Source organism: Halichoerus grypus, chromosome X (genome assembly GCF_964656455.1).
Source record: "Halichoerus grypus chromosome X, mHalGry1.hap1.1, whole genome shotgun sequence".
Classification (NCBI taxonomy): Eukaryota; Metazoa; Chordata; class Mammalia; order Carnivora; family Phocidae; genus Halichoerus; species Halichoerus grypus.
Window position 1 is genome coordinate 77976648 of NC_135727.1, and position 71856 is coordinate 78048503.

The window sequence follows — 71856 nt, forward strand, 5'->3', positions numbered from 1 at the left end:
ACGCTCCCCTGGGGCACCGCTACTAGCCCCATAACCATGATGTGATTTGTGAGCTGCCTTCTGTACCGGCCTGTCTCTACCCCGATTTTACGAAATGGAACTCATCCCCAGGCTCTCACCCACAGTACACCCTAAACGGCTTCCTCCCACAGAGAGGTCGTCGGAAGATAAAACAGTGTTTCTGTACACTCTTGTTTCTTCGAGTTAGAATTCTAGCGATTCGACTTCTATGCAAAAGTAGGGCCGCTGTGCTAGCTAAATGAAACACACCGGGAGTCTTGTCTTGCCTTTGCTGGGGCCTGAGTCTCACTCGTAATGAGCTTTGGACTCCCTTGCAGTGCTCTCAGGCATGCACACAACAAAATGCTTCCACCCTCAGGAGCGGCTGTTTTCAATAAGCACGGATTCTGTACCGAGTTTTTCCTTCGAGTTAGGTGGCTGGCTTTCAGGCTGCACGCACCCCCTGGGCAATGCTACTAGCCCCATAACCATGATTTGATTGGTGAGCTGCCATTTGTACGGGCCTGTCTCTACCCCGATTTTACAAAATGGAACAAGTCCCGTGACTCTCATCCACACTACACCCTAAACGGCTTCCACGCACAGGGAGGTCTTCGGAAGCTAAAACACTGTTTCTGTACACTGTTCTTTCTTCCAGTTGGAACGCTTGCGATTAGATTTCCATGCAAAAGTAGGGCCGCGGTGCTAGCTAAAACAAACACATGGGGAGTCTTGTCCTGCCTTTGGCTGGGGCCTGAGTCGCGCTCGTAAAAAGCTTCGTACTCCCTTGCAGTGCTCGCACCCACGCACACAACTAAAGGATTCCACCCTCAGGAGCGGCTGTTTTCAATGAAGCACAGATTCTCTACCGAGTTTTTCCTTCAAGATGGGTGGCTGAATATCAGCCTGCGCACTCCGCGGGGGCAACGCTACTAGCCCCATAACCATGATTTGATTTGTGAGCTGCCATTTGTACGGGCCTGTCTCTACCCCGATTTTACGAAATGGCACCAGTCCCGTGACTCTCACCCACACTACACCCTAAACTGCTTCCTCCCACAGAGAGGTCGTCGGAAGCTAAAACACTGTTTCTGTACCCTGTTGGTTCTTCGAGTTAGAATGCTAGCGATTAGACTTCCATGCAAAAGTAGGGCCACTGTGCTAGCTAAATGAAACACACCGGGAGTCTTGTCTTGCCTTTGATGGGGCCTGAGTCTCACGCGTAAAGAGCTTTGGACTCCCTTGCAGTGCTCTCAGGCATGCGCACAACAAAATGCTTCCACCCTCAGGAGGGGCTGTTTTCAATGAAGCACAGATCCTCTACCGAGTTTTTCCTTCGAGTTAGGTGGCTGGCTTTCAGCCTCCACGCACAACCCGGGGCAATGCTACTAGCCCCATAACCATGATGTGATTTGTGAGCTGCCTTCGGTACCGACCTGTCTCTACCCCGATTTTCCGAAGTGGAACCAGTCCTGTGGCTCTCACCCAAACTAAACCCGAAACTTCTTCCTCCCACAGAGAGGTCATTGGAAGCTAAAACCCTGTTTCTGGACACTGTTGTTTGTTCGAGTAGAACCCTACTGATTAGACTTCAATGCAAAAGTAGGGCCGCTGTGCTAGCTTAGTCAAACACATGGGGAGTGTTGTTCTGCCTTTTGCTGGGGCCTGAGTTTCACTCGTGAAAAGGTTTGGAATCCCTTTCAGTGCTCTCACGCACGCACACAACAAAATGCTTCCGCCCTCAGTAGCGGCTGTTGTCGCTGAAGCACGGATTCTCTACCGAGGTTTCCTTCGTGTTAGGTGGCTGACTTTCAGCCTGCACGCTCCCCCGTGGCCACGCTCCTAGCCCCATAAACATGATGTGATTTGTGAGCTGCCTTCTGTTCCGGCCTGTCTCTACCCCGATTTTACGAAATGGAACCCATCCCCAGGCTCTCACACACAGTACACCCTAAACGGCTTCCTCCCACAGAGAGGTCGTCGGAAGCTAAAACCCTGTTTCTGTACACTGTTGTTTGTTCGAGTTAGAACCCTACCGATTAGACTTCAATGCAAAAGTAGGGCCGCAGTGCATGCTAGGTCAAACACACCGGGAGTCTTGTCCTGCCTTTTGGTGGGGCCTGAGTCTCATTCGTAAGAGCTTTAGACTCCCTGGCAGTGCTCTCACGCACGCACACAACAAAATGCTTCCACCCTCCGGAGCGGCTGTTTTTGCTGAAGCACGGATTCTCTAGCGAGTTTTTCCTTCGAGGTAGGTGGCTGAATTTCAGCCTGCACGCTCCCCTGGGGCAACGCTACTAGCCCCATAACCATGATGTGATTTGTGAGCTGCCTTCTGTACCGGCCTGTCTCTACCCCGATTTTACGAAATGGAACTCATCCCCAGGCTCTCACCCACAGTACACCCTAAACGGCTTCCTCCCACAGAGAGGTCGTCGGAAGATAAAACAGTGTTTCTGTACACTCTTGTTTCTTCGAGTTAGAATTCTAGCGATTCGACTTCTATGCAAAAGTAGGGCCGCTGTGCTAGCTAAATGAAACACACCGGGAGTCTTGTCTTGCCTTTGCTTGGGCCTGAGTCTCACTCGTAATGAGCTTTGGACTCCCTTGCAGTGCTCTCAGGCATGCACACAACAAAATGCTTCCACCCTCAGGAGCGGCTGTTTTCAATAAGCACGGATTCTGTACCGAGTTTTTCCTTCGAGTTAGGTGGCTGGCTTTCAGGCTGCACGCACCCCCTGGGCAATGCTACTAGCCCCATAACCATGATTTGATTGGTGAGCTGCCATTTGTACGGGCCTGTCTCTACCCCGATTTTACAAAATGGAACAAGTCCCGTGACTCTCATCCACACTACACCCTAAACGGCTTCCACGCACAGGGAGGTCTTCGGAAGCTAAAACACTGTTTCTGTACACTGTTCTTTCTTCCAGTTGGAACGCTTGCGATTAGATTTCCATGCAAAAGTAGGGCCGCGGTGCTAGCTAAAACAAACCCATGGGGAGTCTTGTCCTGCCTTTGGCTGGGGCCTGAGTCGCGCTCGTAAAAAGCTTCGTACTCCCTTGCAGTGCTCGCACCCACGCACACAACTAAAGGATTCCACCCTCAGGAGCGGCTGTTTTCAATGAAGCACAGATTCTCTACCGAGTTTTTCCTTCGAGATGGGTGGCTGAATATCAGCCTGCGCACTCCGCGGGGGCAACGCTACTAGCCCCATAACCATGATTTGATTTGTGAGCTGCCATTTGTACGGGCCTGTCTCTACCCCGATTTTACGAAATGGCACCAGTCCCGTGACTCTCACCCACACTACACCCTAAACTGCTTCCTCCCACAGAGAGGTCGTCGGAAGCTAAAACACTGTTTCTGTACCCTGTTGGTTCTTCGAGTTAGAATGCTAGCGATTAGACTTCCATGCAAAAGTAGGGCCGCTGTGCTAGCTAAATGAAACACACCGGGAGTCTTGTCTTGCCTTTGATGGGGCCTGAGTCTCACGCGTAAAGAGCTTTGGACTCCCTTGCAGTGCTCTCAGGCATGCGCACAACAAAATGCTTCCACCCTCAGGAGGGGCTGTTTTCAATGAAGCACAGATCCTCTACCGAGTTTTTCCTTCGAGTTAGGTGGCTGGCTTTCAGCCTCCACGCACAACCCGGGGCAATGCTACTAGCCCCATAACCATGATGTGATTTGTGAGCTGCCTTCTGTACCGACCTGTCTCTACCCCGATTTTCCGAAGTGGAACCAGTCCTGTGGCTCTCACCCAAACTAAACCCGAAACTTCTTCCTCCCACAGAGAGGTCATTGGAAGCTAAAACCCTGTTTCTGGACACTGTTGTTTGTTCGAGTAGAACCCTACTGATTAGACTTCAATGCAAAAGTAGGGCCGCTGTGCTAGCTTAGTCAAACACATGGGGAGTGTTGTTCTGCCTTTTGCTGGGGCCTGAGTTTCACTCGTGAAAAGGTTTGGAATCCCTTTCAGTGCTCTCACGCACGCACACAACAAAATGCTTCCGCCCTCAGTAGCGGCTGTTGTCGCTGAAGCACGGATTCTCTACCGAGGTTTCCTTCGTGTTAGGTGGCTGACTTTCAGCCTGCACGCTCCCCCGTGGCCACGCTCCTAGCCCCATAAACATGATGTGATTTGTGAGCTGCCTTCTGTTCCGGCCTGTCTCTACCCCGATTTTACGAAATGGAACCCATCCCCAGGCTCTCACACACAGTACACCCTAAACGGCTTCCTCCCACAGAGAGGTCGTCGGAAGCTAAAACCCTGTTTCTGTACACTGTTGTTTGTTCGAGTTAGAACCCTACCGATTAGACTTCAATGCAAAAGTAGGGCCGCAGTGCATGCTAGGTCAAACACACCGGGAGTCTTGTCCTGCCTTTTGGTGGGGCCTGAGTCTCATTCGTAAGAGCTTTAGACTCCCTGGCAGTGCTCTCACGCACGCACACAACAAAATGCTTCCACCCTCCGGAGCGGCTCTTTTTGCGGAAGCACGGATTCTCTAGCGAGTTTTTCCTTCGAGGTAGGTGGCTGAATTTCAGCCTGCACGCTCCCCTGGGGCACCGCTACTAGCCCCATAACCATGATGTGATTTGTGAGCTGCCTTCTGTACCGGCCTGTCTCTACCCCGATTTTACGAAATGGAACTCATCCCCAGGCTCTCACCCACAGTACACCCTAAACGGCTTCCTCCCACAGAGAGGTCGTCGGAAGATAAAACAGTGTTTCTGTACACTCTTGTTTCTTCGAGTTAGAATTCTAGCGATTCGACTTCTATGCAAAAGTAGGGCCGCTGTGCTAGCTAAATGAAACACACCGGGAGTCTTGTCTTGCCTTTGCTGGGGCCTGAGTCTCACTCGTAATGAGCTTTGGACTCCCTTGCAGTGCTCTCAGGCATGCACACAACAAAATGCTTCCACCCTCAGGAGCGGCTGTTTTCAATAAGCACGGATTCTGTACCGAGTTTTTCCTTCGAGTTAGGTGGCTGGCTTTCAGGCTGCACGCACCCCCTGGGCAATGCTACTAGCCCCATAACCATGATTTGATTGGTGAGCTGCCATTTGTACGGGCCTGTCTCTACCCCGATTTTACAAAATGGAACAAGTCCCGTGACTCTCATCCACACTACACCCTAAACGGCTTCCACGCACAGGGAGGTCTTCGGAAGCTAAAACACTGTTTCTGTACACTGTTCTTTCTTCCAGTTGGAACGCTTGCGATTAGATTTCCATGCAAAAGTAGGGCCGCGGTGCTAGCTAAAACAAACACATGGGGAGTCTTGTTCTGCCTTTGGCTGGGGCCTGAGTCGCGCTCGTAAAAAGCTTCGTACTCCCTTGCAGTGCTCGCACCCACGCACACAACTAAAGGATTCCACCCTCAGGAGCGGCTGTTTTCAATGAAGCACAGATTCTCTACCGAGTTTTTCCTTCGAGATGGGTGGCTGAATATCAGCCAGCGCACTCCGCGGGGGCAACGCTACTAGCCCCATAACCATGATTTGATTTGTGAGCTGCCATTTGTACGGGCCTGTCTCTACCCCGATTTTACGAAATGGCACCAGTCCCGTGACTCTCACCCACACTACACCCTAAACTGCTTCCTCCCACAGAGAGGTCGTCGGAAGCTAAAACACTGTTTCTGTACCCTGTTGGTTCTTCGAGTTAGAATGCTAGCGATTAGACTTCCATGCAAAAGTAGGGCCGCTGTGCTAGCTAAATGAAACACACCGGGAGTCTTGTCTTGCCTTTGATGGGGCCTGAGTCTCACGCGTAAAGAGCTTTGGACTCCCTTGCAGTGCTCTCAGGCATGCGCACAACAAAATGCTTCCACCCTCAGGAGGGGCTGTTTTCAATGAAGCACAGATCCTCTACCGAGTTTTTCCTTCGAGTTAGGTGGCTGGCTTTCAGCCTCCACGCACAACCCGGGGCAATGCTACTAGCCCCATAACCATGATGTGATTTGTGAGCTGCCTTCTGTACCGACCTGTCTCTACCCCGATTTTCCGAAGTGGAACCAGTCCTGTGGCTCTCACCCAAACTAAACCCGAAACTTCTTCCTCGCACAGAGAGGTCATTGGAAGCTAAAACCCTGTTTCTGGACACAATTGTTTGTTCGAGTAGAACCCTACTGATTAGACTTCAATGCAAAAGTAGGGCCGCTGTGCTAGCTTAGTCAAACACATGGGGAGTGTTGTTCTGCCTTTTGCTGGGGCCTGAGTTTCACTCGTGAAAAGGTTTGGAATCCCTTTCAGTGCTCTCACGCACGCACACAACAAAATGCTTCCGCCCTCAGTAGCGGCTGTTGTCGCTGAAGCACGGATTCTCTACCGAGGTTTCCTTCGTGTTAGGTGGCTGACTTTCAGCCTGCACGCTCCCCCGTGGCCACGCTCCTAGCCCCATAAACATGATGTGATTTGTGAGCTGCCTTCTGTTCCGGCCTGTCTCTACCCCGATTTTACGAAATGGAACCCATCCCCAGGCTCTCACACACAGTACACCCTAAACGGCTTCCTCCCACAGAGAGGTCGTCGGAAGCTAAAACCCTGTTTCTGTACACGGTTGTTTGTTCGAGTTAGAACCCTACCGATTAGACTTCAATGCAAAAGTAGGGCCGCAGTGCATGCTAGGTCAAACACACCGGGAGTCTTGTCCTGCCTTTTGGTGGGGCCTGAGTCTCATTCGTAAGAGCTTTAGACTCCCTGGCAGTGCTCTCACGCACGCACACAACAAAATGCTTCCACCCTCTGGAGCGGCTCTTTTTGCTGAAGCACGGATTCTCTAGCGAGTTTTTCCTTCGAGGTAGGTGGCTGAATTTCAGCCTGCACGCTCCCCTGGGGCACCGCTACTAGCCCCATAACCATGATGTGATTTGTGAGCTGCCTTCTCTACCGGCCTGTCTCTACCCCGATTTTACGAAATGGAACTCATCCCCAGGCTCTCACCCACAGTACACCCTAAACGGCTTCCTCCCACAGAGAGGTCGTCGGAAGATAAAACAGTGTTTCTGTACACTCTTGTTTCTTCGAGTTAGAATTCTAGCGATTCGACTTCTATGCAAAAGTAGGGCCGCTGTGCTAGCTAAATGAAACACACCGGGAGTCTTGTCTTGCCTTTGCTGGGGCCTGAGTCTCACTCGTAATGAGCTTTGGACTCCCTTGCAGTGCTCTCAGGCATGCACACAACAAAATGCTTCCACCCTCAGGGGCGGCTGTTTTCAATAAGCACGGATTCTGTACCGAGTTTTTCCTTCGAGTTAGGTGGCTGGCTTTCAGGCTGCACGCACCCCCTGGGCAATGCTACTAGCCCCATAACCATGATTTGATTGGTGAGCTGCCATTTGTACGGGCCTGTCTCTACCCCGATTTTACAAAATGGAACAAGTCCCGTGACTCTCATCCACACTACACCCTAAACGGCTTCCACGCACAGGGAGGTCTTCGGAAGCTAAAACACTGTTTCTGTACACTGTTCTTTCTTCCAGTTGGAACGCTTGCGATTAGATTTCCATGCAAAAGTAGGGCCGCAGTGCTAGCTAAAACAAACACATGGGGAGTCTTGTCCTGCCTTTGGCTGGGGCCTGAGTCGCGCTCGTAAAAAGCTTTGTACTCCCTTGCAGTGCTCGCACCCACGCACACAACTAAAGGATTCCACCCTCAGGAGCGGCTGTTTTCAATGAAGCACAGGTTCTCTACCGAGTTTTTCCTTCGAGATGGGTGCCTGAATATCAGCCTGCGCACTCCGCGGGGGCAACGCTACTAGCCCCATAACCATGATTTGATTTGTGAGCTGCCATTTGTACGGGCCTGTCTCTACCCCGATTTTACGAAATGGCACCAGTCCCGTGACTCTCACCCACACTACACCCTAAACTGCTTCCTCCCACAGAGAGGTCGTCGGAAGCTAAAACACTGTTTCTGTACCCTGTTGGTTCTTCGAGTTAGAATGCTAGCGATTAGACTTCCATGCAAAAGTAGGGCCACTGTGCTAGCTAAATGAAACACACCGGGAGTCTTGTCTTGCCTTTGATGGGGCCTGAGTCTCACGCGTAAAGAGCTTTGGACTCCCTTGCAGTGCTCTCAGGCATGCGCACAACAAAATGCTTCCACCCTCAGGAGGGGCTGTTTTCAATGAAGCACAGATCCTCTACCGAGTTTTTCCTTCGAGTTAGGTGGCTGGCTTTCAGCCTCCACGCACAACCCGGGGCAATGCTACTAGCCCCATAACCATGATGTGATTTGTGAGCTGCCTTCTGTACCGACCTGTCTCTACCCCGATTTTCCGAAGTGGAACCAGTCCTGTGGCTCTCACCCAAACTAAACCCGAAACTTCTTCCTCCCACAGAGAGGTCATTGGAAGCTAAAACCCTGTTTCTGGACACTGTTGTTTGTTCGAGTAGAACCCTACTGATTAGACTTCAATGCAAAAGTAGGGCCGCTGTGCTAGCTTAGTCAAACACATGGGGAGTGTTGTTCTGCCTTTTGCTGGGGCCTGAGTTTCACTCGTGAAAAGGTTTGGAATCCCTTTCAGTGCTCTCACGCACGCACACAACAAAATGCTTCCGCCCTCAGTAGCGGCTGTTGTCGCTGAAGCACGGATTCTCTACCGAGGTTTCCTTCGTGTTAGGTGGCTGACTTTCAGCCTGCACGCTCCCCCGTGGCCACGCTCCTAGCCCCATAAACATGATGTGATTTGTGAGCTGCCTTCTGTTCCGGCCTGTCTCTACCCCGATTTTACGAAATGGAACCCATCCCCAGGCTCTCACACACAGTACACCCTAAACGGCTTCCTCCCACAGAGAGGTCGTCGGAAGCTAAAACCCTGTTTCTGTACACGGTTGTTTGTTCGAGTTAGAACCCTACCGATTAGACTTCAATGCAAAAGTAGGGCCGCAGTGCATGCTAGGTCAAACACACCGGGAGTCTTGTCCTGCCTTTTGGTGGGGCCTGAGTCTCATTCGTAAGAGCTTTAGACTCCCTGGCAGTGCTCTCACGCACGCACACAACAAAATGCTTCCACCCTCCGGAGCGGCTCTTTTTGCGGAAGCACGGATTCTCTAGCGAGTTTTTCCTTCGAGGTAGGTGGCTGAATTTCAGCCTGCACGCTCCCCTGGGGCACCGCTACTAGCCCCATAACCATGATGTGATTTGTGAGCTGCCTTCTGTACCGGCCTGTCTCTACCCCGATTTTACGAAATGGAACTCATCCCCAGGCTCTCACCCACAGTACACCCTAAACGGCTTCCTCCCACAGAGAGGTCGTCGGAAGATAAAACAGTGTTTCTGTACACTCTTGTTTCTTCGAGTTAGAATTCTAGCGATTCGACTTCTATGCAAAAGTAGGGCCGCTGTGCTAGCTAAATGAAACACACCGGGAGTCTTGTCTTGCCTTTGCTGGGGCCTGAGTCTCACTCGTAATGAGCTTTGGACTCCCTTGCAGTGCTCTCAGGCATGCACACAACAAAATGCTTCCACCCTCAGGGGCGGCTGTTTTCAATAAGCACGGATTCTGTACCGAGTTTTTCCTTCGAGTTAGGTGGCTGGCTTTCAGGCTGCACGCACCCCCTGGGCAATGCTACTAGCCCCATAACCATGATTTGATTGGTGAGCTGCCATTTGTACGGGCCTGTCTCTACCCCGATTTTACAAAATGGAACAAGTCCCGTGACTCTCATCCACACTACAGCCTAAACGGCTTCCACGCACAGGGAGGTCTTCGGAAGCTAAAACACTGTTTCTGTACACTGTTCTTTCTTCCAGTTGGAACGCTTGCGATTAGATTTCCATGCAAAAGTAGGGCCGCAGTGCTAGCTAAAACAAACACCTGGGGAGTCTTGTCCTGCCTTTGGCTGGGGCCTGAGTCGCGCTCGTAAAAAGCTTCGTACTCCCTTGCAGTGCTCGCACCCACGCACACAACTAAAGGATTCCACCCTCAGGAGCGGCTGTTTTCAATGAAGCACAGGTTCTCTACCGAGTTTTTCCTTCGAGATGGGTGGCTGAATATCAGCCTGCGCACTCCGCGGTGGCAACGCTACTAGCCCCATAACCATGATTTGATTTGTGAGCTGCCATTTGTACGGGCCTGTCTCTACCCCGATTTTACGAAATGGCACCAGTCCCGTGACTCTCACCCACACTACACCCTAAACTGCTTCCTCCCACAGAGAGGTCGTCGGAAGCTAAAACACTGTTTCTGTACCCTGTTGGTTCTTCGAGTTAGAATGCTAGCGATTAGACTTCCATGCAAAAGTAGGGCCACTGTGCTAGCTAAATGAAACACACCGGGAGTCTTGTCTTGCCTTTGATGGGGCCTGAGTCTCACGCGTAAAGAGCTTTGGACTCCCTTGCAGTGCTCTCAGGCATGCGCACAACAAAATGCTTCCACCCTCAGGAGGGGCTGTTTTCAATGAAGCACAGATCCTCTACCGAGTTTTTCCTTCGAGTTAGGTGGCTGGCTTTCAGCCTCCACGCACAACCCGGGGCAATGCTACTAGCCCCATAACCATGATGTGATTTGTGAGCTGCCTTCTGTACCGACCTGTCTCTACCCCGATTTTCCGAAGTGGAACCAGTCCTGTGGCTCTCACCCAAACTAAACCCGAAACTTCTTCCTCCCACAGAGAGGTCATTGGAAGCTAAAACCCTGTTTCTGGACACTGTTGTTTGTTCGAGTAGAACCCTACTGATTAGACTTCAATGCAAAAGTAGGGCCGCTGTGCTAGCTTAGTCAAACACATGGGGAGTGTTGTTCTGCCTTTTGCTGGGGCCTGAGTTTCACTCGTGAAAAGGTTTGGAATCCCTTTCAGTGCTCTCACGCACGCACACAACAAAATGCTTCCGCCCTCAGTAGCGGCTGTTGTCGCTGAAGCACGGATTCTCTACCGAGGTTTCCTTTGTGTTAGGTGGCTGACTTTCAGCCTGCACGCTCCCCCGTGGCCACGCTCCTAGCCCCATAAACATGATGTGATTTGTGAGCTGCCTTCTGTTCCGGCCTGTCTCTACCCCGATTTTATGAAATGGAACCCATCCCCAGGCTCTCACACACAGTACACCCTAAACGGCTTCCTCCCACAGAGAGGTCGTCGGAAGCTAAAACCCTGTTTCTGTATACGGTTGTTTGTTCGAGTTAGAACCCTACCGATTAGACTTCAATGCAAAAGTAGGGCCGCAGTGCATGCTAGGTCAAACACACCGGGAGTCTTGTCCTGCCTTTTGGTGGGGCCTGAGTCTCATTCGTAAGAGCTTTAGACTCCCTGGCAGTGCTCTCACGCACGCACACAACAAAATGCTTCCACCCTCCGGAGCGGCTGTTTTTGCTGAAGCACGGATTCTCTAGCGAGTTTTTCCTTCCAGGTAGGTGGCTGAATTTCAGCCTGCACGCTCCCCTGGGGCAACGCTACTAACCCCATAACCATGATGTGATTTGTGAGCTGCCTTCTGTACCGGCCTGTCTCTACCCCGATTTTACGAAATGGAACTCATCCCCAGGCTCTCACCCACAGTACACCCTAAACGGCTTCCTCCCACAGAGAGGTTGTCGGAAGATAAAACAGTGTTTCTGTACACTCTTGTTTCTTCGAGTTAGAATTCTAGCGATTCGACTTCTATGCAAAAGTAGGGCCGCTGTGCTAGCTAAATGAAACACACCGGGAGTCTTGTCTTGCCTTTGCTGGGGCCTGAGTCTCACTCGTAATGAGCTTTGGACTCCCTTGCAGTGCTCTCAGGCATGCACACAACAAAATGCTTCCACCCTCAGGAGCGGCTGTTTTCAATAAGCACGGATTCTGTACCGAGTTTTTCCTTCGAGTTAGGTGGCTGGCTTTCAGGCTGCACGCACCCCCTGGGCAATGCTACTAGCCCCATAACCATGATTTGATTGGTGAGCTGCCATTTGTACGGGCCTGTCTCTACCCCGATTTTACAAAATGGAACAAGTCCCGTGACTCTCATCCACACTACACCCTAAACGGCTTCCACGCACAGGGAGGTCTTCGGAAGCTAAAACACTGTTTCTGTACACTGTTCTTTCTTCCAGTTGGAACGCTTGCGATTAGATTTCCATGCAAAAGTAGGGCCGCGGTGCTAGCTAAAACAAACCCATGGGGAGTCTTGTCCTGCCTTTGGCTGGGGCCTGAGTCGCGCTCGTAAAAAGCTTCGTACTCCCTTGCAGTGCTCGCACCCACGCACACAACTAAAGGATTCCACCCTCAGGAGCGGCTGTTTTCAATGAAGCACAGATTCTCTACCGAGTTTTTCCTTCGAGATGGGTGGCTGAATATCAGCCTGCGCACTCCGCGGGGGCAACGCTACTAGCCCCATAACCATGATTTGATTTGTGAGCTGCCATTTGTACGGGCCTGTCTCTACCCCGATTTTACGAAATGGCACCAGTCCCGTGACTCTCACCCACACTACACCCTAAACTGCTTCCTCCCACAGAGAGGTCGTCGGAAGCTAAAACACTGTTTCTGTACCCTGTTGGTTCTTCGAGTTAGAATGCTAGCGATTAGACTTCCATGCAAAAGTAGGGCCACTGTGCTAGCTAAATGAAACACACCGGGAGTCTTGTCTTGCCTTTGATGGGGCCTGAGTCTCACGCGTAAAGAGCTTTGGACTCCCTTGCAGTGCTCTCAGGCATGCGCACAACAAAATGCTTCCACCCTCAGGAGGGGCTGTTTTCAATGAAGCACAGATCCTCTACCGAGTTTTTCCTTCGAGTTAGGTGGCTGGCTTTCAGCCTCCACGCACAACCCGGGGCAATGCTACTAGCCCCATAACCATGATGTGATTTGTGAGCTGCCTTCGGTACCGACCTGTCTCTACCCCGATTTTCCGAAGTGGAACCAGTCCTGTGGCTCTCACCCAAACTAAACCCGAAACTTCTTCCTCCCACAGAGAGGTCATTGGAAGCTAAAACCCTGTTTCTGGACACTGTTGTTTGTTCGAGTAGAACCCTACTGATTAGACTTCAATGCAAAAGTAGGGCCGCTGTGCTAGCTTAGTCAAACACATGGGGAGTGTTGTTCTGCCTTTTGCTGGGGCCTGAGTTTCACTCGTGAAAAGGTTTGGAATCCCTTTCAGTGCTCTCACGCACGCACACAACAAAATGCTTCCGCCCTCAGTAGCGGCTGTTGTCGCTGAAGCACGGATTCTCTACCGAGGTTTCCTTCGTGTTAGGTGGCTGACTTTCAGCCTGCACGCTCCCCCGTGGCCACGCTCCTAGCCCCATAAACATGATGTGATTTGTGAGCTGCCTTCTGTTCCGGCCTGTCTCTACCCCGATTTTACGAAATGGAACCCATCCCCAGGCTCTCACACACAGTACACCCTAAACGGCTTCCTCCCACAGAGAGGTCGTCGGAAGCTAAAACCCTGTTTCTGTACACTGTTGTTTGTTCGAGTTAGAACCCTACCGATTAGACTTCAATGCAAAAGTAGGGCCGCAGTGCATGCTAGGTCAAACACACCGGGAGTCTTGTCCTGCCTTTTGGTGGGGCCTGAGTCTCATTCGTAAGAGCTTTAGACTCCCTGGCAGTGCTCTCACGCACGCACACAACAAAATGCTTCCACCCTCCGGAGCGGCTGTTTTTGCTGAAGCACGGATTCTCTAGCGAGTTTTTCCTTCGAGGTAGGTGGCTGAATTTCAGCCTGCACGCTCCCCTGGGGCAACGCTACTAGCCCCATAACCATGATGTGATTTGTGAGCTGCCTTCTGTACCGGCCTGTCTCTACCCCGATTTTACGAAATGGAACTCATCCCCAGGCTCTCACCCACAGTACACCCTAAACGGCTTCCTCCCACAGAGAGGTCGTCGGAAGATAAAACAGTGTTTCTGTACACTCTTGTTTCTTCGAGTTAGAATTCTAGCGATTCGACTTCTATGCAAAAGTAGGGCCGCTGTGCTAGCTAAATGAAACACACCGGGAGTCTTGTCTTGCCTTTGCTTGGGCCTGAGTCTCACTCGTAATGAGCTTTGGACTCCCTTGCAGTGCTCTCAGGCATGCACACAACAAAATGCTTCCACCCTCAGGAGCGGCTGTTTTCAATAAGCACGGATTCTGTACCGAGTTTTTCCTTCGAGTTAGGTGGCTGGCTTTCAGGCTGCACGCACCCCCTGGGCAATGCTACTAGCCCCATAACCATGATTTGATTGGTGAGCTGCCATTTGTACGGGCCTGTCTCTACCCCGATTTTACAAAATGGAACAAGTCCCGTGACTCTCATCCACACTACACCCTAAACGGCTTCCACGCACAGGGAGGTCTTCGGAAGCTAAAACACTGTTTCTGTACACTGTTCTTTCTTCCAGTTGGAACGCTTGCGATTAGATTTCCATGCAAAAGTAGGGCCGCGGTGCTAGCTAAAACAAACCCATGGGGAGTCTTGTCCTGCCTTTGGCTGGGGCCTGAGTCGCGCTCGTAAAAAGCTTCGTACTCCCTTGCAGTGCTCGCACCCACGCACACAACTAAAGGATTCCACCCTCAGGAGCGGCTGTTTTCAATGAAGCACAGATTCTCTACCGAGTTTTTCCTTCGAGATGGGTGGCTGAATATCAGCCTGCGCACTCCGCGGGGGCAACGCTACTAGCCCCATAACCATGATTTGATTTGTGAGCTGCCATTTGTACGGGCCTGTCTCTACCCCGATTTTACGAAATGGCACCAGTCCCGTGACTCTCACCCACACTACACCCTAAACTGCTTCCTCCCACAGAGAGGTCGTCGGAAGCTAAAACACTGTTTCTGTACCCTGTTGGTTCTTCGAGTTAGAATGCTAGCGATTAGACTTCCATGCAAAAGTAGGGCCGCTGTGCTAGCTAAATGAAACACACCGGGAGTCTTGTCTTGCCTTTGATGGGGCCTGAGTCTCACGCGTAAAGAGCTTTGGACTCCCTTGCAGTGCTCTCAGGCATGCGCACAACAAAATGCTTCCACCCTCAGGAGGGGCTGTTTTCAATGAAGCACAGATCCTCTACCGAGTTTTTCCTTCGAGTTAGGTGGCTGGCTTTCAGCCTCCACGCACAACCCGGGGCAATGCTACTAGCCCCATAACCATGATGTGATTTGTGAGCTGCCTTCTGTACCGACCTGTCTCTACCCCGATTTTCCGAAGTGGAACCAGTCCTGTGGCTCTCACCCAAACTAAACCCGAAACTTCTTCCTCCCACAGAGAGGTCATTGGAAGCTAAAACCCTGTTTCTGGACACTGTTGTTTGTTCGAGTAGAACCCTACTGATTAGACTTCAATGCAAAAGTAGGGCCGCTGTGCTAGCTTAGTCAAACACATGGGGAGTGTTGTTCTGCCTTTTGCTGGGGCCTGAGTTTCACTCGTGAAAAGGTTTGGAATCCCTTTCAGTGCTCTCACGCACGCACACAACAAAATGCTTCCGCCCTCAGTAGCGGCTGTTGTCGCTGAAGCACGGATTCTCTACCGAGGTTTCCTTCGTGTTAGGTGGCTGACTTTCAGCCTGCACGCTCCCCCGTGGCCACGCTCCTAGCCCCATAAACATGATGTGATTTGTGAGCTGCCTTCTGTTCCGGCCTGTCTCTACCCCGATTTTACGAAATGGAACCCATCCCCAGGCTCTCACACACAGTACACCCTAAACGGCTTCCTCCCACAGAGAGGTCGTCGGAAGCTAAAACCCTGTTTCTGTACACTGTTGTTTGTTCGAGTTAGAACCCTACCGATTAGACTTCAATGCAAAAGTAGGGCCGCAGTGCATGCTAGGTCAAACACACCGGGAGTCTTGTCCTGCCTTTTGGTGGGGCCTGAGTCTCATTCGTAAGAGCTTTAGACTCCCTGGCAGTGCTCTCACGCACGCACACAACAAAATGCTTCCACCCTCCGGAGCGGCTCTTTTTGCGGAAGCACGGATTCTCTAGCGAGTTTTTCCTTCGAGGTAGGTGGCTGAATTTCAGCCTGCACGCTCCCCTGGGGCACCGCTACTAGCCCCATAACCATGATGTGATTTGTGAGCTGCCTTCTGTACCGGCCTGTCTCTACCCCGATTTTACGAAATGGAACTCATCCCCAGGCTCTCACCCACAGTACACCCTAAACGGCTTCCTCCCACAGAGAGGTCGTCGGAAGATAAAACAGTGTTTCTGTACACTCTTGTTTCTTCGAGTTAGAATTCTAGCGATTCGACTTCTATGCAAAAGTAGGGCCGCTGTGCTAGCTAAATGAAACACACCGGGAGTCTTGTCTTGCCTTTGCTGGGGCCTGAGTCTCACTCGTAATGAGCTTTGGACTCCCTTGCAGTGCTCTCAGGCATGCACACAACAAAATGCTTCCACCCTCAGGAGCGGCTGTTTTCAATAAGCACGGATTCTGTACCGAGTTTTTCCTTCGAGTTAGGTGGCTGGCTTTCAGGCTGCACGCACCCCCTGGGCAATGCTACTAGCCCCATAACCATGATTTGATTGGTGAGCTGCCATTTGTACGGGCCTGTCTCTACCCCGATTTTACAAAATGGAACAAGTCCCGTGACTCTCATCCACACTACACCCTAAACGGCTTCCACGCACAGGGAGGTCTTCGGAAGCTAAAACACTGTTTCTGTACACTGTTCTTTCTTCCAGTTGGAACGCTTGCGATTAGATTTCCATGCAAAAGTAGGGCCGCGGTGCTAGCTAAAACAAACACATGGGGAGTCTTGTTCTGCCTTTGGCTGGGGCCTGAGTCGCGCTCGTAAAAAGCTTCGTACTCCCTTGCAGTGCTCGCACCCACGCACACAACTAAAGGATTCCACCCTCAGGAGCGGCTGTTTTCAATGAAGCACAGATTCTCTACCGAGTTTTTCCTTCGAGATGGGTGGCTGAATATCAGCCTGCGCACTCCGCGGGGGCAACGCTACTAGCCCCATAACCATGATTTGATTTGTGAGCTGCCATTTGTACGGGCCTGTCTCTACCCCGATTTTACGAAATGGCACCAGTCCCGTGACTCTCACCCACACTACACCCTAAACTGCTTCCTCCCACAGAGAGGTCGTCGGAAGCTAAAACACTGTTTCTGTACCCTGTTGGTTCTTCGAGTTAGAATGCTAGCGATTAGACTTCCATGCAAAAGTAGGGCCGCTGTGCTAGCTAAATGAAACACACCGGGAGTCTTGTCTTGCCTTTGATGGGGCCTGAGTCTCACGCGTAAAGAGCTTTGGACTCCCTTGCAGTGCTCTCAGGCATGCGCACAACAAAATGCTTCCACCCTCAGGAGGGGCTGTTTTCAATGAAGCACAGATCCTCTACCGAGTTTTTCCTTCGAGTTAGGTGGCTGGCTTTCAGCCTCCACGCACAACCCGGGGCAATGCTACTAGCCCCATAACCATGATGTGATTTGTGAGCTGCCTTCTGTACCGACCTGTCTCTACCCCGATTTTCCGAAGTGGAACCAGTCCTGTGGCTCTCACCCAAACTAAACCCGAAACTTCTTCCTCCCACAGAGAGGTCATTGGAAGCTAAAACCCTGTTTCTGGACACTGTTGTTTGTTCGAGTAGAACCCTACTGATTAGACTTCAATGCAAAAGTAGGGCCGCTGTGCTAGCTTAGTCAAACACATGGGGAGTGTTGTTCTGCCTTTTGCTGGGGCCTGAGTTTCACTCGTGAAAAGGTTTGGAATCCCTTTCAGTGCTCTCACGCACGCACACAACAAAATGCTTCCGCCCTCAGTAGCGGCTGTTGTCGCTGAAGCACGGATTCTCTACCGAGGTTTCCTTCGTGTTAGGTGGCTGACTTTCAGCCTGCACGCTCCCCCGTGGCCACGCTCCTAGCCCCATAAACATGATGTGATTTGTGAGCTGCCTTCTGTTCCGGCCTGTCTCTACCCCGATTTTACGAAATGGAACCCATCCCCAGGCTCTCACACACAGTACACCCTAAACGGCTTCCTCCCACAGAGAGGTCGTCGGAAGCTAAAACCCTGTTTCTGTACACTGTTGTTTGTTCGAGTTAGAACCCTACCGATTAGACTTCAATGCAAAAGTAGGGCCGCAGTGCATGCTAGGTCAAACACACCGGGAGTCTTGTCCTGCCTTTTGGTGGGGCCTGAGTCTCATTCGTAAGAGCTTTAGACTCCCTGGCAGTGCTCTCACGCACGCACACAACAAAATGCTTCCACCCTCTGGAGCGGCTGTTTTTGCGGAAGCACGGATTCTCTAGCGAGTTTTTCCTTCGAGGTAGGTGGCTGAATTTCAGCCTGCACGCTCCCCTGGGGCACCGCTACTAGCCCCATAACCATGATGTGATTTGTGAGCTGCCTTCTGTACCGGCCTGTCTCTACCCCGATTTTACGAAATGGAACTCATCCCCAGGCTCTCACCCACAGTACACCCTAAACGGCTTCCTCCCACAGAGAGGTCGTCGGAAGATAAAACAGTGTTTCTGTACACTCTTGTTTCTTCGAGTTAGAATTCTAGCGATTCGACTTCTATGCAAAAGTAGGGCCGCTGTGCTAGCTAAATGAAACACACCGGGAGTCTTGTCTTGCCTTTGCTGGGGCCTGAGTCTCACTCGTAATGAGCTTTGGACTCCCTTGCAGTGCTCTCAGGCATGCACACAACAAAATGCTTCCACCCTCAGGAGCGGCTGTTTTCAATAAGCACGGATTCTGTACCGAGTTTTTCCTTCGAGTTAGGTGGCTGGCTTTCAGGCTGCACGCACCCCCTGGGCAATGCTACTAGCCCCATAACCATGATTTGATTGGTGAGCTGCCATTTGTACGGGCCTGTCTCTACCCCGATTTTACAAAATGGAACAAGTCCCGTGACTCTCATCCACACTACAGCCTAAACGGCTTCCACGCACAGGGAGGTCTTCGGAAGCTAAAACACTGTTTCTGTACACTGTTCTTTCTTCCAGTTGGAACGCTTGCGATTAGATTTCCATGCAAAAGTAGGGCCGCAGTGCTAGCTAAAACAAACACATGGGGAGTCTTGTCCTGCCTTTGGCTGGGGCCTGAGTCGCGCTCGTAAAAAGCTTCGTACTCCCTTGCAGTGCTCGCACCCACGCACACAACTAAAGGATTCCACCCTCAGGAGCGGCTGTTTTCAATGAAGCACAGATTCTCTACCGAGTTTTTCCTTCGAGATGGGTGGCTGAATATCAGCCTGCGCACTCCGCGGGGGCAACGCTACTAGCCCCATAACCATGATTTGATTTGTGAGCTGCCATTTGTACGGGCCTGTCTCTACCCCGATTTTACGAAATGGCACCAGTCCCGTGACTCTCACCCACACTACACCCTAAACTGCTTCCTCCCACAGAGAGGTCGTCGGAAGCTAAAACACTGTTTCTGTACCCTGTTGGTTCTTCGAGTTAGAATGCTAGCGATTAGACTTCCATGCAAAAGTAGGGCCACTGTGCTAGCTAAATGAAACACACCGGGAGTCTTGTCTTGCCTTTGATGGGGCCTGAGTCTCACGCGTAAAGAGCTTTGGACTCCCTTGCAGTGCTCTCAGGCATGCGCACAACAAAATGCTTCCACCCTCAGGAGGGGCTGTTTTCAATGAAGCACAGATCCTCTACCGAGTTTTTCCTTCGAGTTAGGTGGCTGGCTTTCAGCCTCCACGCACAACCCGGGGCAATGCTACTAGCCCCATAACCATGATGTGATTTGTGAGCTGCCTTCTGTACCGACCTGTCTCTACCCCGATTTTCCGAAGTGGAACCAGTCCTGTGGCTCTCACCCAAACTAAACCCGAAACTTCTTCCTCCCACAGAGAGGTCATTGGAAGCTAAAACCCTGTTTCTGGACACTGTTGTTTGTTCGAGTAGAACCCTACTGATTAGACTTCAATGCAAAAGTAGGGCCGCTGTGCTAGCTTAGTCAAACACATGGGGAGTGTTGTTCTGCCTTTTGCTGGGGCCTGAGTTTCACTCGTGAAAAGGTTTGGAATCCCTTTCAGTGCTCTCACGCACGCACACAACAAAATGCTTCCGCCCTCAGTAGCGGCTGTTGTCGCTGAAGCACGGATTCTCTACCGAGGTTTCCTTCGTGTTAGGTGGCTGACTTTCAGCCTGCACGCTCCCCCGTGGCCACGCTCCTAGCCCCATAAACATGATGTGATTTGTGAGCTGCCTTCTGTTCCGGCCTGTCTCTACCCCGATTTTACGAAATGGAACCCATCCCCAGGCTCTCACACACAGTACACCCTAAACGGCTTCCTCCCACAGAGAGGTCGTCGGAAGCTAAAACCCTGTTTCTGTACACTGTTGTTTGTTCGAGTTAGAACCCTACCGATTAGACTTCAATGCAAAAGTAGGGCCGCAGTGCATGCTAGGTCAAACACACCGGGAGTCTTGTCCTGCCTTTTGGTGGGGCCTGAGTCTCATTCGTAAGAGCTTTAGACTCCCTGGCAGTGCTCTCACGCACGCACACAACAAAATGCTTCCACCCTCCGGAGCGGCTGTTTTTGCTGAAGCACGGATTCTCTAGCGAGTTTTTCCTTCGAGGTAGGTGGCTGAATTTCAGCCTGCACGCTCCCCTGGGGCAACGCTACTAGCCCCATAACCATGATGTGATTTGTGAGCTGCCTTCTGTACCGGCCTGTCTCTACCCCGATTTTACGAAATGGAACTCATCCCCAGGCTCTCACCCACAGTACACCCTAAACGGCTTCCTCCCACAGAGAGGTCGTCGGAAGATAAAACAGTGTTTCTGTACACTCTTGTTTCTTCGAGTTAGAATTCTAGCGATTCGACTTCTATGCAAAAGTAGGGCCGCTGTGCTAGCTAAATGAAACACACCGGGAGTCTTGTCTTGCCTTTGCTGGGGCCTGAGTCTCACTCGTAATGAGCTTTGGACTCCCTTGCAGTGCTCTCAGGCATGCACACAACAAAATGCTTCCACCCTCAGGAGCGGCTGTTTTCAATAAGCACGGATTCTGTACCGAGTTTTTCCTTCGAGTTAGGTGGCTGGCTTTCAGGCTGCACGCACCCCCTGGGCAATGCTACTAGCCCCATAACCATGATTTGATTGGTGAGCTGCCATTTGTACGGGCCTGTCTCTACCCCGATTTTACAAAATGGAACAAGTCCCGTGACTCTCATCCACACTACACCCTAAACGGCTTCCACGCACAGGGAGGTCTTCGGAAGCTAAAACACTGTTTCTGTACACTGTTCTTTCTTCCAGTTGGAACGCTTGCGATTAGATTTCCATGCAAAAGTAGGGCCGCGGTGCTAGCTAAAACAAACACATGGGGAGTCTTGTCCTGCCTTTGGCTGGGGCCTGAGTCGCGCTCGTAAAAAGCTTCGTACTCCCTTGCAGTGCTCGCACCCACGCACACAACTAAAGGATTCCACCCTCAGGAGCGGCTGTTTTCAATGAAGCACAGATTCTCTACCGAGTTTTTCCTTCGAGATGGGTGGCTGAATATCAGCCTGCGCACTCCGCGGGGGCAACGCTACTAGCCCCATAACCATGATTTGATTTGTGAGCTGCCATTTGTACGGGCCTGTCTCTACCCCGATTTTACGAAATGGCACCAGTCCCGTGACTCTCACCCACACTACACCCTAAACTGCTTCCTCCCACAGAGAGTTCGTCGGAAGCTAAAACACTGTTTCTGTACCCTGTTGGGTCTTCGAGTTAGAATGCTAGCGATTAGACTTCCATGCAAAAGTAGGGCCACTGTGCTAGCTAAATGAAACACACCGGGAGTCTTGTCTTGCCTTTGATGGGGCCTGAGTCTCACGCGTAAAGAGCTTTGGACTCCCTTGCAGTGCTCTCAGGCATGCGCACAACAAAATGCTTCCACCCTCAGGAGGGGCTGTTTTCAATGAAGCACAGATCCTCTACCGAGTTTTTCCTTCGAGTTAGGTGGCTGGCTTTCAGCCTCCACGCACAACCCGGGGCAATGCTACTAGCCCCATAACCATGATGTGATTTGTGAGCTGCCTTCTGTACCGACCTGTCTCTACCCCGATTTTCCGAAGTGGAACCAGTCCTGTGGCTCTCACCCAAACTAAACCCGAAACTTCTTCCTCCCACAGAGAGGTCATTGGAAGCTAAAACCCTGTTTCTGGACACTGTTGTTTGTTCGAGTAGAACCCTACTGATTAGACTTCAATGCAAAAGTAGGGCCGCTGTGCTAGCTTAGTCAAACACATGGGGAGTGTTGTTCTGCCTTTTGCTGGGGCCTGAGTTTCACTCGTGAAAAGGTTTGGAATCCCTTTCAGTGCTCTCACGCACGCACACAACAAAATGCTTCCGCCCTCAGTAGCGGCTGTTGTCGCTGAAGCACGGATTCTCTACCGAGGTTTCCTTCGTGTTAGGTGGCTGACTTTCAGCCTGCACGCTCCCCCGTGGCCACGCTCCTAGCCCCATAAACATGATGTGATTTGTGAGCTGCCTTCTGTTCCGGCCTGTCTCTACCCCGATTTTACGAAATGGAACCCATCCCCAGGCTCTCACACACAGTACACCCTAAACGGCTTCCTCCCACAGAGAGGTCGTCGGAAGCTAAAACCCTGTTTCTGTACACTGTTGTTTGTTCGAGTTAGAACCCTACCGATTAGACTTCAATGCAAAAGTAGGGCCGCAGTGCATGCTAGGTCAAACACACCGGGAGTCTTGTCCTGCCTTTTGGTGGGGCCTGAGTCTCATTCGTAAGAGCTTTAGACTCCCTGGCAGTGCTCTCACGCACGCACACAACAAAATGCTTCCACCCTCCGGAGCGGCTCTTTTTGCGGAAGCACGGATTCTCTAGCGAGTTTTTCCTTCGAGGTAGGTGGCTGAATTTCAGCCTGCACGCTCCCCTGGGGCAACGCTACTAGCCCCATAACCATGATGTGATTTGTGAGCTGCCTTCTGTACCGGCCTGTCTCTACCCCGATTTTACGAAATGGAACTCATCCCCAGGCTCTCACCCACAGTACACCCTAAACGGCTTCCTCCCACAGAGAGGTCGTCGGAAGATAAAACAGTGTTTCTGTACACTCTTGTTTCTTCGAGTTAGAATTCTAGCGATTCGACTTCTATGCAAAAGTAGGGCCGCTGTGCTAGCTAAATGAAACACACCGGGAGTCTTGTCTTGCCTTTGCTGGGGCCTGAGTCTCACTCGTAATGAGCTTTGGACTCCCTTGCAGTGCTCTCAGGCATGCACACAACAAAATGCTTCCACCCTCAGGAGCGGCTGTTTTCAATAAGCACGGATTCTGTACCGAGTTTTTCCTTCGAGTTAGGTGGCTGGCTTTCAGGCTGCACGCACCCCCTGGGCAATGCTACTAGCCCCATAACCATGATTTGATTGGTGAGCTGCCATTTGTACGGGCCTGTCTCTACCCCGATTTTACAAAATGGAACAAGTCCCGTGACTCTCATCCACACTACACCCTAAACGGCTTCCACGCACAGGGAGGTCTTCGGAAGCTAAAACACTGTTTCTGTACACTGTTCTTTCTTCCAGTTGGAACGCTTGCGATTAGATTTCCATGCAAAAGTAGGGCCGCGGTGCTAGCTAAAACAAACACATGGGGAGTCTTGTCCTGCCTTTGGCTGGGGCCTGAGTCGCGCTCGTAAAAAGCTTCGTACTCCCTTGCAGTGCTCGCACCCACGCACACAACTAAAGGATTCCACCCTCAGGAGCGGCTGTTTTCAATGAAGCACAGGTTCTCTACCGAGTTTTTCCTTCGAGATGGGTGGCTGAATATCAGCCTGCGCACTCCGCGGGGGCAACGCTACTAGCCCCATAACCATGATTTGATTTGTGAGCTGCCATTTGTACGGGCCTGTCTCTACCCCGATTTTACGAAATGGCACCAGTCCCGTGACTCTCACCCACACTACACCCTAAACTGCTTCCTCCCACAGAGAGGTCGTCGGAAGCTAAAACACTGTTTCTGTACCCTGTTGGTTCTTCGAGTTAGAATGCTAGCGATTAGACTTCCATGCAAAAGTAGGGCCACTGTGCTAGCTAAATGAAACACACCGGGAGTCTTGTCTTGCCTTTGATGGGGCCTGAGTCTCACGCGTAAAGAGCTTTGGACTCCCTTGCAGTGCTCTCAGGCATGCGCACAACAAAATGCTTCCACCCTCAGGAGGGGCTGTTTTCAATGAAGCACAGATCCTCTACCGAGTTTTTCCTTCGAGTTAGGTGGCTGGCTTTCAGCCTCCACGCACAACCCGGGGCAATGCTACTAGCCCCATAACCATGATGTGATTTGTGAGCTGCCTTCTGTACCGACCTGTCTCTACCCCGATTTTCCGAAGTGGAACCAGTCCTGTGGCTCTCACCCAAACTAAACCCGAAACTTCTTCCTCCCACAGAGAGGTCATTGGAAGCTAAAACCCTGTTTCTGGACACTGTTGTTTGTTCGAGTAGAACCCTACTGATTAGACTTCAATGCAAAAGTAGGGCCGCTGTGCTAGCTTAGTCAAACACATGGGGAGTGTTGTTCTGCCTTTTGCTGGGGCCTGAGTTTCACTCGTGAAAAGGTTTGGAATCCCTTTCAGTGCTCTCACGCACGCACACAACAAAATGCTTCCGCCCTCAGTAGCGGCTGTTGTCGCTGAAGCACGGATTCTCTACCGAGGTTTCCTTCGTGTTAGGTGGCTGACTTTCAGCCTGCACGCTCCCCCGTGGCCACGCTCCTAGCCCCATAAACATGATGTGATTTGTGAGCTGCCTTCTGTTCCGGCCTGTCTCTACCCCGATTTTACGAAATGGAACCCATCCCCAGGCTCTCACACACAGTACACCCTAAACGGCTTCCTCCCACAGAGAGGTCGTCGGAAGCTAAAACCCTGTTTCTGTACACTGTTGTTTGTTCGAGTTAGAACCCTACCGATTAGACTTCAATGCAAAAGTAGGGCCGCAGTGCATGCTAGGTCAAACACACCGGGAGTCTTGTCCTGCCTTTTGGTGGGGCCTGAGTCTCATTCGTAAGAGCTTTAGACTCCCTGGCAGTGCTCTCACGCACGCACACAACAAAATGCTTCCACCCTCCGGAGCGGCTCTTTTTGCGGAAGCACGGATTCTCTAGCGAGTTTTTCCTTCGAGGTAGGTGGCTGAATTTCAGCCTGCACGCTCCCCTGGGGCAACGCTACTAGCCCCATAACCATGATGTGATTTGTGAGCTGCCTTCTGTACCGGCCTGTCTCTACCCCGATTTTACGAAATGGAACTCATCCCCAGGCTCTCACCCACAGTACACCCTAAACGGCTTCCTCCCACAGAGAGGTCGTCGGAAGATAAAACAGTGTTTCTGTACACTCTTGTTTCTTCGAGTTAGAATTCTAGCGATTCGACTTCTATGCAAAAGTAGGGCCGCTGTGCTAGCTAAATGAAACACACCGGGAGTCTTGTCTTGCCTTTGATGGGGCCTGAGTCTCACTCGTAATGAGCTTTGGACTCCCTTGCAGTGCTCTCAGGCATGCACACAACAAAATGCTTCCACCCTCAGGAGCGGCTGTTTTCAATAAGCACGGATTCTGTACCGAGTTTTTCCTTCGAGTTAGGTGGCTGGCTTTCAGGCTGCACGCACCCCCTGGGCAATGCTACTAGCCCCATAACCATGATTTGATTGGTGAGCTGCCATTTGTACGGGCCTGTCTCTACCCCGATTTTACAAAATGGAACAAGTCCCGTGACTCTCATCCACACTACACCCTAAACGGCTTCCACGCACAGGGAGGTCTTCGGAAGCTAAAACACTGTTTCTGTACACTGTTCTTTCTTCCAGTTGGAACGCTTGCGATTAGATTTCCATGCAAAAGTAGGGCCGCGGTGCTAGCTAAAACAAACACATGGGGAGTCTTGTCCTGCCTTTGGCTGGGGCCTGAGTCGCGCTCGTAAAAAGCTTCGTACTCCCTTGCAGTGCTCGCACCCACGCACACAACTAAAGGATTCCACCCTCAGGAGCGGCTGTTTTCAATGAAGCACAGGTTCTCTACCGAGTTTTTCCTTCGAGATGGGTGGCTGAATATCAGCCTGCGCACTCCGCGGGGGCAACGCTACTAGCCCCATAACCATGATTTGATTTGTGAGCTGCCATTTGTACGGGCCTGTCTCTACCCCGATTTTACGAAATGGCACCAGTCCCGTGACTCTCACCCACACTACACCCTAAACTGCTTCCTCCCACAGAGAGGTCGTCGGAAGCTAAAACACTGTTTCTGTACCCTGTTGGTTCTTCGAGTTAGAATGCTAGCGATTAGACTTCCATGCAAAAGTAGGGCCACTGTGCTAGCTAAATGAAACACACCGGGAGTCTTGTCTTGCCTTTGATGGGGCCTGAGTCTCACGCGTAAAGAGCTTTGGACTCCCTTGCAGTGCTCTCAGGCATGCGCACAACAAAATGCTTCCACCCTCAGGAGGGGCTGTTTTCAATGAAGCACAGATCCTCTACCGAGTTTTTCCTTCGAGTTAGGTGGCTGGCTTTCAGCCTCCACGCACAACCCGGGACAATGCTACTAGCCCCATAACCATGATGTGATTTGTGAGCTGCCTTCTGTACCGACCTGTCTCTACCCCGATTTTCCGAAGTGGAACCAGTCCTGTGGCTCTCACCCAAACTAAACCCGAAACTTCTTCCTCCCACAGAGAGGTCATTGGAAGCTAAAACCCTGTTTCTGGACACTGTTGTTTGTTCGAGTAGAACCCTACTGATTAGACTTCAATGCAAAAGTAGGGCCGCTGTGCTAGCTTAGTCAAACACATGGGGAGTGTTGTTCTGCCTTTTGCTGGGGCCTGAGTTTCACTCGTGAAAAGGTTTGGAATCCCTTTCAGTGCTCTCACGCACGCACACAACAAAATGCTTCCGCCCTCAGTAGCGGCTGTTGTCGCTGAAGCACGGATTCTCTACCGAGGTTTCCTTCGTGTTAGGTGGCTGACTTTCAGCCTGCACGCTCCCCCATGGCCACGCTCCTAGCCCCATAAACATGATGTGATTTGTGAGCTGCCTTCTGTTCCGGCCTGTCTCTACCCCGATTTTACGAAATGGAACCCATCCCCAGGCTCTCACACACAGTACACCCTAAACGGCTTCCTCCCACAGAGAGGTCGTCGGAAGCTAAAACCCTGTTTCTGTACACTGTTGTTTGTTCGAGTTAGAACCCTACCGATTAGACTTCAATGCAAAAGTAGGGCCGCAGTGCATGCTAGGTCAAACACACCGGGAGTCTTGTCCTGCCTTTTGGTGGGGCCTGAGTCTCATTCGTAAGAGCTTTAGACTCCCTGGCAGTGCTCTCACGCACGCACACAACAAAATGCTTCCACCCTCCGGAGCGGCTGTTTTTGCTGAAGCACGGATTCTCTAGCGAGTTTTTCCTTCGAGGTAGGTGGCTGAATTTCAGCCTGCACGCTCCCCTGGGGCAACGCTACTAGCCCCATAACCATGATGTGATTTGTGAGCTGCCTTCTGTACCGGCCTGTCTCTACCCCGATTTTACGAAATGGAACTCATCCCCAGGCTCTCACCCACAGTACACCCTAAACGGCTTCCTCCCACAGAGAGGTCGTCGGAAGATAAAACAGTGTTTCTGTACACTCTTGTTTCTTCGAGTTAGAATTCTAGCGATTCGACTTCTATGCAAAAGTAGGGCCGCTGTGCTAGCTAAATGAAACACACCGGGAGTCTTGTCTTGCCTTTGATGGGGCCTGAGTCTCACTCGTAATGAGCTTTGGACTCCCTTGCAGTGCTCTCAGGCATGCACACAACAAAATGCTTCCACCCTCAGGAGCGGCTGTTTTCAATAAGCACGGATTCTGTACCGAGTTTTTCCTTCGAGTTAGGTGGCTGGCTTTCAGGCTGCACGCACCCCCTGGGCAATGCTACTAGCCCCATAACCATGATTTGATTGGTGAGCTGCCATTTGTACGGGCCTGTCTCTACCCCGATTTTACAAAATGGAACAAGTCCCGTGACTCTCATCCACACTACACCCTAAACGGCTTCCACGCACAGGGAGGTCTTCGGAAGCTAAAACACTGTTTCTGTACACTGTTCTTTCTTCCAGTTGGAACGCTTGCGATTAGATTTCCATGCAAAAGTAGGGCCGCGGTGCTAGCTAAAACAAACACATGGGGAGTCTTGTCCTGCCTTTGGCTGGGGCCTGAGTCGCGCTCGTAAAAAGCTTCGTACTCCCTTGCAGTGCTCGCACCCACGCACACAACTAAAGGATTCCACCCTCAGGAGCGGCTGTTTTCAATGAAGCACAGATTCTCTACCGAGTTTTTCCTTCAAGATGGGTGGCTGAATATCAGCCTGCGCACTCCGCGGGGGCAACGCTACTAGCCCCATAACCATGATTTGATTTGTGAGCTGCCATTTGTACGGGCCTGTCTCTACCCCGATTTTACGAAATGGCACCAGTCCCGTGACTCTCACCCACACTACACCCTAAACTGCTTCCTCCCACAGAGAGGTCGTCGGAAGCTAAAACACTGTTTCTGTACCCTGTTGGTTCTTCGAGTTAGAATGCTAGCGATTAGACTTCCATGCAAAAGTAGGGCCACTGTGCTAGCTAAATGAAACACACCGGGAGTCTTGTCTTGCCTTTGATGGGGCCTGAGTCTCACGCGTAAAGAGCTTTGGACTCCCTTGCAGTGCTCTCAGGCATGCGCACAACAAAATGCTTCCACCCTCAGGAGGGGCTGTTTTCAATGAAGCACAGATCCTCTACCGAGTTTTTCCTTCGAGTTAGGTGGCTGGCTTTCAGCCTCCACGCACAACCCGGGGCAATGCTACTAGCCCCATAACCATGATGTGATTTGTGAGCTGCCTTCTGTACCGACCTGTCTCTACCCCGATTTTCCGAAGTGGAACCAGTCCTGTGGCTCTCACCCAAACTAAACCCGAAACTTCTTCCTCCCACAGAGAGGTCATTGGAAGCTAAAACCCTGTTTCTGGACACTGTTGTTTGTTCGAGTAGAACCCTACTGATTAGACTTCAATGCAAAAGTAGGGCCGCTGTGCTAGCTTAGTCAAACACATGGGGAGTGTTGTTCTGCCTTTTGCTGGGGCCTGAGTTTCACTCGTGAAAAGGTTTGGAATCCCTTTCAGTGCTCTCACGCACGCACACAACAAAATGCTTCCGCCCTCAGTAGCGGCTGTTGTCGCTGAAGCACGGATTGTCTACCGAGGTTTCCTTCGTGTTAGGTGGCTGACTTTCAGCCTGCACGCTCCCCCATGGCCACGCTCCTAGCCCCATAAACATGATGTGATTTGTGAGCTGCCTTCTGTTCCGGCCTGTCTCTACCCCGATTTTACGAAATGGAACCCATCCCCAGGCTCTCACACACAGTACACCCTAAACGGCTTCCTCCCACAGAGAGGTCGTCGGAAGCTAAAACCCTGTTTCTGTACACTGTTGTTTGTTCGAGTTAGAACCCTACCGATTAGACTTCAATGCAAAAGTAGGGCCGCAGTGCATGCTAGGTCAAACACACCGGGAGTCTTGTCCTGCCTTTTGGTGGGGCCTGAGTCTCATTCGTAAGAGCTTTAGACTCCCTGGCAGTGCTCTCACGCACGCACACAACAAAATGCTTCCACCCTCCGGAGCGGCTCTTTTTGCTGAAGCACGGATTCTCTAGCGAGTTTTTCCTTCGAGGTAGGTGGCTGAATTTCAGCCTGCACGCTCCCCTGGGGCAACGCTACTAGCCCCATAACCATGATGTGATTTGTGAGCTGCCTTCTGTACCGGCCTGTCTCTACCCCGATTTTACGAAATGGAACTCATCCCCAGGCTCTCACTCACAGTACACCCTAAACGGCTTCCTCCCACAGAGAGGTCGTCGGAAGATAAAACAGTGTTTCTGTACACTCTTGTTTCTTCGAGTTAGAATTCTAGCGATTCGACTTCTATGCAAAAGTAGGGCCGCTGTGCTAGCTAAATGAAACACACCGGGAGTCTTGTCTTGCCTTTGATGGGGCCTGAGTCTCACTCGTAATGAGCTTTGGACTCCCTTGCAGTGCTCTCAGGCATGCACACAACAAAATGCTTCCACCCTCAGGAGCGGCTGTTTTCAATAAGCACGGATTCTGTACCGAGTTTTTCCTTCGAGTTAGGTGGCTGGCTTTCAGGCTGCACGCACCCCCTGGGCAATGCTACTAGCCCCATAACCATGATTTGATTGGTGAGCTGCCATTTGTACGGGCCTGTCTCTACCCCGATTTTACAAAATGGAACAAGTCCCGTGACTCTCATCCACACTACACCCTAAACGGCTTCCACGCACAGGGAGGTCTTCGGAAGCTAAAACACTGTTTCTGTACACTGTTCTTTCTTCCAGTTGGAACGCTTGCGATTAGATTTCCATGCAAAAGTAGGGCCGCGGTGCTAGCTAAAACAAACACATGGGGAGTCTTGTCCTGCCTTTGGCTGGGGCCTGAGTCGCGCTCGTAAAAAGCTTCGTACTCCCTTGCAGTGCTCGCACCCACGCACACAACTAAAGGATTCCACCCTCAGGAGCGGCTGTTTTCAATGAAGCACAGATTCTCTACCGAGTTTTTCCTTCGAGATGGGTGGCTGAATATCAGCCTGCGCACTCCGCGGGGGCAACGCTACTAGCCCCATAACCATGATTTGATTTGTGAGCTGCCATTTGTACGGGCCTGTCTCTACCCCGATTTTACGAAATGGCACCAGTCCCGTGACTCTCACCCACACTACACCCTAAACTGCTTCCTCCCACAGAGAGGTCGTCGGAAGCTAAAACACTGTTTCTGTACCCTGTTGGTTCTTCGAGTTAGAATGCTAGCGATTAGACTTCCATGCAAAAGTAGGGCCACTGTGCTAGCTAAATGAAACACACCGGGAGTCTTGTCTTGCCTTTGATGGGGCCTGAGTCTCACGCGTAAAGAGCTTTGGACTCCCTTGCAGTGCTCTCAGGCATGCGCACAACAAAATGCTTCCACCCTCAGGAGGGGCTGTTTTCAATGAAGCACAGATCCTCTACCGAGTTTTTCCTTCGAGTTAGGTGGCTGGCTTTCAGCCTCCACGCACAACCCGGGGCAATGCTACTAGCCCCATAACCATGATGTGATTTGTGAGCTGCCTTCTGTACCGACCTGTCTCTACCCCGATTTTCCGAAGTGGAACCAGTCCTGTGGCTCTCACCCAAACTAAACCCGAAACTTCTTCCTCCCACAGAGAGGTCATTGGAAGCTAAAACCCTGTTTCTGGACACTGTTGTTTGTTCGAGTAGAACCCTACTGATTAGACTTCAATGCAAAAGTAGGGCCGCTGTGCTAGCTTAGTCAAACACATGGGGAGTGTTGTTCTGCCTTTTGCTGGGGCCTGAGTTTCACTCGTGAAAAGGTTTGGAATCCCTTTCAGTGCTCTCACGCACGCACACAACAAAATGCTTCCGCCCTCAGTAGCGGCTGTTGTCGCTGAAGCACGGATTCTCTACCGAGGTTTCCTTCGTGTTAGGTGGCTGACTTTCAGCCTGCACGCTCCCCCGTGGCCACGCTCCTAGCCCCATAAACATGATGTGATTTGTGAGCTGCCTTCTGTTCCGGCCTGTCTCTACCCCGATTTTACGAAATGGAACCCATCCCCAGGCTCTCACACACAGTACACCCTAAACGGCTTCCTCCCACAGAGAGGTCGTCGGAAGCTAAAACCCTGTTTCTGTACACTGTTGTTTGTTCGAGTTAGAACCCTACCGATTAGACTTCAATGCAAAAGTAGGGCCGCAGTGCATGCTAGGTCAAACACACCGGGAGTCTTGTCCTGCCTTTTGGTGGGGCCTGAGTCTCATTCGTAAGAGCTTTAGACTCCCTGGCAGTGCTCTCACGCACGCACACAACAAAATGCTTCCACCCTCCGGAGCGGCTCTTTTTGCGGAAGCACGGATTCTCTAGCGAGTTTTTCCTTCGAGGTAGGTGGCTGAATTTCAGCCTGCACGCTCCCCTGGGGCAACGCTACTAGCCCCATAACCATGATGTGATTTGTGAGCTGCCTTCTGTACCGGCCTGTCTCTACCCCGATTTTACGAAATGGAACTCATCCCCAGGCTCTCACCCACAGTACACCCTAAACGGCTTCCTCCCACAGAGAGGTCGTCGGAAGATAAAACAGTGTTTCTGTACACTCTTGTTTCTTCGAGTTAGAATTCTAGCGATTCGACTTCTATGCAAAAGTAGGGCCGCTGTGCTAGCTAAATGAAACACACCGGGAGTCTTGTCTTGCCTTTGATGGGGCCTGAGTCTCACTCGTAATGAGCTTTGGACTCCCTTGCAGTGCTCTCAGGCATGCACACAACAAAATGCTTCCACCCTCAGGAGCGGCTGTTTTCAATAAGCACGGATTCTGTACCGAGTTTTTCCTTCGAGTTAGGTGGCTGGCTTTCAGGCTGCACGCACCCCCTGGGCAATGCTACTAGCCCCATAACCATGATTTGATTGGTGAGCTGCCATTTGTACGGGCCTGTCTCTACCCCGATTTTACAAAATGGAACAAGTCCCGTGACTCTCATCCACACTACACCCTAAACGGCTTCCACGCACAGGGAGGTCTTCGGAAGCTAAAACACTGTTTCTGTACACTGTTCTTTCTTCCAGTTGGAACGCTTGTGATTAGATTTCCATGCAAAAGTAGGGCCGCGGTGCTAGCTAAAACAAACACATGGGGAGTCTTGTCCTGCCTTTGGCTGGGGCCTGAGTCGCGCTCGTAAAAAGCTTCGTACTCCCTTGCAGTGCTCGCACCCACGCACACAACTAAAGGATTCCACCCTCAGGAGCGGCTGTTTTCAATGAAGCACAGGTTCTCTACCGAGTTTTTCCTTCGAGATGGGTGGCTGAATATCAGCCTGCGCACTCCGCGGGGGCAACGCTACTAGCCCCATAACCATGATTTGATTTGTGAGCTGCCATTTGTACGGGCCTGTCTCTACCCCGATTTTACGAAATGGCACCAGTCCCGTGACTCTCACCCACACTACACCCTAAACTGCTTCCTCCCACAGAGAGGTCGTCGGAAGCTAAAACACTGTTTCTGTACCCTGTTGGTTCTTCGAGTTAGAATGCTAGCGATTAGACTTCCATGCAAAAGTAGGGCCACTGTGCTAGCTAAATGAAACACACCGGGAGTCTTGTCTTGCCTTTGATGGGGCCTGAGTCTCACGCGTAAAGAGCTTTGGACTCCCTTGCAGTGCTCTCAGGCATGCGCACAACAAAATGCTTCCACCCTCAGGAGGGGCTGTTTTCAATGAAGCACAGATCCTCTACCGAGTTTTTCCTTCGAGTTAGGTGGCTGGCTTTCAGCCTCCACGCACAACCCGGGACAATGCTACTAGCCCCATAACCATGATGTGATTTGTGAGCTGCCTTCTGTACCGACCTGTCTCTACCCCGATTTTCCGAAGTGGAACCAGTCCTGTGGCTCTCACCCAAACTAAACCCGAAACTTCTTCCTCCCACAGAGAGGTCATTGGAAGCTAAAACCCTGTTTCTGGACACTGTTGTTTGTTCGAGTAGAACCCTACTGATTAGACTTCAATGCAAAAGTAGGGCCGCTGTGCTAGCTTAGTCAAACACATGGGGAGTGTTGTTCTGCCTTTTGCTGGGGCCTGAGTTTCACTCGTGAAAAGGTTTGGAATCCCTTTCAGTGCTCTCACGCACGCACACAACAAAATGCTTCCGCCCTCAGTAGCGGCTGTTGTCGCTGAAGCACGGATTCTCTACCGAGGTTTCCTTCGTGTTAGGTGGCTGACTTTCAGCCTGCACGCTCCCCCATGGCCACGCTCCTAGCCCCATAAACATGATGTGATTTGTGAGCTGCCTTCTGTTCCGGCCTGTCTCTACCCCGATTTTACGAAATGGAACCCATCCCCAGGCTCTCACACACAGTACACCCTAAACGGCTTCCTCCCACAGAGAGGTCGTCGGAAGCTAAAACCCTGTTTCTGTACACTGTTGTTTGTTCGAGTTAGAACCCTACCGATTAGACTTCAATGCAAAAGTAGGGCCGCAGTGCATGCTAGGTCAAACACACCGGGAGTCTTGTCCTGCCTTTTGGTGGGGCCTGAGTCTCATTCGTAAGAGCTTTAGACTCCCTGGCAGTGCTCTCACGCACGCACACAACAAAATGCTTCCACCCTCCGGAGCGGCTGTTTTTGCTGAAGCACGGATTCTCTAGCGAGTTTTTCCTTCGAGGTAGGTGGCTGAATTTCAGCCTGCACGCTCCCCTGGGGCAACGCTACTAGCCCCATAACCATGATGTGATTTGTGAGCTGCCTTCTGTACCGGCCTGTCTCTACCCCGATTTTACGAAATGGAACTCATCCCCAGGCTCTCACCCACAGTACACCCTAAACGGCTTCCTCCCACAGAGAGGTCGTCGGAAGATAAAACAGTGTTTCTGTACACTCTTGTTTCTTCGAGTTAGAATTCTAGCGATTCGACTTCTATGCAAAAGTAGGGCCGCTGTGCTAGCTAAATGAAACACACCGGGAGTCTTGTCTTGCCTTTGATGGGGCCTGAGTCTCACTCGTAATGAGCTTTGGACTCCCTTGCAGTGCTCTCAGGCATGCACACAACAAAATGCTTCCACCCTCAGGAGCGGCTGTTTTCAAAAAGCACGGATTCTGTACCGAGTTTTTCCTTCGAGTTAGGTGGCTGGCTTTCAGGCTGCACGCACCCCCTGGGCAATGCTACTAGCCCCATAACCATGATTTGATTGGTGAGCTGCCATTTGTACGGGCCTGTCTCTACCCCGATTTTACAAAATGGAACAAGTCCCGTGACTCTCATCCACACTACACCCTAAACGGCTTCCACGCACAGGGAGGTCTTCGGAAGCTAAAACACTGTTTCTGTACACTGTTCTTTCTTCCAGTTGGAACGCTTGCGATTAGATTTCCATGCAAAAGTAGGGCCGCGGTGCTAGCTAAAACAAACACATGGGGAGTCTTGTCCTGCCTTTGGCTGGGGCCTGAGTCGCGCTCGTAAAAAGCTTCGTACTCCCTTGCAGTGCTCGCACCCACGCACACAACTAAAGGATTCCACCCTCAGGAGCGGCTGTTTTCAATGAAGCACAGATTCTCTACCGAGTTTTTCCTTCAAGATGGGTGGCTGAATATCAGCCTGCGCACTCCGCGGGGGCAACGCTACTAGCCCCATAACCATGATTTGATTTGTGAGCTGCCATTTGTACGGGCCTGTCTCTACCCCGATTTTACGAAATGGCACCAGTCCCGTGACTCTCACCCACACTACACCCTAAACTGCTTCCTCCCACAGAGAGGTCGTCGGAAGCTAAAACACTGTTTCTGTACCCTGTTGGTTCTTCGAGTTAGAATGCTAGCGATTAGACTTCCATGCAAAAGTAGGGCCACTGTGCTAGCTAAATGAAACACACCGGGAGTCTTGTCTTGCCTTTGATGGGGCCTGAGTCTCACGCGTAAAGAGCTTTGGACTCCCTTGCAGTGCTCTCAGGCATGCGCACAACAAAATGCTTCCACCCTCAGGAGGGGCTGTTTTCAATGAAGCACAGATCCTCTACCGAGTTTTTCCTTCGAGTTAGGTGGCTGGCTTTCAGCCTCCACGCACAACCCGGGGCAATGCTACTAGCCCCATAACCATGATGTGATTTGTGAGCTGCCTTCTGTACCGACCTGTCTCTACCCCGATTTTCCGAAGTGGAACCAGTCCTGTGGCTCTCACCCAAACTAAACCCGAAACTTCTTCCTCCCACAGAGAGGTCATTGGAAGCTAAAACCCTGTTTCTGGACACTGTTGTTTGTTCGAGTAGAACCCTACTGATTAGACTTCAATGCAAAAGTAGGGCCGCTGTGCTAGCTTAGTCAAACACATGGGGAGTGTTGTTCTGCCTTTTGCTGGGGCCTGAGTTTCACTCGTGAAAAGGTTTGGAATCCCTTTCAGTGCTCTCACGCACGCACACAACAAAATGCTTCCGCCCTCAGTAGCGGCTGTTGTCGCTGAAGCACGGATTCTCTACCGAGGTTTCCTTCGTGTTAGGTGGCTGACTTTCAGCCTGCACGCTCCCCCATGGCCACGCTCCTAGCCCCATAAACATGATGTGATTTGTGAGCTGCCTTCTGTTCCGGCCTGTCTCTACCCCGATTTTACGAAATGGAACCCATCCCCAGGCTCTCACACACAGTACACCCTAAACGGCTTCCTCCCACAGAGAGGTCGTCGGAAGCTAAAACCCTGTTTCTGTACACTGTTGTTTGTTCGAGTTAGAACCCTACCGATTAGACTTCAATGCAAAAGTAGGGCCGCAGTGCATGCTAGGTCAAACACACCGGGAGTCTTGTCCTGCCTTTTGGTGGGGCCTGAGTCTCATTCGTAAGAGCTTTAGACTCCCTGGCAGTGCTCTCACGCACGCACACAACAAAATGCTTCCACCCTCCGGAGCGGCTCTTTTTGCTGAAGCACGGATTCTCTAGCGAGTTTTTCCTTCGAGGTAGGTGGCTGAATTTCAGCCTGCACGCTCCCCTGGGGCAACGCTACTAGCCCCATAACCATGATGTGATTTGTGAGCTGCCTTCTGTACCGGCCTGTCTCTACCCCGATTTTACGAAATGGAACTCATCCCCAGGCTCTCACCCACAGTACACCCTAAACGGCTTCCTCCCACAGAGAGGTCGTCGGAAGATAAAACAGTGTTTCTGTACACTCTTGTTTCTTCGAGTTAGAATTCTAGCGATTCGACTTCTATGCAAAAGTAGGGCCGCTGTGCTAGCTAAATGAAACACACCGGGAGTCTTGTCTTGCCTTTGATGGGGCCTGAGTCTCACTCGTAATGAGCTTTGGACTCCCTTGCAGTGCTCTCAGGCATGCACACAACAAAATGCTTCCACCCTCAGGAGCGGCTGTTTTCAATAAGCACGGATTCTGTACCGAGTTTTTCCTTCGAGTTAGGTGGCTGGCTTTCAGGCTGCACGCACCCCCTGGGCAATGCTACTAGCCCCATAACCATGATTTGATTGGTGAGCTGCCATTTGTACGGGCCTGTCTCTACCCCGATTTTACAAAATGGAACAAGTCCCGTGACTCTCATCCACACTACACCCTAAACGGCTTCCACGCACAGGGAGGTCTTCGGAAGCTAAAACACTGTTTCTGTACACTGTTCTTTCTTCCAGTTGGAACGCTTGCGATTAGATTTCCATGCAAAAGTAGGGCCGCGGTGCTAGCTAAAACAAACACATGGGGAGTCTTGTCCTGCCTTTGGCTGGGGCCTGAGTCGCGCTCGTAAAAAGCTTCGTACTCCCTTGCAGTGCTCGCACCCACGCACACAACTAAAGGATTCCACCCTCAGGAGCGGCTGTTTTCAATGAAGCACAGATTCTCTACCGAGTTTTTCCTTCGAGATGGGTGGCTGAATATCAGCCTGCGCACTCCGCGGGGGCAACGCTACTAGCCCCATAACCATGATTTGATTTGTGAGCTGCCATTTGTACGGGCCTGTCTCTACCCCGATTTTACGAAATGGCACCAGTCCCGTGACTCTCACCCACACTACACCCTAAACTGCTTCCTCCCACAGAGAGGTCGTCGGAAGCTAAAACACTGTTTCTGTACCCTGTTGGGTCTTCGAGTTAGAATGCTAGCGATTAGACTTCCATGCAAAAGTAGGGCCACAGTGCTAGCTAAATGAAACACACCGGGAGTCTTGTCTTGCCTTTGATGGGGCCTGAGTCTCACGCGTAAAGAGCTTTGGACTCCCTTGCAGTGCTCTCAGGCATGCGCACAACAAAATGCTTCCACCCTCAGGAGGGGCTGTTTTCAATGAAGCACAGATCCTCTACCGAGTTTTTCCTTCGAGTTAGGTGGCTGGCTTTCAGCCTCCACGCACAACCCGGGGCAATGCTACTAGCCCCATAACCATGATGTGATTTGTGAGCTGCCTTCTGTACCGACCTGTCTCTACCCCGATTTTCCGAAGTGGAACCAGTCCTGTGGCTCTCACCCAAACTAAACCCGAAACTTCTTCCTCCCACAGAGAGGTCATTGGAAGCTAAAACCCTGTTTCTGGACACTGTTGTTTGTTCGAGTAGAACCCTACTGATTAGACTTCAATGCAAAAGTAGGGCCGCTGTGCTAGCTTAGTCAAACACATGGGGAGTGTTGTTCTGCCTTTTGCTGGGGCCTGAGTTTCACTCGTGAAAAGGTTTGGAATCCCTTTCAGTGCTCTCACGCACGCACACAACAAAATGCTTCCGCCCTCAGTAGCGGCTGTTGTCGCTGAAGCACGGATTCTCTACCGAGGTTTCCTTCGTGTTAGGTGGCTGACTTTCAGCCTGCACGCTCCCCCGTGGCCACGCTCCTAGCCCCATAAACATGATGTGATTTGTGAGCTGCCTTCTGTTCCGGCCTGTCTCTACCCCGATTTTACGAAATGGAACCCATCCCCAGGCTCTCACACACAGTACACCCTAAACGGCTTCCTCCCACAGAGAGGTCGTCGGAAGCTAAAACCCTGTTTCTGTACACTGTTGTTTGTTCGAGTTAGAACCCTACCGATTAGACTTCAATGCAAAAGTAGGGCCGCAGTGCATGCTAGGTCAAACACACCGGGAGTCTTGTCCTGCCTTTTGGTGGGGCCTGAGTCTCATTCGTAAGAGCTTTAGACTCCCTGGCAGTGCTCTCACGCACGCACACAACAAAATGCTTCCACCCTCCGGAGCGGCTCTTTTTGCTGAAGCACGGATTCTCTAGCGAGTTTTTCCTTCGAGGTAGGTGGCTGAATTTCAGCCTGCACGCTCCCCTGGGGCAACGCTACTAGCCCCATAACCATGATGTGATTTGTGAGCTGCCTTCTGTACCGGCCTGTCTCTACCCCGATTTTACGAAATGGAACTCATCCCCAGGCTCTCACCCACAGTACACCCTAAACGGCTTCCTCCCACAGAGAGGTCGTCGGAAGATAAAACAGTGTTTCTGTACACTCTTGTTTCTTCGAGTTAGAATTCTAGCGATTCGACTTCTATGCAAAAGTAGGGCCGCTGTGCTAGCTAAATGAAACACACCGGGAGTCTTGTCTTGCCTTTGCTGGGGCCTGAGTCTCACTCGTAATGAGCTTTGGACTCCCTTGCAGTGCTCTCAGGCATGCACACAACAAAATGCTTCCACCCTCAGGAGCGGCTGTTTTCAATAAGCACGGATTCTGTACCGAGTTTTTCCTTCGAGTTAGGTGGCTGGCTTTCAGGCTGCACGCACCCCCTGGGCAATGCTACTAGCCCCATAACCATGATTTGATTGGTGAGCTGCCATTTGTACGGGCCTGTCTCTACCCCGATTTTACAAAATGGAACAAGTCCCGTGACTCTCATCCACACTACACCCTAAACGGCTTCCACGCACAGGGAGGTCTTCGGAAGCTAAAACACTGTTTCTGTACACTGTTCTTTCTTCCAGTTGGAACGCTTGCGATTAGATTTCCATTCAAAAGTAGGGCCGCGGTGCTAGCTAAAACAAACACATGGGGAGTCTTGTCCTGCCTTTGGCTGGGGCCTGAGTCGCGCTCGTAAAAAGCTTCGTACTCCCTTGCAGTGCTCGCACCCACGCACACAACTAAAGGATTCCACCCTCAGGAGCGGCTGTTTTCAATGAAGCACAGATTCTCTACCGAGTTTTTCCTTCGAGATGGGTGGCTGAATATCAGCCTGCGCACTCCGCGGGGGCAACGCTACTAGCCCCATAACCATGATTTGATTTGTGAGCTGCCATTTGTACGGGCCTGTCTCTACCCCGATTTTACGAAATGGCACCAGTCCCGTGACTCTCACCCACACTACACCCTAAACTGCTTCCTCCCACAGAGAGGTCGTCGGAAGCTAAAACACTGTTTCTGTACCCTGTTGGTTCTTCGAGTTAGAATGCTAGCGATTAGACTTCCATGCAAAAGTAGGGCCACTGTGCTAGCTAAATGAAACACACCGGGAGTCTTGTCTTGCCTTTGATGGGGCCTGAGTCTCACGCGTAAAGAGCTTTGGACTCCCTTGCAGTGCTCTCAGGCATGCGCACAACAAAATGCTTCCACCCTCAGGAGGGGCTGTTTTCAATGAAGCACAGATCCTCTACCGAGTTTTTCCTTCGAGTTAGGTGGCTGGCTTTCAGCCTCCACGCACAACCCGGGGCAATGCTACTAGCCCCATAACCATGATGTGATTTGTGAGCTGCCTTCTGTACCGACCTGTCTCTACCCCGATTTTCCGAAGTGGAACCAGTCCTGTGGCTCTCACCCAAACTAAACCCGAAACTTCTTCCTCCCACAGAGAGGTCATTGGAAGCTAAAACCCTGTTTCTGGACACTGTTGTTTGTTCGAGTAGAACCCTACTGATTAGACTTCAATGCAAAAGTAGGGCCGCTGTGCTAGCTTAGTCAAACACATGGGGAGAGTTGTTCTGCCTTTTGCTGGGGCCTGAGTTTCACTCGTGAAAAGGTTTGGAATCCCTTTCAGTGCTCTCACGCACGCACACAACAAAATGCTTCCGCCCTCAGTAGCGGCTGTTGTCGCTGAAGCACGGATTCTCTACCGAGGTTTCCTTCGTGTTAGGTGGCTGACTTTCAGCCTGCACGCTCCCCCGTGGCCACGCTCCTAGCCCCATAAACATGATGTGATTTGTGAGCTGCCTTCTGTTCCGGCCTGTCTCTACCCCGATTTTACGAAATGGAACCCATCCCCAGGCTCTCACACACAGTACACCCTAAACGGCTTCCTCCCACAGAGAGGTCGTCGGAAGCTAAAACCCTGTTTCTGTACACTGTTGTTTGTTCGAGTTAGAACCCTACCGATTAGACTTCAATGCAAAAGTAGGGCCGCAGTGCATGCTAGGTCAAACACACCGGGAGTCTTGTCCTGCCTTTTGGTGGGGCCTGAGTCTCATTCGTAAGAGCTTTAGACTCCCTGGCAGTGCTCTCACGCACGCACACAACAAAATGCTTCCACCCTCCGGAGCGGCTCTTTTTGCTGAAGCACGGATTCTCTAGCGAGTTTTTCCTTCGAGGTAGGTGGCTGAATTTCAGCCTGCACGCTCCCCTGGGGCAACGCTACTAGCCCCATAACCATGATGTGATTTGTGAGCTGCCTTCTGTACCGGCCTGTCTCTACCCCGATTTTACGAAATGGAACTCATCCCCAGGCTCTCACCCACAGTACACCCTAAACGGCTTCCTCCCACAGAGAGGTCGTCGGAAGATAAAACAGTGTTTCTGTACACTCTTGTTTCTTCGAGTTAGAATTCTAGCGATTCGACTTCTATGCAAAAGTAGGGCCGCTGTGCTAGCTAAATGAAACACACCGGGAGTCTTGTCTTGCCTTTGCTGGGGCCTGAGTCTCACTCGTAATGAGCTTTGGACTCCCTTGCAGTGCTCTCAGGCATGCACACAACAAAATGCTTCCACCCTCAGGAGCGGCTGTTTTCAATAAGCACGGATTCTGTACCGAGTTTTTCCTTCGAGTTAGGTGGCTGGCTTTCAGGCTGCACGCACCCCCTGGGCAATGCTACTAGCCCCATAACCATGATTTGATTGGTGAGCTGCCATTTGTACGGGCCTGTCTCTACCCCGATTTTACAAAATGGAACAAGTCCCGTGACTCTCATCCACACTACACCCTAAACGGCTTCCACGCACAGGGAGGTCTTCGGAAGCTAAAACACTGTTTCTGTACACTGTTCTTTCTTCCAGTTGGAACGCTTGCGATTAGATTTCCATTCAAAAGTAGGGCCGCGGTGCTAGCTAAAACAAACACATGGGGAGTCTTGTCCTGCCTTTGGCTGGGGCCTGAGTCGCGCTCGTAAAAAGCTTCGTACTCCCTTGCAGTGCTCGCACCCACGCACACAACTAAAGGATTCCACCCTCAGGAGCGGCTGTTTTCAATGAAGCACAGATTCTCTACCGAGTTTTTCCTTCGAGATGGGTGGCTGAATATCAGCCTGCGCACTCCGCGGGGGCAACGCTACTAGCCCCATAACCATGATTTGATTTGTGAGCTGCCATTTGTACGGGCCTGTCTCTACCCCGATTTTACGAAATGGCACCAGTCCCGTGACTCTCACCCACACTACACCCTAAACTGCTTCCTCCCACAGAGAGGTCGTCGGAAGCTAAAACACTGTTTCTGTACCCTGTTGGTTCTTCGAGTTAGAATGCTAGCGATTAGACTTCCATGCAAAAGTAGGGCCACTGTGCTAGCTAAATGAAACACACCGGGAGTCTTGTCTTGCCTTTGATGGGGCCTGAGTCTCACGCGTAAAGAGCTTTGGACTCCCTTGCAGTGCTCTCAGGCATGCGCACAACAAAATGCTTCCACCCTCAGGAGGGGCTGTTTTCAATGAAGCACAGATCCTCTACCGAGTTTTTCCTTCGAGTTAGGTGGCTGGCTTTCAGCCTCCACGCACAACCCGGGGCAATGCTACTAGCCCCATAACCATGATGTGATTTGTGAGCTGCCTTCTGTACCGACCTGTCTCTACCCCGATTTTCCGAAGTGGAACCAGTCCTGTGGCTCTCACCCAAACTAAACCCGAAACTTCTTCCTCCCACAGAGAGGTCATTGGAAGCTAAAACCCTGTTTCTGGACACTGTTGTTTGTTCGAGTAGAACCCTACTGATTAGACTTCAATGCAAAAGTAGGGCCGCTGTGCTAGCTTAGTCAAACACATGGGGAGAGTTGTTCTGCCTTTTGCTGGGGCCTGAGTTTCACTCGTGAAAAGGTTTGGAATCCCTTTCAGTGCTCTCACGCACGCACACAACAAAATGCTTCCGCCCTCAGTAGCGGCTGTTGTCGCTGAAGCACGGATTCTCTACCGAGGTTTCCTTCGTGTTAGGTGGCTGACTTTCAGCCTGCACGCTCCCCCGTGGCCACGCTCCTAGCCCCATAAACATGATGTGATTTGTGAGCTGCCTTCTGTTCCGGCCTGTCTCTACCCCGATTTTACGAAATGGAACCCATCCCCAGGCTCTCACACACAGTACACCCTAAACGGCTTCCTCCCACAGAGAGGTCGTCGGAAGCTAAAACCCTGTTTCTGTACACTGTTGTTTGTTCGAGTTAGAACCCTACCGATTAGACTTCAATGCAAAAGTAGGGCCGCAGTGCATGCTAGGTCAAACACACCGGGAGTCTTGTCCTGCCTTTTGGTGGGGCCTGAGTCTCATTCGTAAGAGCTTTAGACTCCCTGGCAGTGCTCTCACGCACGCACACAACAAAATGCTTCCACCCTCCGGAGCGGCTCTTTTTGCTGAAGCACGGATTCTCTAGCGAGTTTTTCCTTCGAGGTAGGTGGCTGAATTTCAGCCTGCACGCTCCCCTGGGGCACCGCTACTAGCCCCATAACCATGATGTGATTTGTGAGCTGCCTTCTGTACCGGCCTGTCTCTACCCCGATTTTACGAAATGGAACTCATCCCCAGGCTCTCACCCACAGTACACCCTAAACGGCTTCCTCCCACAGAGAGGTCGTCGGAAGATAAAACAGTGTTTCTGTACACTCTTGTTTCTTCGAGTTAGAATTCTAGCGATTCGACTTCTATGCAAAAGTAGGGCCGCTGTGCTAGCTAAATGAAACACACCGGGAGTCTTGTCTTGCCTTTGCTGGGGCCTGAGTCTCACTCGTAATGAGCTTTGGACTCCCTTGCAGTGCTCTCAGGCATGCACACAACAAAATGCTTCCACCCTCAGGAGCGGCTGTTTTCAATAAGCACGGATTCTGTACCGAGTTTTTCCTTCGAGTTAGGTGGCTGGCTTTCAGGCTGCACGCACCCCCTGGGCAATGCTACTAGCCCCATAACCATGATTTGATTGGTGAGCTGCCATTTGTACGGGCCTGTCTCTACCCCGATTTTACAAAATGGAACAAGTCCCGTGACTCTCATCCACACTACACCCTAAACGGCTTCCACGCACAGGGAGGTCTTCGGAAGCTAAAACACTGTTTCTGTACACTGTTCTTTCTTCCAGTTGGAACGCTTGCGATTAGATTTCCATGCAAAAGTAGGGCCGCAGTGCTAGCTAAAACAAACCCATGGGGAGTCTTGTCCTGCCTTTGGCTGGGGCCTGAGTCGCGCTCGTAAAAAGCTTCGTACTCCCTTGCAGTGCTCGCACCCACGCACACAACTAAAGGATTCCACCCTCAGGAGCGGCTGTTTTCAATGAAGCACAGATTCTCTACCGAGTTTTTCCTTCGAGATGGGTGGCTGAATATCAGCCTGCGCACTCCGCGGGGGCAACGCTACTAGCCCCATAACCATGATTTGATTTGTGAGCTGCCATTTGTACGGGCCTGTCTCTACCCCGATTTTACGAAATGGCACCAGTCCCGTGACTCTCACCCACACTACACCCTAAACTGCTTCCTCCCACAGAGAGGTCGTCGGAAGCTAAAACACTGTTTCTGTACCCTGTTGGTTCTTCGAGTTAGAATGCTAGCGATTAGACTTCCATGCAAAAGTAGGGCCACTGTGCTAGCTAAATGAAACACACCGGGAGTCTTGTCTTGCCTTTGATGGGGCCTGAGTCTCACGCGTAAAGAGCTTTGGACTCCCTTGCAGTGCTCTCAGGCATGCGCACAACAAAATGCTTCCACCCTCAGGAGGGGCTGTTTTCAATGAAGCACAGATCCTCTACCGAGTTTTTCCTTCGAGTTAGGTGGCTGGCTTTCAGCCTCCACGCACAACCCGGGGCAATGCTACTAGCCCCATAACCATGATGTGATTTGTGAGCTGCCTTCTGTACCGACCTGTCTCTACCCCGATTTTCCGAAGTGGAACCAGTCCTGTGGCTCTCACCCAAACTAAACCCTAAACTTCTTCCTCCCACAGAGAGGTCATTGGAAGCTAAAACCCTGTTTCTGGACACTGTTGTTTGTTCGAGTAGAACCCTACTGATTAGACTTCAATGCAAAAGTAGGGCCGCTGTGCTAGCTTAGTCAAACACATGGGGAGTGTTGTTCTGCCTTTTGCTGGGGCCTGAGTTTCACTCGTGAAAAGGTTTGGAATCCCTTTCAGTGCTCTCACGCACGCACACAACAAAATGCTTCCGCCCTCAGTAGCGGCTGTTGTCGCTGAAGCACGGATTCTCTACCGAGGTTTCCTTCGTGTTAGGTGGCTGACTTTCAGCCTGCACGCTCCCCCGTGGCCACGCTCCTAGCCCCATAAACATGATGTGATTTGTGAGCTGCCTTCTGTTCCGGCCTGTCTCTACCCCGATTTTACGAAATGGAACCCATCCCCAGGCTCTCACACACAGTACACCCTAAACGGCTTCCTCCCACAGAGAGGTCGTCGGAAGCTAAAACCCTGTTTCTGTACACGGTTGTTTGTTCGAGTTAGAACCCTACCGATTAGACTTCAATGCAAAAGTAGGGCCGCAGTGCATGCTAGGTCAAACACACCGGGAGTCTTGTCCTGCCTTTTGGTGGGGCCTGAGTCTCATTCGTAAGAGCTTTAGACTCCCTGGCAGTGCTCTCACGCACGCACACAACAAAATGCTTCCACCCTCCGGAGCGGCTCTTTTTGCTGAAGCACGGATTCTCTAGCGAGTTTTTCCTTCGAGGTAGGTGGCTGAATTTCAGCCTGCACGCTCCCCTGGGGCACCGCTACTAGCCCCATAACCATGATGTGATTTGTGAGCTGCCTTCTGTACCGGCCTGTCTCTACCCCGATTTTACGAAATGGAACTCATCCCCAGGCTCTCACCCACAGTACACCCTAAACGGCTTCCTCCCACAGAGAGGTCGTCGGAAGATAAAACAGTGTTTCTGTACACTCTTGTTTCTTCGAGTTAGAATTCTAGCGATTCGACTTCTATGCAAAAGTAGGGCCGCTGTGCTAGCTAAATGAAACACACCGGGAGTCTTGTCTTGCCTTTGCTGGGGCCTGAGTCTCACTCGTAATGAGCTTTGGACTCCCTTGCAGTGCTCTCAGGCATGCACACAACAAAATGCTTCCACCCTCAGGAGCGGCTGTTTTCAATAAGCACGGATTCTGTACCGAGTTTTTCCTTCGAGTTAGGTGGCTGGCTTTCAGGCTGCACGCACCCCCTGGGCAATGCTACTAGCCCCATAACCATGATTTGATTGGTGAGCTGCCATTTGTACGGGCCTGTCTCTACCCCGATTTTACAAAATGGAACAAGTCCCGTGACTCTCATCCACACTACACCCTAAACGGCTTCCACGCACAGGGAGGTCTTTGGAAGCTAAAACACTGTTTCTGTACACTGTTCTTTCTTCCAGTTGGAACGCTTGCGATTAGATTTCCATGCAAAAGTAGGGCCGCAGTGCTAGCTAAAACAAACCCATGGGGAGTCTTGTCCTGCCTTTGGCTGGGGCCTGAGTCGCGCTCGTAAAAAGCTTCGTACTCCCTTGCAGTGCTCGCACCCACGCACACAACTAAAGGATTCCACCCTCAGGAGCGGCTGTTTTCAATGAAGCACAGATTCTCTACCGAGTTTTTCCTTCGAGATGGGTGGCTGAATATCAGCCTGCGCACTCCGCGGGGGCAACGCTACTAGCCCCATAACCATGATTTGATTTGTGAGCTGCCATTTGTACGGGCCTGTCTCTACCCCGATTTTACGAAATGGCACCAGTCCCGTGACTCTCACCCACACTACACCCTAAACTGCTTCCTCCCACAGAGAGGTCGTCGGAAGCTAAAACACTGTTTCTGTACCCTGTTGGGTCTTCGAGTTAGAATGCTAGCGATTAGACTTCCATGCAAAAGTAGGGCCACTGTGCTAGCTAAATGAAACACACCGGGAGTCTTGTCTTGCCTTTGATGGGGCCTGAGTCTCACGCGTAAAGAGCTTTGGACTCCCTTGCAGTGCTCTCAGGCATGCGCACAACAAAATGCTTCCACCCTCAGGAGGGGCTGTTTTCAATGAAGCACAGATCCTCTACCGAGTTTTTCCTTCGAGTTAGGTGGCTGGCTTTCAGCCTCCACGCACAACCCGGGGCAATGCTACTAGCCCCATAACCATGATGTGATTTGTGAGCTGCCTTCTGTACCGACCTGTCTCTACCCCGATTTTCCGAAGTGGAACCAGTCCTGTGGCTCTCACCCAAACTAAACCCGAAACTTCTTCCTCCCACAGAGAGGTCATTGGAAGCTAAAACCCTGTTTCTGGACACTGTTGTTTGTTCGAGTAGAACCCTACTGATTAGACTTCAATGCAAAAGTAGGGCCGCTGTGCTAGCTTAGTCAAACACATGGGGAGTGTTGTTCTGCCTTTTGCTGGGGCCTGAGTTTCACTCGTGAAAAGGTTTGGAATCCCTTTCAGTGCTCTCACGCACGCACACAACAAAATGCTTCCGCCCTCAGTAGCGGCTGTTGTCGCTGAAGCACGGATTCTCTACCGAGGTTTCCTTCGTGTTAGGTGGCTGACTTTCAGCCTGCACGCTCCCCCGTGGCCACGCTCCTAGCCCCATAAACATGATGTGATTTGTGAGCTGCCTTCTGTTCCGGCCTGTCTCTACCCCGATTTTACGAAATGGAACCCATCCCCAGGCTCTCACACACAGTACACCCTAAACGGCTTCCTCCCACAGAGAGGTCGTCGGAAGCTAAAACCCTGTTTCTGTACACTGTTGTTTGTTCGAGTTAGAACCCTACCGATTAGACTTCAATGCAAAAGTAGGGCCGCAGTGCATGCTAGGTCAAACACACCGGGAGTCTTGTCCTGCCTTTTGGTGGGGCCTGAGTCTCATTCGTAAGAGCTTTAGACTCCCTGGCAGTGCTCTCACGCACGCACACAACAAAATGCTTCCACCCTCCGGAGCGGCTCTTTTTGCGGAAGCACGGATTCTCTAGCGAGTTTTTCCTTCGAGGTAGGTGGCTGAATTTCAGCCTGCACGCTCCCCTGGGGCACCGCTACTAGCCCCATAACCATGATGTGATTTGTGAGCTGCCTTCTGTACCGGCCTGTCTCTACCCCGATTTTACGAAATGGAACTCATCCCCAGGCTCTCACCCACAGTACACCCTAAACGGCTTCCTCCCACAGAGAGGTCGTCGGAAGATAAAACAGTGTTTCTGTACACTCTTGTTTCTTCGAGTTAGAATTCTAGCGATTCGACTTCTATGCAAAAGTAGGGCCGCTGTGCTAGCTAAATGAAACACACCGGGAGTCTTGTCTTGCCTTTGCTGGGGCCTGAGTCTCACTCGTAATGAGCTTTGGACTCCCTTGCAGTGCTCTCAGGCATGCACACAACAAAATGCTTCCACCCTCAGGAGCGGCTGTTTTCAATAAGCACGGATTCTGTACCGAGTTTTTCCTTCGAGTTAGGTGGCTGGCTTTCAGGCTGCACGCACCCCCTGGGCAATGCTACTAGCCCCATAACCATGATTTGATTGGTGAGCTGCCATTTGTACGGGCCTGTCTCTACCCCGATTTTACAAAATGGAACAAGTCCCGTGACTCTCATCCACACTACACCCTAAACGGCTTCCACGCACAGGGAGGTCTTCGGAAGCTAAAACACTGTTTCTGTACACTGTTCTTTCTTCCAGTTGGAACGCTTGCGATTAGATTTCCATGCAAAAGTAGGGCCGCAGTGCTAGCTAAAACAAACCCATGGGGAGTCTTGTCCTGCCTTTGGCTGGGGCCTGAGTCGCGCTCGTAAAAAGCTTCGTACTCCCTTGCAGTGCTCGCACCCACGCACACAACTAAAGGATTCCACCCTCAGGAGCGGCTGTTTTCAATGAAGCACAGATTCTCTACCGAGTTTTTCCTTCGAGATGGGTGGCTGAATATCAGCCTGCGCACTCCGCGGGGGCAACGCTACTAGCCCCATAACCATGATTTGATTTGTGAGCTGCCATTTGTACGGGCCTGTCTCTACCCCGATTTTACGAAATGGCACCAGTCCCGTGACTCTCACCCACACTACACCCTAAACTGCTTCCTCCCACAGAGAGGTCGTCGGAAGCTAAAACACTGTTTCTGTACCCTGTTGGTTCTTCGAGTTAGAATGCTAGCGATTAGACTTCCATGCAAAAGTAGGGCCACTGTGCTAGCTAAATGAAACACACCGGGAGTCTTGTCTTGCCTTTGATGGGGCCTGAGTCTCACGCGTAAAGAGCTTTGGACTCCCTTGCAGTGCTCTCAGGCATGCGCACAACAAAATGCTTCCACCCTCAGGAGGGGCTGTTTTCAATGAAGCACAGATCCTCTACCGAGTTTTTCCTTCGAGTTAGGTGGCTGGCTTTCAGCCTCCACGCACAACCCGGGGCAATGCTACTAGCCCCATAACCATGATGTGATTTGTGAGCTGCCTTCTGTACCGACCTGTCTCTACCCCGATTTTCCGAAGTGGAACCAGTCCTGTGGCTCTCACCCAAACTAAACCCGAAACTTCTTCCTCCCACAGAGAGGTCATTGGAAGCTAAAACCCTGTTTCTGGACACTGTTGTTTGTTCGAGTAGAACCCTACTGATTAGACTTCAATGCAAAAGTAGGGCCGCTGTGCTAGCTTAGTCAAACACATGGGGAGTGTTGTTCTGCCTTTTGCTGGGGCCTGAGTTTCACTCGTGAAAAGGTTTGGAATCCCTTTCAGTGCTCTCACACACGCACACAACAAAATGCTTCCGCCCTCAGTAGCGGCTGTTGTCGCTGAAGCACGGATTCTCTACCGAGGTTTCCTTCGTGTTAGGTGGCTGACTTTCACCCTGCACGCTCCCCCGTGGCCACGCTCCTAGCCCCATAAACATGATGTGATTTGTGAGCTGCCTTCTGTTCCGGCCTGTCTCTACCCCGATTTTACGAAATGGAACCCATCCCCAGGCTCTCACACACAGTACACCCTAAACGGCTTCCTCCCACAGAGAGGTCGTCGGAAGCTAAAACCCTGTTTCTGTACACTGTTGTTTGTTCGAGTTAGAACCCTACCGATTAGACTTCAATGCAAAAGTAAGGCCGCAGTGCATGCTAGGTCAAACACACCGGGAGTCTTGTCCTGCCTTTTGGTGGGGCCTGAGTCTCATTCGTAAGAGCTTTAGACTCCCTGGCAGTGCTCTCAAGCACGCACGCAACAAAATGCTTCCGCCCTCCAGAGCGGCTGTTTTTGCTGAAGCACGGATTCTCTAGCGAGTTTTTCCTTCGAGGTAGGTGGCTGAATTTCAGCCTGCACGCTCCCCTGGGGCAACGCTACTAGCCCCATAACCATGATGTGATTTGTGAGCTGCCTTCTGTACCGGCCTGTCTCTACCCCGATTTTACGAAATGGAACTCATCCCCAGGCTCTCACCCACAGTACACCCTAAACGGCTTCCTCCCACAGAGAGGTCGTCGGAAGATAAAACAGTGTTTCTGTACACTCTTGTTTCTTCGAGTTAGAATTCTAGCGATTCGACTTCTATGCAAAAGTAGGGCCGCTGTGCTAGCTAAATGAAACACACCGGGAGTCTTGTCTTGCCTTTGCTGGGGCCTGAGTCTCACTCGTAATGAGCTTTGGACTCCCTTGCAGTGCTCTCAGGCATGCACACAACAAAATGCTTCCACCCTCAGGAGCGGCTGTTTTCAATAAGCACGGATTCTGTACCGAGTTTTTCCTTCGAGTTAGGTGGCTGGCTTTCAGGCTGCACGCACCCCCTGGGCAATGCTACTAGCCCCATAACCATGATTTGATTGGTGAGCTGCCATTTGTACGGGCCTGTCTCTACCCCGATTTTACAAAATGGAACAAGTCCCGTGACTCTCATCCACACTACACCCTAAACGGCTTCCACGCACAGGGAGGTCTTCGGAAGCTAAAACACTGTTTCTGTACACTGTTCTTTCTTCCAGTTGGAACGCTTGCGATTAGATTTCCATGCAAAAGTAGGGCCGCAGTGCTAGCTAAAACAAACCCATGGGGAGTCTTGTCCTGCCTTTGGCTGGGGCCTGAGTCGCGCTCGTAAAAAGCTTCGTACTCCCTTGCAGTGCTCGCACCCACGCACACAACTAAAGGATTCCACCCTCAGGAGCGGCTGTTTTCAATGAAGCACAGATTCTCTACCGAGTTTTTCCTTCGAGATGGGTGGCTGAATATCAGCCTGCGCACTCCGCGGGGGCAACGCTCCTAGCCCCATAACTATGATTTGATTTGTGAGCTGCCATTTGTACGGGCCTGTCTCTACCCCGATTTTACGAAATGGCACCAGTCCCGTGACTCTCACCCACACTACACCCTAAACTGCTTCCTCCCACAGAGAGGTCGTCGGAAGCTAAAACACTGTTTCTGTACCCTGTTGGTTCTTCGAGTTAGAATGCTAGCGATTAGACTTCCATGCAAAAGTAGGGCCACTGTGCTAGCTAAATGAAACACACCGGGAGTCTTGTCTTGCCTTTGATGGGGCCTGAGTCTCACGCGTATAGAGCTTTGGACTCCCTTGCAGTGCTCTCAGGCATGCGCACAACAAAATGCTTCCACCCTCAGGAGGGGCTGTTTTCAATGAAGCACAGATCCTCTACCGAGTTTTTCCTTCGAGTTAGGTGGCTGGCTTTCAGCCTCCACGCACAACCCGGGGCAATGCTACTAGCCCCATAACCATGATGTGATTTGTGAGCTGCCTTCTGTACCGACCTGTCTCTACCCCGATTTTCCGAAGTGGAACCAGTCCTGTGGCTCTCACCCAAACTAAACCCGAAACTTCTTCCTCCCACAGAGAGGTCATTGGAAGCTAAAACCCTGTTTCTGGACACTGTTGTTTGTTCGAGTAGAACCCTACTGATTAGACTTCAATGCAAAAGTAGGGCCGCTGTGCTAGCTTAGTCAAACACAAGGGGAGTGTTGTTCTGCCTTTTGCTGGGGCCTGAGTTTCACTCGTGAAAAGGTTTGGAATCCCTTTCAGTGCTCTCACGCACGCACACAACAAAATGCTTCCGCCCTCAGTAGCGGCTGTTGTCGCTGAAGCACGGATTCTCTACCCAGGTTTCCTTCGTGTTAGGTGGCTGACTTTCAGCCTGCACGCTCCCCCGTGGCCACGCTCCTAGCCCCATAAACATGATGTGATTTGTGAGCTGCCTTCTGTACTGGCCTGTCTCTACCCCGATTTTACGAAATGGACCCCATCCCCAGGCTCTCACCCACAGTACACCCTAAACGGCTTCCTCCCACAGAGAGGTCGTCGGAAGATAAAACAGTGTTTCTGTACACTCTTGTTTCTTCGAGTTAGAATTCTAGCGATTCGACTTCTATGCAAAAGTAGGGCCGCTGTGCTAGCTAAATGAAACACACCGGGAGTCTTGTCTTGCCTTTGCTGGGGCCTGAGTCTCACTCGTAATGAGCTTTGGACTCCCTTGCAGTGCTCTCAGGCATGCACACAACAAAATGCTTCCACCCTCAGGAGCGGCTGTTTTCAATAAGCACGGATTCTGTACCGAGTTTTTCCTTCGAGTTAGGTGGCTGGCTTTCAGGCTGCACGCACCCCCTGGGCAATGCTACTAGCCCCATAACCATGATTTGATTGGTGAGCTGCCATTTGTACGGGCCTGTCTCTACCCCGATTTTACAAAATGGAACAAGTCCCGTGACTCTCATCCACACTACACCCTAAACGGCTTCCACGCACAGGGAGGTCTTCGGAAGCTAAAACCCTGTTTCTGTACACTCTTGTTTCTTCCAGTTGGAACGCTTGCGATTAGATTTCCATGCAAAAGTAGGGCCGCGGTGCTAGCTAAAACAAACACATGGGGAGTCTTGTCCTGCCTTTGGCTGGGGCCTGAGTCGCACTCGTAAAAAGCTTCGTACTCCCTTGCAGTGCTCGCACCCACGCACACAACTAAAGGATTCCACCCTCAGGAGCGGCTGTTTTCAATGAAGCACAGATTCTCTACCGAGTTTTTCCTTCGAGATGGGTGGCTGAATATCAGCCTGCGCACTCCGCGGGGGCAACGCTACTAGCCCCATAACCATGATTTGATTTGTGAGCTGCCATTTGTACGGGCCTGTCTCTACCCCGATTTTACGAAATGGCACCAGTCCCGTGACTCTCACCCACACTACACCCTAAACTGCTTCCTCCCACAGAGAGGTCGTCGGAAGCTAAAACACTGTTTCTGTACCCTGTTGGTTCTTCGAGTTAGAATGCTAACGATTAGACTTCCATGCAAAAGTAGGGCCACTGTGCTAGCTAAATGAAACACACCGGGAGTCTTGTCTTGCCTTTGATGGGGCCTGAGTCTCACGCGTAAAGAGCTTTGGACTCCCTTGCAGTGCTCTCAGGCATGCGTACAACAAAATGCTTCCACCCTTAGGAGGGGCTGTTTTCAATGAAGCACAGATCCTCTACCGAGTTTTTCCTTCGAGTTAGGTGGCTGGCTTTCAGCCTCCACGCACAACCCGGGGCAATGCTACTAGCCCCATAACCATGATGTGATTTGTGAGCTGCCTTCTGTACCGACCTGTCTCTACCCCGATTTTACGGAGTGGAACCAGTCCTGTGGCTCTCACCCAAACTAAACCCTAAACTTCTTCCTCCCACAGAGAGGTCATTGGAAGCTAAAACCCTGTTTCTGGACACTGTTGTTTGTTCGAGTAGAACCCTACTGATTAGACTTCAATGCAAAAGTAGGGCCGCTGTGCTAGCTTAGTCAAACACATGGGGAGTGTTGTTCTGCCTTTTGCTGGGGCCTGAGTTTCACTCGTGAAAAGGTTTGGAATCCCTTTCAGTGCTCTCACGCACGCACACAACAAAATGCTTCCGCCCTCAGTAGCGGCTGTTGTCGCTGAAGCACGGATTCTCTACCGAGGTTTCCTTCGTGTTAGGTGGCTGACTTTCAGCCTGCACGCTCCCCCGTGGCCACGGTCCTAGCCCCATAAACATGATGTGATTTGTGAGCTGCCTTCTGTTCCGGCCTGTCTCTACCCCGATTTTACGAAATGGAACCCATCCCCAGGCTCTCACACACAGTACACCCTAAACGGCTTCCTCCCACAGAGAGGTCGTCAGAAGCTAAAACCCTGTTTCTGTACACTGTTGTTTGTTCGAGTTAGAACCCTACCGATTAGACTTCAATGCAAAAGTAGGGCCGCAGTGCATGCTAGGTCAAACACACCGGGAGTCTTGTCCTGCCTTTTGGTGGGGCCTGAGTCTCATTCGTAAGAGCTTTAGACTCCCTGGCAGTGCTCTCACGCACGCACGCAACAAAATGCTTCCACCCTCCGGAGCGGCTCTTTTTGCTGAAGCACGGATTCTCTAGCGAGTTTTTCCTTCGAGGTAGGTGGCTGAATTTCAGCCTGCACGCTCCCCTGGGGCAACGCTACTAGCCCCATAACCATGATGTGATTTGTGAGCTGCCTTCTGTACCGGCCTGTCTCTACCCCGATTTTACGAAATGGAACTCATCCCCAGGCTCTCACCCACAGTACACCCTAAACGGCTTCCTCCCACAGAGAGGTCGTCGGAAGATGAAACAGTGTTTCTGTACACTCTTGTTTCTTCGAGTTAGAATTCTAGCGATTCGACTTCTATGCAAAAGTAGGGCCGCTGTGCTAGCTAAATGAAACACACCGGGAGTCTTGTCTTGCCTTTGCTGGGGCCTGAGTCTCACTCGTAATGAGCTTTGGACTCCCTTGCAGTGCTCTCAGGCATGCACACAACAAAATGCTTCCACCCTCAGGAGCGGCTGTTTTCAATAAGCACGGATTCTGTACCGAGTTTTTCCTTCGAGTTAGGTGGCTGGCTTTCAGGCTGCACGCACCCCCTGGGCAATGCTACTAGCCCCATAACCATGATTTGATTGGTGAGCTGCCATTTGTACGGGCCTGTCTCTACCCCGATTTTACAAAATGGAACAAGTCCCGTGACTCTCATCCACACTACACCCTAAACGGCTTCCACGCACAGGGAGGTCTTCGGAAGCTAAAACACTGTTTCTGTACACTGTTCTTTCTTCCAGTTGGAACGCTTGCGATTAGATTTCCATGCAAAAGTAGGGCCGCAGTGCTAGCTAAAACAAACCCATGGGGAGTCTTGTCCTGCCTTTTGGTGGGGCCTGAGTCTCATTCGTAAGAGCTTTAGACTCCCTGGCAGTGCTCTCACACACGCACACAACAAAATGCATCCACCCTCCGGAGCGGCTCTTTTTGCGGAAGCACGGATTCTCTAGCGAGTTTTTCCTTCGAGGTAGGTGGCTGAATTTCAGCCTGCACGCTCCCCTGGGGCACCGCTACTAGCCCCATAACCATGATGTGATTTGTGAGCTGCCTTCTGTACCGGCCTGTCTCTACCCCGATTTTACGAAATGGAACTCATCCCCAGGCTCTCACCCACAGTACACCCTAAACGGCTTCCTCCCACAGAGAGGTCGTCGGAAGATAAAACAGTGTTTCTGTACACTCTTGTTTCTTCGAGTTAGAATCCTAGCGATTCGACTTCTATGCAAAAGTAGGGCCGCTGTGCTAGATAAATGAAACACACCGGGAGTCTTGTCTTGCCTTTGCTGGGGCCTGAGTCTCACTCGTAATGAGCTTTGGACTCCCTTGCAGTGCTCTCAGGCATGCACACAACAAAATGCTTCCACCCTCAGGAGCGGCTGTTTTCAATAAGCACGGATTCTGTACCGAGTTTTTCCTTCGAGTTAGGTGGCTGGCTTTCAGGCTGCACGCACCCCCTGGGCAATGCTACTAGCCCCATAACCATGATTTGATTGGTGAGCTGCCATTTGTACGGGCCTGTCTCTACCCCGATTTTACAAAATGGAACAAGTCCCGTGACTCTCATCCACACTACACCCTAAACGGCTTCCACGCACAGGGAGGTCTTCGGAAGCTAAAACACTGTTTCTGTACACTGTTCTTTCTTCCAGTTGGAACGCTTGCGATTAGATTTCCATGCAAAAGTAGGGCCGCAGTGCTAGCTAAAACAAACCCATGGGGAGTCTTGTCCTGCCTTTGGCTGGGGCCTGAGTCGCGCTCGTAAAAAGCTTCGTACTCCCTTGCAGTGCTCGCACCCACGCACACAACTAAAGGATTCCACCCTCAGGAGCGGCTGTTTTCAATGAAGCACAGATTCTCTACCGAGTTTTTCCTTCGAGATGGGTGGCTGAATATCAGCCTGCGCACTCCGCGGGGGCAACGCTCCTAGCCCCATAACTATGATTTGATTTGTGAGCTGCCATTTGTACGGGCCTGTCTCTACCCCGATTTTACGAAATGGCACCAGTCCCGTGACTCTCACCCACACTACACCCTAAACTGCTTCCTCCCACAGAGAGGTCGTCGGAAGCTAAAACACTGTTTCTGTACCCTGTTGGTTCTTCGAGTTAGAATGCTAGCGATTAGACTTCCATGCAAAAGTAGGGCCACTGTGCTAGCTAAATGAAACACACCGGGAGTCTTGTCTTGCCTTTGATGGGGCCTGAGTCTCACGCGTATAGAGCTTTGGACTCCCTTGCAGTGCTCTCAGGCATGCGCACAACAAAATGCTTCCACCCTCAGGAGGGGCTGTTTTCAATGAAGCACAGATCCTCTACCGAGTTTTTCCTTCGAGTTAGGTGGCTGGCTTTCAGCCTCCACGCACAACCCGGGGCAATGCTACTAGCCCCATAACCATGATGTGATTTGTGAGCTGCCTTCTGTACCGACCTGTCTCTACCCCGATTTTCCGAAGTGGAACCAGTCCTGTGGCTCTCACCCAAACTAAACCCGAAACTTCTTCCTCCCACAGAGAGGTCATTGGAAGCTAAAACCCTGTTTCTGGACACTGTTGTTTGTTCGAGTAGAACCCTACTGATTAGACTTCAATGCAAAAGTAGGGCCGCTGTGCTAGCTTAGTCAAACACAAGGGGAGTGTTGTTCTGCCTTTTGCTGGGGCCTGAGTTTCACTCGTGAAAAGGTTTGGAATCCCTTTCAGTGCTCTCACGCACGCACACAACAAAATGCTTCCGCCCTCAGTAGCGGCTGTTGTCGCTGAAGCACGGATTCTCTACCCAGGTTTCCTTCGTGTTAGGTGGCTGACTTTCAGCCTGCACGCTCCCCCGTGGCCACGCTCCTAGCCCCATAAACATGATGTGATTTGTGAGCTGCCTTCTGTACTGGCCTGTCTCTACCCCGATTTTACGAAATGGACCCCATCCCCAGGCTCTCACCCACAGTACACCCTAAACGGCTTCCTCCCACAGAGAGGTCGTCGGAAGATAAAACAGTGTTTCTGTACACTCTTGTTTCTTCGAGTTAGAATTCTAGCGATTCGACTTCTATGCAAAAGTAGGGCCGCTGTGCTAGCTAAATGAAACACACCGGGAGTCTTGTCTTGCCTTTGCTGGGGCCTGAGTCTCACTCGTAATGAGCTTTGGACTCCCTTGCAGTGCTCTCAGGCATGCACACAACAAAATGCTTCCACCCTCAGGAGCGGCTGTTTTCAATAAGCACGGATTCTGTACCGAGTTTTTCCTTCGAGTTAGGTGGCTGGCTTTCAGGCTGCACGCACCCCCTGGGCAATGCTACTAGCCCCATAACCATGATTTGATTGGTGAGCTGCCATTTGTACGGGCCTGTCTCTACCCCGATTTTACAAAATGGAACAAGTCCCGTGACTCTCATCCACACTACACCCTAAACGGCTTCCACGCACAGGGAGGTCTTCGGAAGCTAAAACCCTGTTTCTGTACACTCTTGTTTCTTCCAGTTGGAACGCTTGCGATTAGATTTCCATGCAAAAGTAGGGCCGCGGTGCTAGCTAAAACAAACACATGGGGAGTCTTGTCCTGCCTTTGGCTGGGGCCTGAGTCGCACTCGTAAAAAGCTTCGTACTCCCTTGCAGTGCTCGCACCCACGCACACAACTAAAGGATTCCACCCTCAGGAGCGGCTGTTTTCAATGAAGCACAGATTCTCTACCGAGTTTTTCCTTCGAGATGGGTGGCTGAATATCAGCCTGCGCACTCCGCGGGGGCAACGCTACTAGCCCCATAACCATGATTTGATTTGTGAGCTGCCATTTGTACGGGCCTGTCTCTACCCCGATTTTACGAAATGGCACCAGTCCCGTGACTCTCACCCACACTACACCCTAAACTGCTTCCACGCACAGGGAGGTCTTCGGAAGCTAAAACACTGTTTCTGTACACTGTTCTTTCTTCCAGTTGGAACGCTTGCGATTAGATTTCCATGCAAAAGTAGGGCCGCAGTGCTAGCTAAAACAAACCCATGGGGAGTCTTGTCCTGCCTTTTGGTGGGGCCTGGGTCTCATTCGTAAGAGCTTTAGACTCCCTGGCAGTGCTCTCACACACGCACACAACAAAATGCATCCACCCTCCGGAGCGGCTCTTTTTGCGGAAGCACGGATTCTCTAGCGAGTTTTTCCTTCGAGGTAGGTGGCTGAATTTCAGCCTGCACGCTCCCCTGGGGCACCGCTACTAGCCCCATAACCATGATGTGATTTGTGAGCTGCCTTCTGTACCGGCCTGTCTCTACCCCGATTTTACGAAATGGAACTCATCCCCAGGCTCTCACCCACAGTACACCCTAAACGGCTTCCTCCCACAGAGAGGTCGTCGGAAGATAAAACAGTGTTTCTGTACACTCTTGTTTCTTCGAGTTAGAATCCTAGCGATTCGACTTCTATGCAAAAGTAGGGCCGCTGTGCTAGATAAATGAAACACACCGGGAGTCTTGTCTTGCCTTTGCTGGGGCCTGAGTCTCACTCGTAATGAGCTTTGGACTCCCTTGCAGTGCTCTCAGGCATGCACACAACAAAATGCTTCCACCCTCAGGAGCGGCTGTTTTCAATAAGCACGGATTCTGTACCGAGTTTTTCCTTCGAGTTAGGTGGCTGGCTTTCAGGCTGCACGCACCCCCTGGGCAATGCTACTAGCCCCATAACCATGATTTGATTGGTGAGCTGCCATTTGTACGGGCCTGTCTCTACCCCGATTTTACAAAATGGAACAAGTCCCGTGACTCTCATCCACACTACACCCTAAACGGCTTCCACGCACAGGGAGGTCTTCGGAAGCTAAAACACTGTTTCTGTACACTGTTCTTTCTTCCAGTTGGAACGCTTGCGATTAGATTTCCATGCAAAAGTAGGGCCGCAGTGCTAGCTAAAACAAACCCATGGGGAGTCTTGTCCTGCCTTTGGCTGGGGCCTGAGTCGCGCTCGTAAAAAGCTTCGTACTCCCTTGCAGTGCTCGCACCCACGCACACAACTAAAGGATTCCACCCTCAGGAGCGGCTGTTTTCAATGAAGCACAGATTCTCTACCGAGTTTTTCCTTCGAGATGGGTGGCTGAATATCAGCCTGCGCACTCCGCGGGGGCAACGCTACTAGCCCCATAACCATGATTTGATTTGTGAGCTGCCATTTGTACGGGCCTGTCTCTACCCCGATTTTACGAAATGGCACCAGTCCCGTGACTCTCACCCACACTACACCCTAAACTGCTTCCTCCCACAGAGAGGTCGTCGGAAGCTAAAACACTGTTTCTGTACCCTGTTGGTTCTTCGAGTTAGAATGCTAGCGATTAGACTTCCATGCAAAAGTAGGGCCACTGTGCTAGCTAAATGAAACACACCGGGAGTCTTGTCTTGCCTTTGATGGGGCCTGAGTCTCACGCGTAAAGAGCTTTGGACTCCCTTGCAGTGCTCTCAGGCATGCGCACAACAAAATGCTTCCACCCTCAGGAGGGGCTGTTTTCAATGAAGCACAGATCCTCTACCGAGTTTTTCCTTCGAGTTAGGTGGCTGGCTTTCAGCCTCCACGCACAACCCGGGGCAATGCTACTAGCCCCATAACCATGATGTGATTTGTGAGCTGCCTTCTGTACCGACCTGTCTCTACCCCGATTTTCCGAAGTGGAACCAGTCCTGTGGCTCTCACCCAAACTAAACCCGAAACTTCTTCCTCCCACAGAGAGGTCATTGGAAGCTAAAACCCTGTTTCTGGACACTGTTGTTTGTTCGAGTAGAACCCTACTGATTAGACTTCAATGCAAAAGTAGGGCCGCTGTGCTAGCTTAGTCAAACACATGGGGAGTGTTGTTCTGCCTTTTGCTGGGGCCTGAGTTTCACTCGTGAAAAGGTTTGGAATCCCTTTCAGTGCTCTCACGCACGCACACAACAAAATGCTTCCGCCCTCAGTAGCGGCTGTTGTCGCTGAAGCACGGATTCTCTACCGAGGTTTCCTTCGTGTTAGGTGGCTGACTTTCAGCCTGCACGCTCCCCCGTGGCCACGCTCCTAGCCCCATAAACATGATGTGATTTGTGAGCTGCCTTCTGTTCCGGCCTGTCTCTACCCCGATTTTACGAAATGGAACCCATCCCCAGGCTCTCACACACAGTACACCCTAAACGGCTTCCTCCCACAGAGAGGTCGTCGGAAGCTAAAACCCTGTTTCTGTACACTGTTGTTTGTTCGAGTTAGAACCCTACCGATTAGACTTCAATGCAAAAGTAGGGCCGCAGTGCATGCTAGGTCAAACACACCGGGAGTCTTGTCCTGCCTTTTGGTGGGGCCTGAGTCTCATTCGTAAGAGCTTTAGACTCCCTGGCAGTGCTCTCACACACGCACACAACAAAATGCATCCACCCTCCGGAGCGGCTCTTTTTGCTGAAGCACGGATTCTCTAGCGAGTTTTTCCTTCGAGGTAGGTGGCTGAATTTCAGCCTGCACGCTCCCCTGGGGCACCGCTACTAGCCCCATAACCATGATGTGATTTGTGAGCTGCCTTCTGTACCGGCCTGTCTCTACCCCGATTTTACGAAATGGAACTCATCCCCAGGCTCTCACCCACAGTACACCCTAAACGGCTTCCTCCCACAGAGAGGTCGTCGGAAGATAAAACAGTGTTTCTGTACACTCTTGTTTCTTCGAGTTAGAATTCTAGCGATTCGACTTCTATGCAAAAGTAGGGCCGCTGTGCTAGCTAAATGAAACACACCGGGAGTCTTGTCTTGCCTTTGCTGGGGCCTGAGTCTCACTCGTAATGAGCTTTGGACTCCCTTGCAGTGCTCTCAGGCATGCACACAACAAAATGCTTCCACCCTCAGGAGCGGCTGTTTTCAATAAGCACGGATTCTGTACCGAGTTTTTCCTTCGAGTTAGGTGGCTGGCTTTCAGGCTGCACGCACCCCCTGGGCAATGCTACTAGCCCCATAACCATGATTTGATTGGTGAGCTGCCATTTGTACGGGCCTGTCTCTACCCCGATTTTACAAAATGGAACAAGTCCCGTGACTCTCATCCACACTACACCCTAAACGGCTTCCACACACAGGGAGGTCTTCGGAAGCTAAAACACTGTTTCTGTACACTGTTCTTTCTTCCAGTTGGAACGCTTGCGATTAGATTTCCATGCAAAAGTAGGGCCGCAGTGCTAGCTAAAACAAACCCATGGGGAGTCTTGTCCTGCCTTTGGCTGGGGCCTGAGTCGCGCTCGTAAAAAGCTTCGTACTCCCTTGCAGTGCTCGCACCCACGCACACAACTAAAGGATTCCACCCTCAGGAGCGGCTGTTTTCAATGAAGCACAGATTCTCAACCGAGTTTTTCCTTCGAGATGGGTGGCTGAATATCAGCCTGCGCACTCCGCGGGGGCAACGCTACTAGCCCCATAACCATGATTTGATTTGTGAGCTGCCATTTGTACGGGCCTGTCTCTACCCCGATTTTACGAAATGGCACCAGTCCCGTGACTCTCACCTACACTACACCCTAAACTGCTTCCTCCCACAGAGAGGTCGTCGGAAGCTAAAACACTGTTTCTGTACCCTGTTGGTTCTTCGAGTTAGAATGCTAGCGATTAGACTTCCATGCAAAAGTAGGGCCACTGTGCTAGCTAAATGAAACACACCGGGAGTCTTGTCTTGCCTTTGATGGGGCCTGAGTCTCACGCGTAAAGAGCTTTGGACTCCCTTGCAGTGCTCTCAGGCATGCGCACAACAAAATGCTTCCACCCTCAGGAGGGGCTGTTTTCAATGAAGCACAGATCCTCTACCGAGTTTTTCCTTCGAGTTAGGTGGCTGGCTTTCAGCCTCCACGCACAACCCGGGGCAATGCTACTAGCCCCATAACCATGATGTGATTTGTGAGCTGCCTTCTGTACCGACCTGTCTCTACCCCGATTTTCCGAAGTGGAACCAGTCCTGTGGCTCTCACCCAAACTAAACCCGAAACTTCTTCCTCCCACAGAGAGGTCATTGGAAGCTAAAACCCTGTTTCTGGACACTGTTGTTTGTTCGAGTAGAACCCTACTGATTAGACTTCAATGCAAAAGTAGGGCCGCTGTGCTAGCTTAGTCAAACACATGGGGAGTGTTGTTCTGCCTTTTGCTGGGGCCTGAGTTTCACTCGTGAAAAGGTTTGGAATCCCTTTCAGTGCTCTCACGCACGCACACAACAAAATGCTTCCGCCCTCAGTAGCGGCTGTTGTCGCTGAAGCACGGATTCTCTACCGAGGTTTCCTTCGTGTTAGGTGGCTGACTTTCAGCCTGCACGCTCCCCCGTGGCCACGCTCCTAGCCCCATAAACATGATGTGATTTGTGAGCTGCCTTCTGTTCCGGCCTGTCTCTACCCCGATTTTACGAAATGGAACCCATCCCCAGGCTCTCACACACAGTACACCCTAAACGGCTTCCTCCCACAGAGAGGTCGTCGGAAGCTAAAACCCTGTTTCTGTACACTGTTGTTTGTTCGAGTTAGAACCCTACCGATTAGACTTCAATGCAAAAGTAGGGCCGCAGTGCATGCTAGGTCAAACACACCGGGAGTCTTGTCCTGCCTTTTGGTGGGGCCTGAGTCTCATTCGTAAGAGCTTTAGACTCCCTGGCAGTGCTCTCACGCATGCACACAACAAAATGCTTCCACCCTCCGGAGCGGCTCTTTTTGCTGAAGCACGGATTCTCTAGCGAGTTTTTCCTTCGAGGTAGGTGGCTGAATTTCAGCCTGCACGCTCCCCTGGGGCAACGCTACTAGCCCCATAACCATGATGTGATTTGTGAGCTGCCTTCTGTACCGGCCTGTCTCTACCCCGATTTTACGAAATGGAACTCATCCCCAGGCTCTCACCCACAGTACACCCTAAACGGCTTCCTCCCACAGAGAGGTCGTCGGAAGATAAAACAGTGTTTCTGTACACTCTTGTTTCTTCGAGTTAGAATTCTAGCGATTCGACTTCTATGCAAAAGTAGGGCTGCTGTGCTAGCTAAATGAAACACACCGGGAGTCTTGTCTTGCCTTTGCTGGGGCCTGAGTCTCACTCGTAATGAGCTTTGGACTCCCTTGCAGTGCTCTCAGGCATGCACACAACAAAATGCTTCCACCCTCAGGAGCGGCTGTTTTCAATAAGCACGGATTCTGTACCGAGTTTTTCCTTCGAGTTAGGTGGCTGGCTTTCAGGCTGCACGCACCCCCTGGGCAATGCTACTAGCCCCATAACCATGATTTGATTGGTGAGCTGCCATTTGTACGGGCCTGTCTCTACCCCGATTTTACAAAATGGAACAAGTCCCGTGACTCTCATCCACACTACACCCTAAACGGCTTCCACGCACAGGGAGGTCTTCGGAAGCTAAAACACTGTTTCTGTACACTGTTCTTTCTTCCAGTTGGAACGCTTGCGATTAGATTTCCATGCAAAAGTAGGGCCGCAGTGCTAGCTAAAACAAACCCATGGGGAGTCTTGTCCTGCCTTTTGGTGGGGCCTGAGTCTCATTCGTAAGAGCTTTAGACTCCCTGGCAGTGCTCTCACACACGCACACAACAAAATGCATCCACCCTCCGGAGCGGCTCTTTTTGCGGAAGCACGGATTCTCTAGCGAGTTTTTCCTTCGAGGTAGGTGGCTGAATTTCAGCCTGCACGCTCCCCTGGGGCACCGCTACTAGCCCCATAACCATGATGTGATTTGTGAGCTGCCTTCTGTACCGGCCTGTCTCTACCCCGATTTTACGAAATGGAACTCATCCCCAGTCTCTCACCCACAGTACACCCTAAACGGCTTCCTCCCACAGAGAGGTCGTCGGAAGATAAAACAGTGTTTCTGTACACTCTTGTTTCTTCGAGTTAGAATCCTAGCGATTCGACTTCTATGCAAAAGTAGGGCCGCTGTGCTAGATAAATGAAACACACCGGGAGTCTTGTCTTGCCTTTGCTGGGGCCTGAGTCTCACTCGTAATGAGCTTTGGACTCCCTTGCAGTGCTCTCAGGCATGCACACAACAAAATGCTTCCACCCTCAGGAGCGGCTGTTTTCAATAAGCACGGATTCTGTACCGAGTTTTTCCTTCGAGTTAGGTGGCTGGCTTTCAGGCTGCACGCACCCCCTGGGCAATGCTACTAGCCCCATAACCATGATTTGATTGGTGAGCTGCCATTTGTACGGGCCTGTCTCTACCCCGATTTTACAAAATGGAACAAGTCCCGTGACTCTCATCCACACTACACCCTAAACGGCTTCCACGCACAGGGAGGTCTTCGGAAGCTAAAACACTGTTTCTGTACACTGTTCTTTCTTCCAGTTGGAACGCTTGCGATTAGATTTCCATGCAAAAGTAGGGCCGCAGTGCTAGCTAAAACAAACACATGGGGAGTCTTGTCCTGCCTTTGGCTGCGGCCTGAGTCGCGCTCGTAAAAAGCTTCGTACTCCCTTGCAGTGCTCGCACCCACGCACACAACTAAAGGATTCCACCCTCAGGAGCGGCTGTTTTCAATGAAGCACAGATTCTCTACCGAGTTTTTCCTTCGAGATGGGTGGCTGAATATCAGCCTGCGCACTCCGCGGGGGCAACGCTACTAGCCCCATAACCATGATTTGATTTGTGAGCTGCCATTTGTACGGGCCTGTCTCTACCCCGATTTTACGAAATGGCACCAGTCCCGTGACTCTCACCCACACTACACCCTAAACTGCTTCCTCCCACAGAGAGGTCGTCGGAAGCTAAAACACTGTTTCTGTACCCTGTTGGTTCTTCGAGTTAGAATGCTAGCGATTAGACTTCCATGCAAAAGTAGGGCCACTGTGCTAGCTAAATGAAACACACCGGGAGTCTTGTCTTGCCTTTGATGGGGCCTGAGTCTCACGCGTAAAGAGCTTTGGACTCCCTTGCAGTGCTCTCAGGCATGCGCACAACAAAATGCTTCCACCCTCAGGAGGGGCTGTTTTCAATGAAGCACAGATCCTCTACCGAGTTTTTCCTTCGAGTTAGGTGGCTGGCTTTCAGCCTCCACGCACAACCCGGGGCAATGCTACTAGCCCCATAACCATGATGTGATTTGTGAGCTGCCTTCTGTACCGACCTGTCTCTACCCCGATTTTCCGAAGTGGAACCAGTCCTGTGGCTCTCACCCAAACTAAACCCGAAACTTCTTCCTCCCACAGAGAGGTCATTGGAAGCTAAAACCCTGTTTCTGGACACTGTTGTTTGTTCGAGTAGAACCCTACTGATTAGACTTCAATGCAAAAGTAGGGCCGCTGTGCTAGCTTAGTCAAACACATGGGGAGTGTTGTTCTTCCTTTTGCTGGGGCCTGAGTTTCACTCGTGAAAAGGTTTGGAATCCCTTTCAGTGCTCTCACGCACGCACACAACAAAATGCTTCCGCCCTCAGTAGCGGCTGTTGTCGCTGAAGCACGGATTCTCTACCGAGGTTTCCTTCGTGTTAGGTGGCTGACTTTCAGCCTGCACGCTCCCCCGTGGCCACGCTACTAGCCCCATAAACATGATGTGATTTGTGAGCTGCCTTCTGTTCCGGCCTGTCTCTACCCCGATTTTACGAAATGGAACCCATCCCCAGGCTCTCACACACAGTACACCCTAAACGGCTTCCTCCCACAGAGAGGTCGTCGGAAGCTAAAACCCTGTTTCTGTACACTGTTGTTTGTTCGAGTTAGAACCCTACCGATTAGACTTCAATGCAAAAGTAGGGCCGCAGTGCATGCTAGGTCAAACACACCGGGAGTATTGTCCTGCCTTTTGGTGGGGCCTGAGTCTCATTCGTCAGAGCTTTAGACTCCCTGGCAGTGCTCTCACGCACGCACGCAACAAAATGCTTCCACCCTCCGGAGCGGCTGTTTTTGCTGAAGCACGGATTCTCTAGCGAGTTTTTCCTTCGAGGTAGGTGGCTGAATTTCAGCCTGCACGCTCCCATGGGGCAACGCTACTAGCCCCATAACCATGATGTGATTTGTGAGCTGCCTTCTGTACCGGCCTGTCTCTACCCCGATTTTACGAAATGGAACTCATCCCCAGGCTCTCACCCACAGTACACCCTAAACGGCTTCCTCCCACAGAGAGGTCGTCGGAAGATAAAACAGTGTTTCTGTACACTCTTGTTTCTTCGAGTTAGAATCCTAGCGATTCGACTTCTATGCAAAAGTAGGGCCGCTGTGCTAGCTAAATGAAACACACCGGGAGTCTTGTCTTGCCTTTGCTGGGGCCTGAGTCTCACTCGTAATGAGCTTTGGACTCCCTTGCAGTGCTCTCAGGCATGCACACAACAAAATGCTTCCACCCTCAGGAGCGGCTGTTTTCAATAAGCACGGATTCTGTACCGAGTTTTTCCTTCGAGTTAGGTGGCTGGCTTTCAGGCTGCACGCACCCCCTGGGCAATGCTACTAGCCCCATAACCATGATTTGATTGGTGAGCTGCCATTTGTACGGGCCTGTCTCTACCCCGATTTTACAAAATGGAACAAGTCCCGTGACTCTCATCCACACTACACCCTAAACGGCTTCCACGCACAGGGAGGTCTTCGGAAGCTAAAACACTGTTTCTGTACACTGTTCTTTCTTCCAGTTGGAACGCTTGCGATTAGATTTCCATGCAAAAGTAGGGCCGCAGTGCTAGCTAAAACAAACCCATGGGGAGTCTTGTCCTGCCTTTGGCTGGGGCCTGAGTCGCGCTCGTAAAAAGCTTCGTACTCCCTTGCAGTGCTCGCACCCACGCACACAACTAAAGGATTCCACCCTCAGGAGCGGCTGTTTTCAATGAAGCACAGATTCTCTACCGAGTTTTTCCTTCGAGATGGGTGGCTGAATATCAGCCTGCGCACTCCGCGGGGGCAACGCTACTAGCCCCATAACCATGATTTGATTTGTGAGCTGCCATTTGTACGGGCCTGTCTCTACCCCGATTTTACGAAATGGCACCAGTCCCGTGACTCTCACCCACACTACACCCTAAACTGCTTCCTCCCACAGAGAGGTCGTCGGAAGCTAAAACACTGTTTCTGTACCCTGTTGGTTCTTCGAGTTAGAATGCTAGCGATTAGACTTCCATGCAAAAGTAGGGCCACTGTGCTAGCTAAATGAAACACACCGGGAGTCTTGTCTTGCCTTTGATGGGGCCTGAGTCTCACGCGTAAAGAGCTTTGGACTCCCTTGCAGTGCTCTCAGGCATGCGCACAACAAAATGCTTCCACCCTCAGGAGGGGCTGTTTTCAATGAAGCACAGATCCTCTACCGAGTTTTTCCTTCGAGTTAGGTGGCTGGCTTTCAGCCTCCACGCACAACCCGGGGCAATGCTACTAGCCCCATAACCATGATGTGATTTGTGAGCTGCCTTCTGTACCGACCTGTCTCTACCCCGATTTTACGAAGTGGAACCAGTCCTGTGGCTCTCACCCAAACTAAACCCGAAACTTCTTCCTCCCACAGAGAGGTCATTGGAAGCTAAAACCCTGTTTCTGGACACTGTTGTTTGTTCGAGTAGAACCCTACTGATTAGACTTCAATGCAAAAGTAGGGCCGCTGTGCTAGCTTAGTCAAACACATGGGGAGTGTTGTTCTGCCTTTTGCTGGGGCCTGAGTTTCACTCGTGAAAAGGTTTGGAATCCCTTTCAGTGCTCTCACGCACGCACACAACAAAATGCTTCCGCCCTCAGTAGCGGCTGTTGTCGCTGAAGCACGGATTCTCTACCGAGGTTTCCTTCGTGTTAGGTGGCTGACTTTCAGCCTGCACGCTCCCCCGTGGCCACGCTCCTAGCCCCATAAACATGATGTGATTTGTGAGCTGCCTTCTGTTCCGGCCTGTCTCTACCCCGATTTTACGAAATGGAACCCATCCCCAGGCTCTCACACACAGTACACCCTAAACGGCTTCCTCCCACAGAGAGGTCGTCGGAAGCTAAAACCCTGTTTCTGTACACTGTTGTTTGTTCGAGTTAGAACCCTACCGATTAGACTTCAATGCAAAAGTAGGGCCGCAGTGCATGCTAGGTCAAACACACCGGGAGTCTTGTCCTGCCTTTTGGTGGGGCCTGAGTCTCATTCGTCAGAGCTTTAGACTCCCTGGCAGTGCTCTCACGCACGCACGCAACAAAATGCTTCCACCCTCCGGAGCGGCTGTTTTTGCTGAAGCACGGATTCTCTAGCGAGTTTTTCCTTCGAGGTAGGTGGCTGAATTTCAGCCTGCACGCTCCCATGGGGCAACGCTACTAGCCCCATAACCATGATGTGATTTGTGAGCTGCCTTCTGTACCGGCCTGTCTCTACCCCGATTTTACGAAATGGAACTCATCCCCAGGCTCTCACCCACAGTACACCCTAAACGGCTTCCTCCCACAGAGAGGTCGTCGGAAGATAAAACAGTGTTTCTGTACACTCTTGTTTCTTCGAGTTAGAATCCTAGCGATTCGACTTCTATGCAAAAGTAGGGCCGCTGTGCTAGCTAAATGAAACACACCGGGAGTCTTGTCTTGCCTTTGCTGGGGCCTGAGTCTCACTCGTAATGAGCTTTGGACTCCCTTGCAGTGCTCTCAGGCATGCACACAACAAAATGCTTCCACCCTCAGGAGCGGCTGTTTTCAATAAGCACGGATTCTGTACCGAGTTTTTCCTTCGAGTTAGGTGGCTGGCTTTCAGGCTGCACGCACCCCCTGGGCAATGCTACTAGCCCCATAACCATGATTTGATTGGTGAGCTGCCATTTGTACGGGCCTGTCTCTACCCCGATTTTACAAAATGGAACAAGTCCCGTGACTCTCATCCACACTACACCCTAAACGGCTTCCACGCACAGGGAGGTCTTCGGAAGCTAAAACACTGTTTCTGTACACTGTTCTTTCTTCCAGTTGGAACGCTTGCGATTAGATTTCCATGCAAAAGTAGGGCCGCAGTGCTAGCTAAAACAAACCCATGGGGAGTCTTGTCCTGCCTTTGGCTGGGGCCTGAGTCGCGCTCGTAAAAAGCTTCGTACTCCCTTGCAGTGCTCGCACCCACGCACACAACTAAAGGATTCCACCCTCAGGAGCGGCTGTTTTCAATGAAGCACAGATTCTCTACCGAGTTTTTCCTTCGAGATGGGTGGCTGAATATCAGCCTGCGCACTCCGCGGGGGCAACGCTACTAGCCCCATAACCATGATTTGATTTGTGAGCTGCCATTTGTACGGGCCTGTCTCTACCCCGATTTTACGAAATGGCACCAGTCCCGTGACTCTCACCCACACTACACCCTAAACTGCTTCCTCCCACAGAGAGGTCGTCGGAAGCTAAAACACTGTTTCTGTACCCTGTTGGGTCTTCGAGTTAGAATGCTAGCGATTAGACTTCCATGCAAAAGTAGGGCCACTGTGCTAGCTAAATGAAACACACCGGGAGTCTTGTCTTGCCTTTGATGGGGCCTGAGTCTCACGCGTAAAGAGCTTTGGACTCCCTTGCAGTGCTCTCAGGCATGCGCACAACAAAATGCTTCCACCCTCAGGAGGGGCTGTTTTCAATGAAGCACAGATCCTCTACCGAGTTTTTCCTTCGAGTTAGGTGGCTGGCTTTCAGCCTCCACGCACAACCCGGGGCAATGCTACTAGCCCCATAACCATGATGTGATTTGTGAGCTGCCTTCTGTACCGACCTGTCTCTACCCCGATTTTACGAAGTGGAACCAGTCCTGTGGCTCTCACCCAAACTAAACCCGAAACTTCTTCCTCCCACAGAGAGGTCATTGGAAGCTAAAACCCTGTTTCTGGACACTGTTGTTTGTTCGAGTAGAACCCTACTGATTAGACTTCAATGCAAAAGTAGGGCCGCTGTGCTAGCTTAGTCAAACACATGGGGAGTGTTGTTCTGCCTTTTGCTGGGGCCTGAGTTTCACTCGTGAAAAGGTTTGGAATCCCTTTCAGTGCTCTCACGCACGCACACAACAAAATGCTTCCGCCCTCAGTAGCGGCTGTTGTCGCTGAAGCACGGATTCTCTACCGAGGTTTCCTTCGTGTTAGGTGGCTGACTTTCAGCCTGCACGCTCCCCCGTGGCCACGCTCCTAGCCCCATAAACATGATGTGATTTGTGAGCTGCCTTCTGTTCCGGCCTGTCTCTACCCCGATTTTACGAAATGGAACCCATCCCCAGGCTCTCACACACAGTACACCCTAAACGGCTTCCTCCCACAGAGAGGTCGTCGGAAGCTAAAACCCTGTTTCTGTACACTGTTGTTTGTTCGAGTTAGAACCCTACCGATTAGACTTCAATGCAAAAGTAGGGCCGCAGTGCATGCTAGGTCAAACATACCGGGAGTCTTGTCCTGCCTTTTGGTGGGGCCTGAGTCTCATTCGTAAGAGCTTTAGACTCCCTGGCAGTGCTCTCACGCACGCACACAACAAAATGCTTCCACCCTCCGGAGCGGCTGTTTTTGCTGAAGCACGGATTCTCTAGCGAGTTTTTCCTTCGAGGTAGGTGGCTGAATTTCAGCCTGCACGCTCCCCTGGGGCACCGGTACTAGCCCCATAACCATGATGTGATTTGTGAGCTGCCTTCTGTACCGGCCTGTCTCTACCCCGATTTTATGAAATGGAACTCATCCCCAGGCTCTCACCCACAGTACACCCTAAACGGCTTCCTCCCACAGAGAGGTCGTCGGAAGATAAAACAGTGTTTCTGTACACTCTTGTTTCTTCGAGTTAGAATTCTAGCGATTCGACTTCTATGCAAAAGTAGGGCCGCTGTGCTAGCTAAATGAAACACACCGGGAGTCTTGTCTTGCCTTTGCTGGGGCCTGAGTCTCACTCGTAATGAGCTTTGGACTCCCTTGCAGTGCTCTCAGGCATGCACACAACAAAATGCTTCCACCCTCAGGAGCGGCTGTTTTCAATAAGCACGGATTCTGTACCGAGTTTTTCCTTCGAGTTAGGTGGCTGGCTTTCAGGCTGCACGCACCCCCTGGGCAATGCTACTAGCCCCATAACCATGATTTGATTGGTGAGCTGCCATTTGTACGGGCCTGTCTCTGCCCCGATTTTACAAAATGGAACAAGTCCCGTGACTCTCATCCACACTACACCCTAAACGGCTTCCACGCACAGGGAGGTCTTCGGAAGCTAAAACACTGTTTCTGTACACTGTTCTTTCTTCCAGTTGGAACGCTTGCGATTAGATTTCCATGCAAAAGTAGGGCCGCAGTGCTAGCTAAAACAAACCCATGGGGAGTCTTGTCCTGCCTTTGGCTGGGGCCTGAGTCGCGCTCGTAAAAAGCTTCGTACTCCCTTGCAGTGCTCGCACCCACGCACACAACTAAAGGATTCCACCCTCAGGAGCGGCTGTTTTCAATGAAGCACAGATTCTCTACCGAGTTTTTCCTTCGAGATGGGTGGCTGAATATCAGCCTGCGCACTCCGCGGGGGCAACGCTACTAGCCCCATAACCATGATTTGATTTGTGAGCTGCCATTTGTACGGGCCTGTCTCTACCCCGATTTTACGAAATGGCACCAGTCCCGTGACTCTCACCCACACTACACCCTAAACTGCTTCCTCCCACAGAGAGGTCGTCGGAAGCTAAAACACTGTTTCTGTACCCTGTTGGTTCTTCGAGTTAGAATGCTAGCGATTAGACTTCCATGCAAAAGTAGGGCCACTGTGCTAGCTAAATGAAACACACCGGGAGTCTTGTCTTGCCTTTGATGGGGCCTGAGTCTCACGCGTAAAGAGCTTTGGACTCCCTTGCAGTGCTCTCAGGCATGCGCACAACAAAATGCTTCCACCCTCAGGAGGGGCTGTTTTCAATGAAGCACAGATCCTCTACCGAGTTTTT